The 72,089-nt window shown below is 40.4% G+C and overlaps 3 protein-coding genes across 4 annotated transcripts; 1 reads left to right on the top strand and 2 right to left on the bottom strand.

Moving 5' to 3' along the window:
* Positions 1–15,653: 15,653 nt before the first annotated feature.
* On the top strand, positions 15,654–31,481 carry vstm2l (V-set and transmembrane domain containing 2 like). The gene is made up of 4 exons (XM_026347131.1): positions 15,654–15,873; positions 27,846–28,015; positions 29,364–29,408; positions 29,583–31,481. The coding sequence occupies exons 1-4, from the start codon at positions 15,771–15,773 to the stop codon at positions 29,880–29,882; spliced, it is 618 nt and encodes a 205-aa protein (XP_026202916.1). The 5' UTR covers positions 15,654–15,770; the 3' UTR covers positions 29,883–31,481.
* Positions 31,482–31,798: 317 nt separating this feature from the next.
* tgm2b (transglutaminase 2b) lies at positions 31,799–40,183 on the bottom strand. The gene is made up of 13 exons (XM_026349447.1): positions 39,966–40,183; positions 37,479–37,658; positions 36,200–36,418; positions 35,496–35,614; positions 35,036–35,164; positions 34,730–34,907; positions 34,415–34,547; positions 33,805–33,908; positions 33,463–33,702; positions 32,990–33,265; positions 32,737–32,897; positions 32,454–32,590; positions 31,799–32,129 (listed from the first exon to the last, which is right to left on the bottom strand). The coding sequence occupies exons 1-13, from the start codon at positions 39,973–39,975 to the stop codon at positions 31,979–31,981; spliced, it is 2,037 nt and encodes a 678-aa protein (XP_026205232.1). The 5' UTR covers positions 39,976–40,183; the 3' UTR covers positions 31,799–31,978.
* A 1,833-nt stretch (positions 40,184–42,016) lies between these two features.
* quo (quattro) lies at positions 42,017–65,488 on the bottom strand. 2 transcript variants are annotated; one of them, XM_026348804.1, is made up of 24 exons: positions 65,152–65,488; positions 55,064–55,261; positions 52,637–54,197; positions 51,446–51,634; positions 51,231–51,354; positions 50,394–50,487; positions 50,020–50,106; positions 49,790–49,906; positions 49,175–49,273; positions 48,933–49,081; positions 48,078–48,216; positions 47,869–47,991; positions 47,559–47,756; positions 46,452–47,428; positions 46,048–46,306; positions 45,544–45,633; positions 45,174–45,398; positions 44,270–44,440; positions 44,003–44,180; positions 43,762–43,878; positions 43,360–43,614; positions 42,961–43,238; positions 42,771–42,827; positions 42,017–42,640 (listed from the first exon to the last, which is right to left on the bottom strand). In XM_026348804.1, the coding sequence occupies exons 1-23, from the start codon at positions 65,152–65,154 to the stop codon at positions 42,789–42,791; spliced, it is 5,670 nt and encodes a 1,889-aa protein (XP_026204589.1). In that variant the 5' UTR covers positions 65,155–65,488; the 3' UTR covers positions 42,017–42,640; positions 42,771–42,788. The 2 variants fall into 2 exon arrangements, with proteins under 2 accessions (XP_026204589.1, XP_026204588.1); XM_026348803.1 differs by having other exon boundaries at positions 42,017–42,637.
* Between the last annotated feature and the right edge of the window lie 6,601 nt (positions 65,489–72,089).

Raw genomic sequence — 72,089 nt, 5'->3', positions numbered from 1 at the left:
TAGTGACACTGATTAACCCCGTGGTGTCTGGCTGTTCACTGCTTGATGGGGCGGGACAGGCGATGGGTCTGAGAAAAGGCCAGTTGAGGAGAGAGGTGGCCTGAGTGGACTTAAAATGTATGAGTTTTATCACATCTTATCCAGGCTAGTTCATTTGCTGATTGAACTGGAGATGTACAAGAATGAAGCTGAATGGGTTTTGGTATTGGATTTTCACAGGAGGAGTTGATAAGTCTATCAATTAGGGATAATTTCAATGGCGCACCTTAAATTGTCTCACCCCAAAAAAGTATAGATGCTCCAAGGAAAGAGGTTGCTTTGACTACATGTTACGACTGAACAATCCTTGCTTGTACATTCTATCTGAAGAATCGTCCCGTCGTGACCTGAGTGCAAAACCAATGGATCAGATAAGATAAATAAGAGTTTACAGGTAGTAGCTTTGTGAAGCTGAAGTGCTATGAGCACTCTAGTTTAGTGTGTTAGAAAGTGGATCTGGTTATCACTGGATGTCAGTCTTGTTTTGGGGATTCTTGGCTTCCCTATTTTTCACAGAGATTGATCAAGAACTACATTTCATTCCCCTGCCGCCCCTCTGCATCAGCTGACCTCCACCAAGAAGAGTTCTGTTCAAGCGGAGTGGAAAATTGTACCTCTGCCTTTGTCCTGGTCCTCTCTGAGCCCTCCAGACAGTTCCTGATAGATGCTTCTGATACCAGCTTCGGGATGCCGTTGTCTCAACAGTCCATCCCTGACAACTGGTGTGCTCCTTCTCTCATCAACTGGCACGTGCCAAGCACAACTATGACACTGGGGATGGAGAACTGCTGCCAGTTAAAATGGCCCTGGAGAAATACTGCTACTAGTTGGAGGAGGCGGAACAGATGCTTTTAGTTTTTACTGACCACACAAGCATGGAATATTTACATTTGGCTACGTATTTCTTCAATGCCAGACAGGTTCGAGAGGCGCAAGACTCTGTCCCAGACTTCATCCTTTCCCCATCAACTTATCAGGAATATGCCAGGTGGGCGTCAAGCGTGAGGTTGTCAACACCTTTAACAGAAGACCTGACATTTTCCACCTGGCCGGCTAACCGCCAGTATGTTCCAGCATGCAATAAGTTCCTTTGAACTGTGCAGGATTATGAGCAACGGACTAACAGACGCTGCACGTCGGCTCCCAGAGAGTGTGGCTCTCTACTGCTGACCTGCCCCTTCCCTAACTCTAAGGTGGTTCTTCAAGATACATCTGCAATATACCCAGCATGAATAGTCGCAAAGTACCTAAAGAAGTTATAATGACACCGAAGCTTCTTTATTTTGACTTTATCAGTTTCATTCTACACAGTCATTCAGGTTGACATTATGTTTTCACCTGTAAGCTGTTTTCTTCACTTCTCCCTTTCCTTGCAGAAGTTCACTGAAGTTTTTGCACAGCTGATGTTAAGCGACAACCACAGTTAAGGATTATGAGTATTAGACGTGCTGGAAGAAAAATGTGTCTGTCTTGTCAGCTCTTATTTCATACACCTGCAAATGAGAAAGAGTCCTGTCACCAGCCTGCCAAGTTCAAGTAAAACAGTAAAGGCAGAGGTTGAAACCAGACTGTGTAATTACCTTTTTAAGAAAAACTTTCTAAAGCTTTGACTTTGAATTTGCTCTCGTTGCAAATGTCTTACTTGTTGGATCATTCAGATATGAAGTGTCTGTAGAAAAAAGTGTTGCGAGGAGCAACAGTGATGTATTTATAGACAAATGTTGTTCGGGAGACACGCAAAGATGATCCACTCATGATGATGCACACAACCACCAAATTGTGTTTTTCTAGTCCATTAAGAATCCTTATGTAGGTGGATGCATTTGACAGAACTGAAGGGTTCATTTCAAACCACATTACGACCGAGTTACAAAAAACTAAATATAAAGCTATTTTCTGAGGACTTCAAAACTCCCTTGTACACTCAAGTGTGCAGTATTTTACTTTGCAAAAGCAATTTGCCATACACTACAACAAATTACGATGTCAACTTTACATAGTACAGATGCAGATTGCACAGACAGGACATAATACCCATTCAGCTGATAACCCAGATGTTCAAAATCACTTGAGGTATTTGTAAGGCCGTGTAGCGGTCTGCTTTGTATTCAAGGGGCTTTTTAATTATATTGTAAGATCTGCAATCAAAATTAGATAGTACCAAAGTTTTCTCTACTTACCCATCCACTGATCTATTTTCTTTCTTTATTATTTATGATTCAGTAATATTTTGTGATCCGCATATTAAGAGTACTGATAAAATCAGTCACATAGGAATTATTATTTGGTGAAAGCTTAATGAGCATTTTGCAAATGGATGAATTAATTAGTAGATTTGATGATATAAACAGAGACAAATTAAAAGCAGCTACATGATTAAAACACAAAAAGCCTTAAGGTTTATTTCCACTGTGATTTTCAAGGAAAAAGAAGAATTATTATTACTCCTACAGTATAATGTTTTGTCTTTGATATTTCAATCTGGCACCAATTCAATATATATAATTCAATATATATAATTCAATATATATAATTCAATATATATAATTCAGTATATATAATTCAAAATATATTATAATCACACTTGCTGTTTTATTTCCACTTTTGATTTATTGAACAATGTTTAAAAAGTTCTTTACAGAGATGACAATAATAAAACACACTCGATGAAACAGTCCTCTCTTAATTTATGCCATGGTATTCACATTCACATGATCATTTTACCTTCAAGGTTTCCATTATTCAAATAAGGCTGCACAAGTTATGCTCATTTGTGTTTGCTTTATTACTATTTTTTTTTTCTTTCCTGCTGCATTTTCAGAGATGCCAGATTTGCTGAGAGGTGGAAAATGTTAGCACTACTTAATGCCGCAGAGAGCTGGTCTGCCATCTTTTATCTTAAGTGAACAGATCAGAGGTAGGTCTGCTGATGGATTGCAGAGAGATTTTCTCAGCTCTGCCGTACATTAGGTAACGTTCGTTGTGGATTTGCACTTACATGCAAATTGGCCTGGCTTTTATGTACAAGTTGATAGCTGGAACACCTCAATACAGAGCCAAAAATACAGACTGAGTGAAATTTTTAAGAGCATTAAGTGGGCAGGAATATGTTCAAGTAAAATTTTGAATATAATTTGTGCCTAATGTACCTATGACCAGCATTTTTATATGTACAGACTAATCCACTTGCTTCTAGTGTCACACAACCTCAGTCTTCAAGTATCTGCTTTGTCAAAAAGGAAATAACTACTGCTAATTATCACTATGTGTAATACAGTTTGGACAGTTTGGATTCCATCATATCTGGCTGATTGCCTTGACAAATGATGACGGCCCTCACTGTTTATATAATTAACTGCCACACAATGGTCTGTCCTCATAGCTCTCTTTTTGTCACAGTTTTCCATTATTATTGGATTGATCAATATGGCAATACTCCACTGAGAGCTTTTGCGATTGGCAAGCAGCATCTACAGAACGAATCAATTGGGTAAAAACTCAGAATACAATGCAGCTAACTAAATCCAGCCAGCTGAAGCTGATATTAATCTAGACAGATTACTGAAATCATCTTTTCTGATGAGATAAAATAGTGAACAATACAACATTGTGTCTTAGCAACACAGATTTCTGCTCTGCAAGAAAGACAGCCCAGTCTTTCTGTGTCTGAAGTCTAATACCGCTCGCATTTCAGTGGCTTCAAGGTGTCATCATTTCCTGTTGGCTTTTCTTGTTAATAGTCACACTTTGACATTACCAGCTGCTACAGAGACTACAGGTCAACCTGTGATTGAAGTCTTTATGTGAGAGAATTCACAAGGGCCCAGGCCACAGAATTAGCTGTTTGGTATGCAGACAGACACGCTGTATTCCAATAGAGGCATCAAACTGTGCTCCTCAGCTCCTAATCCGTGTTGTTAGTGACCACGACTGCGCAGGAATGTGCTCCTCATAGCAACTAGGTGATTAGGGTTTTTGAAACATCTCACAATTGTATTCTGTGTCACGGACAGGCAAACTCTCCATTTTAATTACGCTCTAATTCCTTTTCTCCCACTTCAAATTGTAGTATGTGAACGCTACGTTGACACAGTAACTGTAGTTGTGGCTATGTGTCCATTTCGTTCACTGCTTACTGGTGCTTCGAAAGTCTTCTGTCGGTTCTTCCTGTGGCGGCAGCAAGTCAACGTTTGTGCTAATCCAATTTGTAAAGGGATCACAAACAGATGCTTTGTGTCCTCATAGCAAACAAAGTGTATCTCTCTGTAAACCTTGTGTCTGATGTCTGAACTGCTGGCAAAATGTGCAGTGCAAGTTCAAAGTGAGACACAGTAAGGCCTGACATTCGTACTCCTATTGTAGGAGTTGACAAATGAGATCAATCAATTAATTATTAATTCATTATGTGATGAACAAATTTCTCAACTCTGTCATATCTAGAGATAAAACAAGCTGCGCTATTTCAGATGAGAGATAACAACGGGAAGTCACAGTGTTATTTATTCTAACAATATCAAAGTTTTATTTTAAAACCGCGGACATATCAGTGTCTGGCACTCCCGTGTTATGGGTGGAAATGCAGAGCCTTCATACTTTTATAAGCAAACCTGTGATGTGTCACAGTAGCTGAAGGCTTGTGAAGCTCAACCCTGCCTGACCTCGCTGCAGTGTCGCCCCTTGGGATTTATGAAACTTTATATTCTGTTCATGAGCCCTAGGCGGATCTTTGTCTCATAGCCGGTATATTGTGCTGCGGTTCTTATTGCCCCACAACAATGGAGTGAATACAGGGGAATATAGGAAGTCATGAGAATCATATAACGGCTGTTATTAATCCTGTTAATAATACCTGGTAAAACAGGTCAGACCATCCTCTTCAAGATGTTTTTAATAAATAATATACAGTATAATGAGAATCCATGTTATGCGGTAATAGGACTGAAGATGAGATTTTTCCCTCTGCAACATTTGGGCTATAATTATGTTCTCTCAGCATCTCAACAAACTGTATGTACCTGTGGCTTGTACACCTGTCAAAATACTTTCCCTCGTTTGGATGCTTCTTTCAATGAGCCCCACAGTTTGATCAGTTTCTTTTTTATTCCTTGTGTTTTTGTCAGTGTTTGTCGCTGTTGTCTCTGCGTCTATCTTCCTCCCTCAACATCCCTCGCTCACTCCAGCGCCTCATCAATCTCTATTGTGTAGAACTATCTCCAAATCTGCTCCAGTGCTTTCCTTCTCTTCCTCTAGCCTCTCTCCTCATTTTCACCACAAATATCTAGCGCGCCCATGAGAAAACCACTTAAAGTGATGTTTTATTACAACTTTCGACTGGCAGACGATTCCCACAGATGGTTTACGCCCTGCTTCCTGTTGACATTCACCCTTACAGTGGCCCTGCTTTATCTTAGTATGGTGGTATTTTAGCATTTGTCATTAAGCACGTAAGACAGTGTCAATTCAAACCTAGTATTTTATTAATATGACCTAATTCACATGGTTCTTGTTGAGAGCTGCACACTGCAAAAATGTTACTAAAAAGCAAAGTACTGTCTGTTGTTACTGTCTGTTGCGTTATGTTGCAGAATCAGATCGAAAAAAGAAAAAAGCCTTGAGGGTTGACAGGATCACAGAGGACAGGGTGACAGCTTTCCTGACGTTCACCGTGAAACTTCTCATTTTAAGCACTTTAAGAAACAGTTCCCAACTCTTTTTGCTTGTTACTCCTTATTCCAAATATATTACGCCAATTCATTTAGATAGTTCTAAAAGGGTTGTAAAGGTAGAGAATAGAGCAAAATATTTCTTTCCCTGACAGTAACGATCTCCCAATGTCTTAGATTCATGTCGAATTTTTTGTGGGGGTCCTCATCCTCAGGCTGGGAACCTTTGATCAGAGTTATTTAACATTTTCCACTCAAAGATCCTTTTATAGCAAAGACCAAGTTAGCAAAACATGCCAACATAAATATAATGCTTTTCAGGTAACTATCTAATAGTTTCTGAAAAACAAGCAGGAAAGTTTCCAACGGTTTCCAATTACACACAAACAAAATTAATTAACATTTTCCATGGGTTTAAAACTACAATATCTAACTTCAGCTATTGGCATGAGACTCATCATCGATCCACTCTGTTCTGTCCAGCTCTCCCTCTCCATCCTCTTCAGGTAGGTGTTACTATCAAATTGCAGTAAATGAGAGTCTTATTTACCAGAAATTATTTGAGTTTTTAAAGTTTTAAGAAGAGGGATTCTCACTCAAACACATTTAGAGTTTAATATCTCGTCACAGCTGGTTATGACAGACTACAGCTGCACTTTTTTTTAAAGCATGTACATATGTACATTACACAAACCATTTAACAATAAACCAAATAAAATATTATTAGTTATTTTATTTACCAATAAAATAACTAAAGCATCTTTTTCATATTTATTCATTAATTAATATCACATTTCCTTGCTTTTAATGGGACTGCAGCATTCAATCATCAAATAACCTTTAACATAAAAACATACACCTTCTACAAGTCACACATCCTGTGGAAAAGATGTTAATCTGTTTCAGAAGGGTCATATTATTGGCATGAATCAAACTAAAAAAACATCTAAGGAGATTGATGAAACTACTAAAACTGGGTTAAGAACTGTCCAATGCATTATTAAAAACTGGAAGGATAGTGGAGAATCATCATCATCTTCAAGGAAGAAATGTGGTAGGAAATAAATCTTGAATGATCATGATCACATAAATGTTTGGTGAAATTAAATAATAGAAAAACAATGGAACTTACGACTATGTTTAATAGTGAAAGTTAGATCATTTCCACACACACAATGCGAAGGGAACTCAAGGGATTGGGACTAAACAGCTGTGTAGCCTAAAGAAAACCACTTGTCAGTGAGGCTAATCGGAAAAAAAAGCCTTTCATTTACTAGGAAGCATAAAGATTGGTCTCAATCCATTGGAGCAAGAAGAACAAGGTCATGTGGTCTGATGAGTCCAGATTTACCCTGTTCCTGAGTGATTGGAGCATCAGGGTAAGAAGAGAAGCGGGTGAAGTGATGCACCCATCATGTCTAGTGTCTACTGTTCAAGCCTGTGGGGGCAGTGCTATGATCTGGGGTTGCTGCAGTTGGTCAGGTCTAGGTTCAGCAACGTTATGTGTCCAAAGAATGAGGTCTGCGAATGTGTGCCATGATCAAAGCTAAAGGAGGTCCAGCAGAATATTAGAGTGTGGGACTTTTATTTTGGATGGGCAGTAAACATTTCAGCCCTAAAAATGCTCCACAGAGAAATGCTGACGTAAAAAATCTGTTAACGGGTGATGATTGTTCAATTATCACAGACCTCCAAACAATGAAATGGCCACGATCCTGTGTTTAATCCAAAAACAGGCAGGAAGGTGTGCTTTGCCTCTGCTGTGCAATGGATTAGAAGCAGTGACAGGTCATTACATACCTGGAAGCTGAGGCTAATCAGAGTGCTGGCAGAGCAGCAGGCCTCCTGAAATGATCACCTCTGTTTTACCTTCCAACACTCATCTGTACTAATGGTGTTGTCACAGCTCTGACATTTTTATGGCCTCCTATACCCCATTTCGAATGCAAACACTGCAACAAGATGTCTATAATTCAGAGTTGTAAGATTCTGGCATAAAACAGGAATAAATTAAACACACGATGACAGGGAAAGCGGGAGCGAATCTGTCAAGCAAAAATGACTTTACAGCAGCAGGGAAAGAGAGAGGTGTATTACTGAGCCAGGTGGGATTATAATGTACATAATTTACTGCTTCTTAGCATCATGCAGAGGTGTTCTCACAGCGCACATTCATATCTACATATCTAGACAAATACAACATCCTATTAATATTAATATCAAATTGAAGGTCTTTTTTTGTTATTACTTTACAAGCAACATTGCACTGCTTGTATATTAAACAGTTCCTGTCTAAAATAAAATAATGTAATGTTAAAGCATTCTACATGTTGGGGCAGATATTTTAATGTTAGCATATTATTCATATTATTAACATCACAATTACCAAATGTACAAATAAAATCACATACAATCATTGTATCAGCAAACAAAATCATATGGATCCTCGTTTTTTAATGCACACTGTATGGCAAGATGTGTGTGTGTGTGTGTGTGTGTGTGTGTGTGTGTGTGTGTGTGTGTGTGTGCGCGCGTGCACCATTTACCCTTCAGTGCTTTACACAGCTGCTGGTTTACAGTAGAAAATTAACAAGCTTTTGGTCAGACTGTGCTGGTATGTTGGAAGATGATGAGAAAATAGAGTGCGGGTCAAACATGGTGAGAGTTGTGCTTCACTATATCCCTAATAAGTTCCCCTGGGCACAGTTTCCTTTCCTACTGTCTTTTGAAAGTCTTCTTAATGAACATAATTCTTTCAAGTGTCTTCATTAATTATCTTTTGGGGTCAGTCTATGGGCACTCTATACCTGCAGATGAAAACAAACAGCTACTATACACAACACACTGCTATGTGTATTGTATGTAGTACTGTATATCATATTGCACCATTTGTTTTCATTATATTCTTACTACTGACTAGTGCCTAAAACTTGTATGTTATGGTATCTGTGGTGCACAAATCTTATTTCATCAAATTTTATTTTACTCTCCACTTATTCATTGTGCCATTTTTATTAATTCATATTATGGTTTATACAAAAAGATCATTAAAATATCAGAGTAATAAAAACAAAAACATTTTAGTAGTTTTAAGCTTGTTGCATGTTTCTTGCAGCAGAGGTAAATATTGTCCTAGCTTGTGCACCAAGTTTATAAATTTGGTCTTTTATGGTCAGTGTATACATGAAATGAGGCAAACACCCAACAAATCTTGCACCTCACAATGAATAATTTATATCTCCTTAAGGCATGTGTTTAATCCTGTATGTCTATGAGTTCTTGCTCAGTGTGAATGAAGCTTAAGCTTTCCCACAAATGCACTCAGCCGTGTCCTCCTTTCATTCAAGAGAGCAGAACCAAAACCCACAGAACCGCCGAAGGAGCAATTACAGGACCACAGAAATGCCAACTGTCATGCTCCTGTCAGGAACAGTGACCAGATGTGGACGAACTGCCCAGTTACGTTCTGACAATGACTGTGGGCTGGGATTCATATACACACTTCTGTAATGTGTATAATCAGTGTGGTGATGCTGCAACTGAAATCACCTATTCTCATTAAATGTCTGCTGCTACTCAGGTGTTACCATGGACAATACTGGCTGAAGTAGGAATTGACCATTTGCTAAACCCGCCCTGTACAATGATTGTCCAATCACAGCTTAGCAACTGTAACTAGGCAGGGCAGGCCTGTCAATTTTATGATTCCCCACATGTAGGAGTGGTGTGCACAGAGCTGCAGCATGAGCAATATTTGGCATTTACAGTTTGGAGGATTTTAACAGGACACACACACTCAGACACACACACAAACAAAGCTGCTGGGTTCATCCTCTGTTGAACCTGCTTAAAAGTAAATCACAAAAAAGTGTGATTAATGGATTAAAACATGTATCTATTTGCTCTAAAATGAGTAAGTATGAATAAACATTTCTTCCCTGGCCAAGCAACACATATAGCAACATTGTGTTTGTTCCCAGGTTACTCTAACATAAACCCTGCTCCAGACGACCACATCCCCCGTATATTTCTTCATCATGTAGGAAGCAGTATCTTTTCTCATTATACTTAATCATACATATGGTACTGCAACCACGCTCTACAATTCACTTTGCTTCTTTCGTCTTTTTTTTATAGGTCTTAAACCAGTTCAGGTGTGAACTGACTTAAAACACAGATGTGTTTTAAATGTTGTCATCTTCTTTATCGAGTATCTGCAGTTGCAGCACACGTCGCAGAGGAGCAAGTTCTATGAATTCATCTTTCATTTCACTGTTGATGTATTTCCCCTTTCAATGGTTGTAGCCGTTGATCTTACTCAGCTTATGGTCTCTGTTTACATATAGATGTAGTGCATCACTAAGAAAGCAATTAATGTATAATACCACTGTCTCCAACTGTACTATTATAAAACATGGACCAATCTTTTTGGTTTGCTGTGAGTATTTATTGAAGCTCGGGTCTATAGGATAGCCAAACATTTATGACAGACCTCGTTATGATTATGAAATGTCCCACATGGGTAACATTATCTACTAGGCAGCTCAGACACTGAGGTCTCTGAGAGAAAATACAAACCATCAAGTCTCAGACTTGGAACAAAACTGCTTGGCTGTCAACAATCCCCTTGCCTGTTCTGCATTTTATCATCACTATAAAGTTGGAACCATACCGATTGCTTCTCTGCCCTGCTGTTGAGCTGATTTTTTACAGCTTGGCAACTACGCCAGAGCCCTTGTTGTTCATAAGACACATGAATTCGCCAGAGGGGTACTTTGGAGCACATGCCAGTTTATGTGGTACGCTTGGCACCGCTGCACATGAAACTGTAATAAAAACCCATCTGTTAGAAGAGTGACACTGAGCCAGTCCACTGGAACTGCAGCATGTCCCCTGCATGTGTGTGCTTTATGTAAGAATGTGTGTGTACACTTGATGATTTGGGCGTCAATATCCCTTTCTTCAGCTCTGGTGGTGATTTTCATGTTCTTCTAAAATCAGATACATGCTATTTCAACTTTTTTTAAAACATTAAACCAATTTATACACCAACATGATCCACATTCACATGCTGCCAATCTATACCCACTGCATTTTTCAGCCGCTACAAATACTCATTCTTTTTCCTTTCCAATGGCAATGTATAATAGTGTTGTCATGACAACAGGCTTTAGCGATGGAAATAAGTAGCAGCACACACAAGCAAATGCAAAATTGATTGACTCTGCATAATATGTCCTGAATCGTGAGGTTTCTCTTTGGGAATGCTGATGAGCACAAGTCAAGCGTCATCCGAGAACAATCGTACTGCAGGATCCTACGCAATCTGAAAATACCATCATCCTACAAGTGAAGTTATGCATTTAGCAGGCGAAGTTCATGAGCACCTTATTATACAAGACACACATTTTAGTTCCTTTTCTGATGACTGATTTCACAGAGTGAGAATAAATGTGGACTCCTTGCAAAAGCAAGTGTTCACCTCTCGACCGCGTAATGTGTGGTGGATTGTTCTGATCTCGCTTCAACATGTGTGCTGATCTCTGAGATTTTTGGTAACATGCATGGTTTCATTAATCTCACATATCAGAATGCTGCTGCAGAAGGATTTGCTTCAGAGTTGCTGGCTGAGTAGAAAAACTTTCAAGTGCAATGGAGAGACACAAGCGAGTGACAACTGAGCTCCCTCGATTGTTTCAAAGTGAGGCACACTACATCAAAGATGTGCAAAGACAGATCAGCTTATTGTAGCAGCCCACTGAAGCCAAATCAAATAAGCTCTATTACTAAATATCTGTCGCCCTGGCCACTGGCTTTATTAGGTTGCACACCTAAAGGGAATTTCTTTCAGCTAATGGTTTTTTGCACTAGATTGTGAAATATTTTCTTTAATGGGAAAAACCCACGAAGAGAAAAATAAACTCTTCTTCCTTTTAGGTGACAAAGTTAACAATTACGCCTTCACAGCATCACAATGTTGTTTTGTTGTTTTGTCCTTCACATTTTGCTGCAAGCCTAATTGCTTTCTTGCTGAGCGCTAGGTGCGATATCTAACACTGTCACATTTGGATGGTAAATACTTGTTTGAGGCTACACCCAGCAGGTTGATTACCTTAGCTCGGCACAGGACTGGAAACGGGGAAAATCGACCAACCAGGATTGGTAATAAACCTCACTGACGTGGTGATGGGTTTAATGGACATCTGAGATAACGCCAACATCCTAAAATGCTTCACGAATGGGTCTTCATGTCAAGCCAGTGTTACTTTTGCACGGATGATCCGAACGATGCTGAAGTGGTCCTGACCCTGCAGTGATGATGAAAATTGGTAGAAGATTAAAAAGCAGTTGAGTACGATCTGCGCCCACTGTGTTGAAATGCCATCGGCTGCTGTGAGTGAGAGCACAGAAGACTGAATCACCTCATAGTCAGAAAGCTTGCGCTAATGAGGGTGTATTAACACTGCACTGTTTAATAGCACAAATAGATCTGAGACCTTATTTCATTGTGCCAATGTAGTCACAGAGCTGTTGGCTGCTGAGTCATTTAGTTACACACAGCAATTATTAAATAGGAGTAAACTTCTTTTTATTAGATTATTTTGATGTACGTAATCACACAGTGGTGTTTTCATAAGGTATGGCTGCAACATGGCATTGTTCCACACAGAAGAAAAACATAAATAACACTAAATAAATAATAAATAATAAATAAATAAATGGTTAATGAGCCACACCTGCAGCTGCTGGGATGCTAGTAGACACTTTGGCTTCTCACCCTGTTACAATTGTACCAGAAATGAACAGTAGCGATCTACTGGAGCTCAAAGCCAAATCCAGTGAACCAGGAAATGGCAGCGAGATTCCTGCCATCATATAATTTTTCTAGATTGGTCAGCGAGCTGACAGGCTGAGACATAAGAGATGGGCTGGCCTACGACGTGCCCGACTGGGAAGCGTGTGTTTTCACACTCTGTGAAGTGTGAAAACACTTTTCTCCTCATGGAAACTCGTGTCATGGTGCCATGTTCATGAAGGCTCTAGTGTAGGTAAATGACATTGCATCAGCTGATGCTACAAAACATGGGCTTGACATTTTCCAGTCTGGTGGTTTGACAGCTCTACACGAGGGATAACTTTTCACCACCATTTTTCAACCACCTTCCAAGTTCTGTGCTGCGTTTCATTTTTTAAAATCATTGTATAACTGCATTTCCCTCCTGAACGTTCTGCACTTTTAAAGCCGAGACAGTTGTGGTTGTTTATAATGTACTGTACCAGATGTTGGATTAGAATAAAAATGCTTTTGTTCAATGTCATCAGAAGGAAAATGCTTATTTGTCACTGCATCGTACCGAGATGCTTGACTTAAACGAGTATAGCGACGCTCTGTTAAAGTCATTTTTCTCCTCCACTCGACCCCCGGAGAGAAACTTTCCTGTGTTTAAGCCCTGCACGTCTTCACCAGGGTAGAGCAACATTTTCCAACTTTTGACTCACAAAGTAGCCCTGCTTTTGGAAGTGATACCTGCACCATCTACATGCTAAAAAGCTTGGATTTCAAAAGAGCAACGAAGACATGCCTCAAGGCTTACAAGCCATGGAGTTAAAACCCTGGGGATCTAACACAGCCTGAAAAAGCAGATATGACTGACTGTGAGCGGCTGTGCACACATTTTAAACCCTCACTTTGGGCATAAAGCTGTGGTTATATGGCTATTCCAAAGCTTGGAGCTTGGTTTAATATTCATGAAGTGCTGAACAGAGTGAGATCTCTGTGCACTCAAGAGCCAAAAGATATATTGTTATTTGATGTGGTAAACAGAGCAGTGGAAAAGGAGCAGAGAGGCCGTTTACCACCCACATTGCCATTTTTTTTTTTTACAGTAGCAACAGATGACAGAAAGGGTTAAGGGGAAGAAGTGAATTTAATACTCAGGCAAGGTGGGAAGTAGCAAAAAAAAAAAAAAAACAGTGTAAAAAAGGAAATTACCACGATTTTAACATACAACATGGAGCAAATTAAGAAATTAATTAACCGTGGTCATGCAAAATAATGTAGTAATAGTCAACAAAATGTACATCTAATAATCTAAACATATCGTTAATGCAAGTTAATTTGTATAATAACACATGGATACTCATGGAGAATGGTAAAAACGTATGAATTTAGATGAAGAGCGTTTTAATTACTGTTTGTATGCTGTAAAATTTGTATCACTAGCTCTTTGCATGTATGTTATGTTTTACAGTTGTTACAAGTCAGATTTATTTGAATCTACTAAATAATACAACGATGTTTCTTTATTTCTTTATTTATTCATTGTCATGTTACCATTATTCATTACATTCTGTGCTCATTGTATCAATTTGCTGAGCAGGAGGAGCGTACCCGTGTGTTGTGCTTTCTAAAAGCAGCAGGTAAAAGAAGCAGCTGAATGTGTCAAAGAGAGCTCAATAAATAATGGATGGCAGCTTCAGTGGAAGCTGTTGGCTTTGAAATCAGGTCCCCTGGTTGAGTCACACTCCCAGTTCGCTCCCTTCATTTTACATTTACTGGGCCCCGTGTATAACCATCTTTTCTACACACGTATTTCATCTGGGGCACAGACTGTCTGAGGCAGTTAGTGCCAGGGAGGTGCTGAGCTCAGACCTACCAGGCAGGTGCTGTGTCCATCTTAGAGCCTCACGTCTGCACACATCAGCTTCAATTTCATCCTCGCTTCTCTCTGAGATCCTGGTCGACACCCACAAGGAGAGAGCAGACAGCAGCATCAGCCAGGAGGTAAAATAAACAGCTCTATGAGCCCCCTATGGACCAGGCGCACAGTGAAAACTGTAGTGTTTCTGAAAGCCCTCTAAGGTTAACTGATTTTCTTTTGTAGCTGAGGATATCTGTTGAGTTGAGTGAGTCTCAAATGTCTAAGCTACAGAACTAAAAACAAACAAACCAAACAAAAACTTCCAATGTAGAAGGCACCTTGGAATTGAAGATCCACAATTAAATGCATGCTGTGATACCCACAGGTCAGGCTCTTGCATAGATGGATCAAAGTTAGCAGGATAAATGGCTCCGTTGCCTTTGATAATAAATAATTACAACACACTCAAGCAAAAACACATGAATATCCAGGGTTCATACTAACTGGGAGGGGATTATACCTCTCTAAATGAAACCCAGATACACATACTGTACACAGTAGCCTGTTATAACACCATTTCTGCCACTTGTTTTATTCCTCAAACCCAGAGTCACTCCAAAGAGCTGCTTACTTCAACACTGCAGATTCTGTAAATGTTCACTCCAAGTTTATATTTGGTGTGATGCACCAAATACAAAGTGATGATTTCCATACCTATGACCAAACATGTGGACACTCACAGCAGGGTTAATAATCCTCTTACGCCCATGCAACCACTCATGATGAGAGACAGCAGCATATTGGCACTGACGCTGTGGATTTTGTCTCAGTCTCTGTAGACAATCTCCAGCTCAGCCCCCAAACTCCTGTATTGATAACAGAGGTCTTACTCTGCTACATTTACATTATTGGGCATTTTTACAGCTAGAGGCATCAATAGACTCCCATCCAACTCTCTGCAAATGAATAGATTGAACCTTGTCCAAATGCAATAAGCTCCTGACTTTTAACTTTTAATGCATTACCAACATAAAAAAATATTATAGATGATAGGAAACAACATTTTAAATATGCAATCCCTTTGAAGTATTAGCACACGGACCTGTAGTCATGCTTTGAAGCAGCCATTAGCTGCCTGCTTCAAATCATTTTTCCTTATAATAAATCATTTCAAACTAAACTCAAATCGCCACCGACGTCTCTGTGAGATCCCTCCGCCTAATTGGCTCTCGGTGTGAGCCGCTGCACCTGTCTGCGCGCTGCTTCTCCCTCCGCCGCATCGTCTCCTCCCGCAGAGCCGAGAGGAGCAGCAGCGCGTCTCCAGCTCCAGCTCCAGCTCCAGATTTATGTCTGTGGGGATACTTCATCCATGCTCTCCACCTAATGTGATCATTTCGTACGAGTGCTCGAAACACCGGCTGAAGCAATGGGAGCCTTTGGAGTGTTAATAGGGATTTTACAATACGCGGGACTTTACGTTCAACTTAACGCGGCTCTCAGCGAGGTGGATAATCACATCAGTGGAAACGGTAAGATGTCCAAGTCTGGCTGCTCCTTCCTAGTCTGCCAATAATAATAATAATAATAATAATAATAATAATAATAATAATAATAATAATAATAATAATAATAATAATAATAATAATAATTTAGTTTTCACTTTTGAAGAGGAGTGGATGGGTGCATATTATGCTTCATTAATGTGCTTTTATCTTTAATCCATATTAAAACAAACAAAGTTGGTGAACCATACGACAGATCACTTTGAATAACTTTTTATTGCTGCACATTCAGCATTCATAGCTCACATTCAGACTGATTGATAATTAATTTTCACATTAACCACATCTATGCCGTCCACGGTGGACGGAACCAGGCACATCTTTACGTTTATAGGAAAAAAAAAAACTTTATGAAAAACGGTGCATATCAACTGAATCAACAATTTCATTTTAGCTTCACATACAGTACACATAGGATCAGTAAACACTAAATTGTTGTCTGACCTGATTCTCCCATAACATCATCATAATTATGTTATTATCCTTGATTTACAAAAAAAACAAAACAAAAAACCAGTATTTATTTTGCATGTCATCTTTTTAAATGAACAAAGGGCTATGAGGCCAGATTTAAGGTAAGACATGTTGAATCAGTGGATGATAGTTTGTAAAATCAGGCACATCAGGGTGAACTATAACAAAGCATGAGGGTGCGTGTATGTTCTCATTTGTTTTCGAGACAAACGATAGGAGGGTCTCTGTGCTGTACTTTGCACTTTTTGTGGAGGTCGGGACGCCTTGTGGGAATCCTGTGAGTGAGTGAGGCTCTTTTATCATATTGTACATTCACAGCTGGGTGCCTCTCGGTGAAACAAAACTCTGGCTTACTACTGGCCCGTATACCTTCCTGCTGTCCTCTCACAGTAGCTGAATTATGTGCTGTACTGGTGGCTGATCTAGGATATTGAATTTGCAGAATTTGTTGTGTCCTACTAATGAGTCCAGCCTGTCAAACGGACAGACTTTGTGTTTTCTGTTTGGTTTTAGTGGCATCCAACATGTTGAATGATAACAAAAATAAAAATGTGGTAGTAGCAGCTGGAGTTTTTCCAACAGCAAAGCCTAGTGCACCTTTACACTGTGCTGCTTTGCTGCAAATGTACAAACGTTGTAGAGACGACAGTTTGATGCTGGAGGTGACTGCAATATCAAATGTGCTTTCTTTGAACCAAAACAACATATTCTAAGCTATTTTTTAATTGAATAAATCCAAATCAGCCATGACATCTGTTGTTGGTATCAGTGCCAGCTTTTTAAAAACATAATATTAATTATTATTTCTACCATTACTCTTATCTTCCTCCATATTCCAAACATAGATTTACTGTTATCTAATTAAACTGTGTGATAACTGCTTCATCACAGAGTTTCTCTAGCTGTCCCCTGAGCTCTCTCTGTTTAGTGAGTTAGCTTTAGCTCGATCACTATAAATGAGTGTGTGGCTTCCAAATGGATTGACTGTCTTGGACAGGTTAAGAAAAATCAATTAGTAGCAGTTTTCCCAAAGGAAGTTAATTAGAATTGGGTACAATCGTTGTGTTCACTCTCCTCCTGCGTCTCCGTCTAGCCGTAAAGCAGAAATGCCTCAGGATGTGGAGTCTTACCAAGAATCAAAATCCATCTGGAAAAAGAAATGTTCAGGTTTTTCAAACTTAAACAAAAGACAAACTAAAAGCCTGTTTTTTTTTTTTTTTTCCATGATTCAAACATCCACTGCACCAGAAAATGGAGCTGTGGTTTCCTTTATTGTGAAGTAATCCACAGGATTCAGCCTCTTTGATAAATTGACCGAGAAGAGGGGCGCTGAGCCGTTATGTTGAGCAGAGAGGCTGCATGCACTGTTCTGGAGAGTGCTTGTTAGATTCAGCCCTGACTCATTTGTTTTAGACAAGTGTCTCTGGCTGAGGAAGGTGGAGTCACCTGTGATGCAAAATTATATGTGTTACGTGAAGACAAACGACCAGGTTACATGGATTAGTGCCTTCACCGTGTTGTGTGCCACATATGTCAAGGTTTGACTCCCATCTGCCAAACAGACACGGAGATTGAGTGTTACCTGTGAAGAGTAGGAAATTGTGAGTGAGTGTTGTTTGTGCGTCTGTAGACAATGTACAACACAAAGTGACGAGTCAGTTCTGAACCCTTCATTCCCCCCTGCAAGCCCTTACAGTGCTAGCTCTCTTTGGCAGTCTTCATACTGTTATCCATCCTGAGTGTACCACTTTCACAGTGTGGGGGCGTGTACCAATTCATTAGGCTTCCAGAGCGTCAGGGATCCGCTGCCAGTCCTTAGTCCTGTTAATGAGGACGGCCAGCCCAGGCAGTTTGCATTGGCTTTCAATTTAATGGCGCTCTGGCTGTGTGACTGGGGGCAACAGATTGTAGAGTTAGGCTGTCACAGCGGAGGATGCTGGTGGAGGGTCGGGAAAGTGAAAGGCAGGTTTAAACAATGCTCAGTTGCAGGATGCAGGTGACAAGTGTAAATTTTCACATGTCGCGATCTGAAGTGACAGCTGCCTCTCTGTGTGATGTGGCGGTGTCTGGTGTGCACTCATGAAAACGTATCTGCTTGCTCCACTGATCCTTTTGTTAAATGAATAATAACATTGTATTTTATAAAGACACAAAAGTAAGAAAGTTGTTTTTCTAAAACTCCCAATTATATGGTATCTTTCGTTAAAATGGCAACTTTTGTTTATGATTTTATCCAAATAAAATACAGATAAAACACTCACATACAGTAGAAGGGACTTCAAAAAAGAATGATCAGGACAGCTTGTGATGCAACAACTGATTGTTTTTAATTTATGAATTACTTCTCCAATAATTGTGTGTTCAGGGAAATGTTAGAAAAGAGGAGGAAAAAACATATATTTTACTGTGTTTGCTTGTTTTATCTAAGCAACAGTATAAAACTGTGAAAAATATAAAGAACAATGAATAATGAAGATAGTTTTTTTGTCCATTTTGTTTCATTTTTATTAATGAAAATTTGTTCTGAACTCCCAGTGAATAAAAGATGATCATCAGGGAACTGTTTCAGAAATTCAGATTTCAGCTTCGTGTAGACTCTTATCTTTGCGTGTAGCACACTAAAGGGGGAAGCTACAACATTTTAACGACTTACACAGATAATTTTTTTCTCTTGGTGAGTTAGAGAATATGCTGTACAGGACACTTTTAATGAACTGCTGTGTATAAGCCCATCTACACATACAGTATTATGTATGACTGTACTTCAACTTACAGTGCTCCATCAGTCAATGTGCAGCTGCCTGAGCTTTAATTTCCAGTTTAGTTGTTTGCATCACTGCAGATTAGACTAAGAAGGTTGGTCACTGCTGAACTGAACTGTCCCATTTCATAAAAAGGAGCACAGTCGAACGTAAGAGTTCTCAAGGCAACAAAAGATAATGTTGTCTTTCATCCCTGGGGGGGTTGAGATGGAGTACAGTTTGCATTCTCAACAACACATGCTACTTCGTGTTGCCACACGGAGAAATCGCCTCTGAGTCTTGTGTCCCTAGAGGTATGAAAAATTCACTCTGCAGACCGGGAGTATCGACGGCAACAGGCAGACAGCTGCTTGCTTGATTACCAGCTCCATTCTTATTTCATTATTTTACCCTCCACCTTCAATGGAGGCTGAAGGTCTCTCAGCAAGTGATTATTTCCCCAAGGAGACTCCTGTCTGTTTGCCCCGCCACAGATTCTGAACCATATATAGTTTTATTGACTTTCTGGCAAATTCCCAGTCTGCTTATTTTGACTTATCAATATTATTGTGTTTTCCCCACTTGTGGCTATAGACTGTCACTTGTAGAATAACTGTGCTGTACAGAATATTTGCTGCAGGCATGCTATTAGATTAGTTTCACCTGTGACTGTAAGAGGTATATGAACACTATAAACACCCTATTATTAATGAGAATAAATCTACTTTTATTTATAAGGTGGCATTAATATTTATAAATATTCACTAACGAAACACAACGTCTTCCTGTACTGTAGCTCAAGATCAAAATCCAGTTAAATCATCTGCAGCAGGTTACTTTATTACTCGAGCTTCTCCTTGTTTCATCTGTCATTTATCAAATTAGTGAAATTCCTTTTTCCACAGGTCCATGGGCTATTTACATTCACCTTGGTGAAATGTACAATATTAGCTGGATTTGTGAGTTAGTATTTACTGTGTTTGTTTTTTTCTTATTCTCCATTAATAATATAATATCTACTAATGTGAGGTGTTGAGTTAAAAAAACAGATTTTACTCGGCACCCTTATATGTTGACATGTTTTGAGGTAAAAAATATTTGCACTTCTCTTAGAAAGTGATTTCCATACTCATGCAGGACCTATTCATGGCTAAAAACCATCACTGACAAACTCCCTTACTTTATGCATGGTACTGATGTATTGAATATATATATAATATATTCTTCGATCTATATATTTATTTATTTATTAGCTGTCACAACAAACTCTGTAATGTAGCATGATGCATCAGCCAGGCTGTTGGGTTCAAACATCCAACACGTTGTTGACTCTTTTCTTTTAATGTGAAGACTATGACTTAATTATAAGAAAACATAGAATAGCCTAAGCCTCGCGCTTTAATAGGGTGACAGAGAAAAACAGAAGCTTGCAGGGCTTGTGACAGACTTACCCTGCAAGCCTCTTTGACTTTCTGTCTTGTGCTCACACACAAGTACACACACATGGACAAGCAAAGATATGGGTGTCACACTTGCTCCTCATCCATGCTAATAAGGCCTTTGTAATTTAGTCGTCCTCAAACAGCTCAAGCTCCCTCTAAAGCAGGGAGGCAGCGGGAGAGAGAGGATCAATGGATTGACCTCACACTGGCACTCAGGCTGGATTTATCCCTCTCATTTTGTCGGAGACCTGAAGTGAGAAAATATTTAAGAGTGGTCTCTTTTGTGCTTGGGTGTAGCGTGCACATGCATTTGTTTATATATTTATTCCTTCACCACATTGCTTTCTTTTATTATTTTCTCCCCTTTTCATTTTTAATGAGTCTTTGGTGGATAGCGAGCAGCAGCCGGTGTGTTCTGGTGGCCTCACTTCTATCATTGCCTTCTGAGTAATACGGTGAAAAATGTCCAGGAGGAGCATTTTAAAAATGCATATACTGTACTTGCATCTTCAAACAAGGGTCCTCTTTCTCTACTGGCAGACAGTTCTGACAGTGCTGCCTTTACTTAGAAAAGACTAAGCTAAGCAAACTCATTCTGAGCCATATCTGCCCATATATAACATTACAGAGGAGACATGTCAGTGTAGTTGAGAATACTGTGGAAGTCAATATTCACTTCACAAATACATGTTCTCTCACTTCTCTCTGTTTTCCAGTTTGGCGTCATGAAAATTTACCAGTAGATTCAGCTTTCGTGTTGACTTAGTGTTCTACCAAGGTTATGGGATTGATTTCTGGTGATGCTACTGTGATTAAAGTCAGAAAACAGGATGTGTAGGCTTTACAGGACCAAATATTGGCTCAACACAAGTTGTGTTTCACAGGCTGGTGAAGAACCTGTGCTGATTTGGTAATCACAAAGGTAGAGAGAGAGGACAGTAGAATTTATGGATTATGGAATAAAAGTTAAAGGAATAATAGTGAAAAAAGGTTAATAATGGATGCAGCTTTAGTTTCTTGGTTTAAGCAAGAAGAAGCATTTAATATACAGCTTATGTGTTAAAAAGGCAGATCTACGGTACATTGACATCATATTATATTTGATAAATAAAACAATAAAAGCAGATCTACTTCTATACACTAGCTGCTCTATAAAACAATTACATTTTAAAGCCCCAGCCTCAAAATCTGATATCTCGATTCTCCATTTGTGAGTAAAAACCCTCAGCATGAGTGACGCAGTGAAGACAAAAACTCTCGTCTATGTTTAGCACAGAAGCATTTGAGCTCTTTCACAGACCATGTCCGTTAGTTAAAAGAAAAAATGATGTAAGCATATTGTAATTACATTTACAAGTAGAGGGACTGGCTGGCCATAATGTTATTACAGACTTGTCAGAAATTAAAATTAGCAAGAAGAGTGATTTGTGGTTTGATTGCGTATTTGTTTTTGTACATTGTTAACAATGCAGATGACTTGGGAGACTTTGTGTATGTGCACACTGGTATTATACATGATGATATTACCTGGAGATGCAGCTCAAGACAAGAGACATGCAGACAAGACCAAGTTGGGCAAATGTGAAAATACAAGTAACCAGGAGTGTCTTAGCGTTTTGTCACTTTTTTAACTTGTTGTGTTTTGATTACTTTACCGTGTCAGTTTAGATAAATGCTATTTCCTCTTGCACAGTCACACATTTGCTTTGGGACACCGGACATATTTCTATTTATTTGTGTATGCAAAAATGTAAAATGTGTGAACATGTTCATGGAAACACACACGACTCCAAAAGGTTTTCAGAGCCACACTAATAACTTTTTAGAGATGATTACTTGTATTACATCTGCAGATTTATGCATAACTGGAACATTTAATCTTGTTATCCCCGTGTGGTGTGCCTTTCTCTTTTACATACTTTATCCAATACTCTTTTTTACGAGGTCTAATTAGAGTATCACAGAAATTAAATTGAATCTCTCTGTTCTTTTTGATCTGTTGGGGAGAAGAGCTTTGACTTTGTCTTTAGATCTTTGGTTGTGTGGTTGGAAAACACTAATTTGTTAGTGAGGGAAAAAAACGTGTTGCAGGATGATAACCAGAGAGGCTCTTTTCACAAAGCCTACGATTATCATTTATTTGTGACATAAAATGGTGCATATTACACTTGTTAACATCCATTTAATCACCCAGCTGAGTTAGACGTAGTTAGATACTGTATATAGGCGTGTATGCTGAATACAAGGCATAGGACACCACACACAGTGAGACACACACACACACACACACACACACACACATAACGTACGTCTCTGAGGATCCTGAACACCTGCCAGCGCCAGTGGGCAAGGCTCCAGGAGATGTACTGAGGTACTTTGAGAGTGTTGGAAGCATCTTTTTATACCAGACACCAGAGAGCCAACAGACACAGACTGCACACTCAGCAAGAGAGGCAGAAAGAAGGTGGAGATAGTAAGGAGGGGAACTGAATTAAAGGAGCAAGGTGAGGTTATAGAAGAAGCTTGAGTGAAAAAAAAAAAGTGATAGAAGGGCCGTCTAAAAAGTGGAAAGCAAGAATCAAAGCGCGGTGGCAGATGGCGAGACAGCAGAGTGAAAGTGCAGTGTGTTCTCAACAAGGAGATGGGCCGATTTGTGGGAGATGATACAGAGCTGGGGAGAAGCAGAGGAGGGGAAAATGAAAGGTTTTAAACAAGAGAAAAACTGAAGAAAAGTGTGTTGCACAATTGGCTGGCTGGGAAATGGGAAAGTGCAGGAATTACCTTGCAGTTATAAGGCTGTCCTGCTGTAGCTCAAGACTCCTTAGTGTATTTGAGGACTCCCAGTGCAGCTCTCTCCTTGATTTGACTTTGACTTCACACACGGGTTTCAAATAGCTGTGGAGACTCAGCTGGAGTCACTCTTTCTTCTTCACTTCACTTCATACTCATACTTTGGTTGTAAGTTGTTGAAAATGACACTTTGATATATATTTTAAAAGACATGAAAGTTAATATTTGCAACATCTAAACAATGACACACTAAAATAGCGTGGTGGAGTCTCTCAGACGAAATCAATCAGATTTCATGGCAGGTCAAGAACGTATAGTCTTCTGCAATGTTCTCATACAGTTTAACAGAACTTGTTTATTTATGTTCCTTCTGACAAAGCGTGAAGCCCAGACAACTTCATTTATTAACAAAGCCACTAGCTAATAACTCATCTCTTCCACTGTATCGACCCGAGTGCGTCCCACATTTTTCGTCTGCGGGAACGCTTCCTGTTCAGAGTGACACATCGTGCAGTCTGTGCGATGCCGCTTGCTGTTAATACTGCATGTTGAGGACAGGAAAAGTGCGAGAAAACTCAATGACTGAAACTCTGTTGTTCTGCTCATATATTTGATGCTCTGTGAAGTTCTTTACTATTCCAGGCTTCAGCTCTGGCAGCATATGCTCAAAATACATTGCTACAAGACATGAAAGGGTTTTTGTGACATCCTCTGTGCACTTTATCAGGCATCTGACAGAATGAGGAAACAATCAGAGGTAAAAAAGACAATAAAAATGATATAAATATGTATTTTTTTAAAGTTTTCTTTTGATATTCTGATGTTTTAAACTTTATTTTAGGTTACTACTGTTATGGAAAGAGGAATCTGACACTGTATGTCTTTCAGTTGATTGGCAATCAGTTGATTCGGTCTTACTGTGTGTTAATCAAGAGATAATTGACTTTAAAAATAAAGCAAAGATTACAGCACACACTGTGAACATGGTTCCAAGAGAGCTGCAACTGTGAGCTTCCCTTGCTATGTTATTTCCAATGTTACAGGCCCAGTTAGATTGCAGTTTTATTTTAGGAACTTTATAATAATCATCACACCTTCCCCTGGGATGCTATTTCTGTATTTCTTCCACGGTTCACGTTAGATTGCTTTGTTAAACTGAAAGATTTTCCTGTCATCAGGAAAGACATGCATCATCAGATGCCAGCTGTGATTTCAGTCTACAATTGCGTTGAAGGAGTAGTTAGTGCTACAGGAAATTGTCCCAGTAATTGTGTCCCACTGTGCAGCAGAATCACAGGGAATCTGTGTGTCTCTGATTGTGTCTTCTGCTTTTTTTTTTCTTTTTTTTTTTACCCACAAAAACATTTCTTTGTTGTTGTGTTTTTCTGTGGTGACATCTGTCACACTATCCAATAATATTTTTATAGTTAGAAACTGTCAGGCATATCTGTAAAATGACAGTTTTCCATGGTGTTGTCATCCCGCAGGATTTTACGGCAGCACACTTTATAGCTGGAGAATCAAACAGGAAATCCCTCCGAAATACCTCCACTGATTTGTGCCAGCAGATGATTAAATTCAGTTCAATTAAAAATTCGATCTTAATCTTTGTCATATGCAGAAATAAATTGGACATTTGCTTATAGGGAAGATAATAAATGGAAAGGTGGAAAAATGTACGGGATGTTCCCGTACACTGCTTAAAAAATATATTACATTGCTTTCAAAATATATAAAAGTGGACGAACTGAGATGTGCGTTTGCTAGTTTTGCTCATTTAAGACGTGATTTAAACTCGAAGCTGATGCACGTTGACTACGAGATGCTCATAAACGATTGTGGTCACAGATTCATTTCCTGCAGCAACAGGCAGACAGAAGTAACTGGATATCTTTAGAGTTGTCTAATATCTGTGCAATCTGCAAAATATGCTTGCTTTTCACTCATAGGCAGCTCTCTAGTTTTCATGATGATTAACCCTTTTACACAACAAGTAAAGTTATCAGAGCATTTGCTGCAAAACATCCGTCCGATCATTTAATCATCTGAAACAAATGATGGTATATAATCTATCTAGAGACACTAGCACAGAGACACATAGCCGTTACTGTGGAGGGATCTGGAGGCTCTGTTGTGCTGTGGGCGAAGAGTCACTGCAAGTCAGTACAGTTGTTCTGAGTCATCACCTTTATCCTGAAACATTTCTATCCTGATCGACGCAGCTTCTTCCAAGATGACAAGCCGAATGGTACGGAAATGATGGGAATTGCAGCAAATGTTATGACCTTCACCGTTACCCAATATTTTGGGTAACGGTGAAGGTCAGAACAGATTCAATGTGCCTCAGCAATGATTCTACAAGTCTTTGAAATGCTACTGGAGAGATGAATCACCAAGGAACAATGATCCACTGTATTATGTTTGTATTTTTTAGCATGTTCTCATCTCACGTGTTTTATTTCTGTAACATGAGAATTTGCATATTGGAGGCCAGCTAGACAGAAAAGTAGAGGGAGCAGTGATTCTCGAGTGGATAGAGACCTGCTGTCTGATTGATTACAGAACTTCATGTTGCCATGACAAAAGTTTGCTCGCTCTCATTACATAATCAGGAAAATAGATTTCTAAATAAACCTCTGGAGACATTTCATTTTGAGTCTAGGTTTCGCCCTCCTGCTTATCTCTCAGCTGAAGAATTAAACATACACGTTTCACTGTGACTTTCAATAGATTAGTTCCTTTTTTGTAAATACATTCATTTGTTGCCTGTGTTGGTCTTTACTTTAGTCTTTGAGTATCACTTTTCAACAGAGCCAGCACTAAACTGCAGTGGTTAAAAGGGAAAATTACCCATAATATTATAAGGCAATGTGAGCCACAATACCACACTGTCATTAGATTTTATAGGGTGTCCCCAAGGGGATCAATGAAATATGTCATTACTATTAATATGTTGGTTATTGAGATGATACTCATGTTGACTGTAAAGTGTAGGACAACCCAGTTCTGCAATATGCTTATGCTATTACCAGACTAATATCTTAACTAGTTTGACATGAAATCTGCTTTAACTAGTGAAATTCCCAGCTTTCTTTTTTGTGTTTAGTGCTATTTAGTGCTAACGTGTTTTGTTTTTAAGTTAGGTAGACAACAGTGAGTCAGTATCCTCTGACTAAGATACCGGCTTCAGTGGACTGATGTCTCTGGGTGTCGTGGAAATGTTGTGCCTTTTTTAAATGTTGGTCTGCATACCTTTTCCATATGTCCTTCCCTTATTAGCAAACCTTTCTAAAGGTCTTATTCCTTTCTTATCACAGTGTGTGGACAGGAATAACAGATTGTGTCCCTCTACTTTTCACCTCCTTTCTCCGCCTTTCCTATCAATTTCCTCACTTTTCCATCTTCCCTTCGCTCTTTCTTCACACTTCATTCGCCTCAGTCCACCTCTGCCCTTGTCCTTCTTTTGTCTTTTTTCCTCTCGTCCTCTTCTTCTACTGTTCTTGGCCCCTGTGCGCCTTCATCCCCACACCATGTCTCCTCCTGACAAATGAGGCCACTGCCTAGCCACAAGCACCAGTGCATCAAGGGCAGTGCTCCTGAGGGCCCAGTCAGTTAAATGACACTAAAGCCCTCTCCTCGTCTTTTTCCTTTCATCTATGTGGTCATTCCTGAGTCAGCAGATTGGTGTAGAGCTACTGTGTCTTGTTAAAACAGAATTCATACCGTTGGTTCATTTGTATTTATATCAAAAACCAGCGTTGCTATTTGGTATAGCAACGCTTGGGATATTGACACCAAGATACCTCAGCCCACATATGTCCCACATACAGCAACACTCCCTGATGCTGCTTTCACACCGCAGAAAGTCTGGCTGTCAACCAGCACTGGAGGATAATACCCAGAATTGGCCCAGATGTCAAAGTGCTGTACAGTATGTGGGGAAAATTGAGGCTGAGGCACTGACCACACATTGACCCCAAAGCTTTAACACAGGGTTATTTTATATCTTTATATTAATAGTGGATCAGATGCAAAAAAGCTATCATCATATCAAGTTTCTAATTTGATCCAGTTTAATGTAGTTATTCTCTTAAGCACTTCATAAAGACATGTATTTATCAGTACACATATTAAAAGGGTCGTCAGTTAATCTTTTCCCTCTTTCCTGAGCTACATTTCGGACAATGTGCTGTGAGGCTGAATTATTGATCATTGATGATCTCTGTGTAGGTGGCTGGTCTTACTGTATGTCCGTGGGATGGAAGTGTAATGACACTTCATTTATATTAAACTCAATCTACTGCAATATCTCCATCAGTAGGATAATATTATATTGATTGGCTGTTTTATATATTATATTATCTTTAAATTTATCTCAAAACAAAGTTGAAATATAATTCAGAAAAAAAATATAACACTTTTCAGTGTTAATGTTTCTGTCATTTTGGAAATGATCTAACCCCACTATTTTCCTTTTGTTTCTCTATTGCAGCTCTTTTTACAGAGGTGCCGCATGACATCACCACACGGAGCGGTGAGGATGTGGAGATGGCTTGTTCCTTCCGTGGGGCAGGCTCTCCCTCATACTCGCTGGAGATCCAGTGGTGGTACATCAAGGACCACAGAAACTGGCAAGAGAAGCCTGCTCAGCTCGCTAATAATGTAACTGTTTTTAATTGAGTGTTTTAGTGCATGTTTTCCCAGCCATGGGTATTCATATCCCAATGGATTCTGTACAGAGGAAACTCTTAAAAAACTTAAAGTCAATCTTGTGTTTAGGGGGGAAACAAGCAGCAAAGAGGGTTACAAGTGGATGTGATGCTACTCTTCAGTAAATTTAATGGGAAAAACGTTTAATATATAATGTAGCTTAGTGTAATAAATCAATTGTTCATACAGCTATAGTGCTACAAAATCTAAACAGTGATAATTCAATAGTGTAACCCTATTTATTAAAAAAATATTGATTGCTGAGTCGTCTCCATTATCACTATGCCCTGTAATAATATTTTCTTTTTAACTAATAGTATTAAATAATGTCAAGTTTATAACCCATTCACAAGAATCTGAAATTGGAGCATAGGTGGTGCTTCATGTGAGCGCTGCAGATGTAAGAAAGAAACCACTTTATTATTGTACTATATGAAAAGTATGTGTGGTTCTAAGTTTTACTCTTTTGATATGCGTGTAAAATGTCTCACAAATCATTTAGTTCAGTGTTTCTTCCCATTTGTAAGTAACTGGCTCTGGTTATATGTGATCAGGCAACAACCCAGACAGACCAATTTTTTTCTGTTTGTCTCCCATGAACGGTAAATTTTGTGGTTCCCGGTAAAGAAACAGGACAAAGTGATAACGGTGACAACTCAGCAATCAATATTCTTTGATAAATAGGATAGAATAAACTAAACTGAAGTATGCTAAACTAAGTACAGTTATTTTCCCTTCAGTTTCATGTTTTTTGCTTCTCAGGTACTTTAACAGAACTGCATGGACAGAACCCAAAGCTTACTGTATATCAGGCAGAGGGAGCTGCAATATTAACCAAGGCAGAAACCCTCTGGCATGGAAACAAAGGGATAATTGCTGATTAGCATTTGCCAGCACTGGGGGAACAGGTTGACTCTCCCCCATCTTGGGAGAACTCAAGCTCCCCTGTTGAGCCTCTAGACACTATAATTGGCTCCGCGAAAGAAATAGATTTTCAAAATCTCTGTCTGCTGCATGCATAATTCATACTGTACCTATGCCCAAAAGAATACCTCTGTGGCTCTGCATTCGCATTCACGTACACACGGGCTTATGTGTCTGGTCCTGTAGAACTGTCCAAACACGGATATTTAAACATAGATATGTAGAATAAGCGTGCATGTATTACATACAGCTCAGCAACCCAAGGTAGCTGCTGAAAATATCATCGTCATTAACTGTACTAATTTGTTGCTATCAGAAATCATTTAGACTTTTGTGCTGCTTTTCCTGCTAATACATTGTTCATATTTCTCTGCAGGTCTTACCCCTGAGGGAGACATCCAAAGATGCCACCAAAATTAGCGTGAGTCTGATCTTGCATCAGCAAATAAAGTCAAAATTAAAGACAACAAACCGACTTCAGTAATATTGTGAAATTGATTCATGAGAAATGGAAGCTGGTTGATATTAATTAGAGCTTTATTTATATCCACCGTGTGACTTTCTGTAAGAATACATGACTGTTTAACTCCACTAGGTGGTAAAAGTGGCGGGAAGCAACATCTCCCACAAGCTCCGCCTCTCCAGCGTCAAGCCATCAGACGAGGGCACGTACGAGTGTCGCGTCATCGACTTCAGCGGTACCGTGGCGCAGCACCACCGCGTTTGGGCCTACCTCCAGGTGGAGCCAGAGAGGAGTCAGCAGCTGGATGACGTCCAGCCGCAGGAGCCAGGACACCGATTGCAGAGGAACCCTCACCACGAGACAGAGGGCAGGGAACTGAAGAAGAGATCGGCTGACAGCACCACTGACTGCAATGAGAGCTGTGTGCCTTAGAGCGGCTCGTCTGCTTGTCTGTCTGCATGTTCATGACTTATGTCTGATGACGGACGGTCATCAACGAAAACATCGAATCAGAGCTGAAGCTCTAATTGTAACTGGACCCTTTTGTTTTTAACTGTTTACTTGAATATTGTTGTTTGGATGCCAATGCTGTTGATTGGCAAAACAGGGCATGATCTTATTGAAAGTAGATATGATTATGTTCCTCCTGTTGCTTTGTTGTTTGTCTGTGCTTTTTCCTACTGCGTTAAGTTTATGTTAACATGTAAGACGGTAAGGAGGAACTTTTTTCCTTGTTCTTTTGTCTGATGACACCCAGAATGTTTCTTCACAAAGGTACAATAAATGAGAGTCAAGTAACAAATAATAAAGTACTATTATAAATAAGTACAGGTTAATGCATAGACACAGAACAGACCCTTTCCTTTTTCAGGGTATCAGTTCTGTCTGTTTACTAAAATGTTTGTCAAAAGCTGGAGTATTTCAGTCTGAATGCGCTCCAGGGAATAAAGGATAAATTGAGCTTTTTTTTATTAATCTGAAAATATAAACTTCATTTATGTAACCTTTATTAAAATACTTTAACAGCAAGTCAGTAATAAGCTTATTATGCCTCGACTAGAGTGTTTAGCAAAGTAGACATGTATGCCTTCATCACATGAAAATAATCTATAATCTATGTTCGCACTAGACTTTTACCGTTACCCCGTGCTATCTAAGAAAACAAGTCAGTCGCGCCAAACTTTTATCTTATCTGACTTTTTGTGTACACTTTTTCCACGTCTGTCATCTCTCCATCTCATTTTGCTGTTGAATGTACTGTTTGGTATCTGTTGTGTTAAATACAATCATTTGAAGTGACTTTGCCCCCTTTTTTTTTTCTTTTTTTTTTGTGATGTGTGTGTGCGTTTTGTTTCTGTACTTCAAAAAGTAATATTTCAATGAATTTGCAGGCATTTAAAGGTGTCCATGGTGATAGGTGATGAAACGGACATCAGTGTGAATGTTTCAAGTAAAACGTGCTGTGCAAGGGACGACGGGACACATTTTCTGCGTCCCTACCAAAAGCAAGTTAAAAGCAGAAATAGTGTTTCATCTGCGGGTCAGTACGAGTAATTGTCTTTTTCCATACAACTCCAACTTTAAACAGTTGGACATACTTTTTGTGTTGTTCATAGTTATGTTGAGTTGAACTGCTGTGTGTTGCTGCCAGCTGCTGTTCAACACAAACCTTACATCCTGCAGCCGTCTTCTCAACACCTGAAATAACACTTTCTCAACAGCAGAGAGCAGCACCTCCCTTAATCTTTGAAATACATTGAATACAGGGACACTTGTATGTATCCAATCACAGTGATGGGGGGAAAATATACATACATACATATGTGTTACAGGAAGATGTCCAGGTGTTTTAGAAGAGTAGAAGTGCAGTTAAGCTCAGTTAAATTCTAATTAGAATAACCTTTAACGTACAGATAACTAAAAATGTGTTTGTCTTCAGTACATCAGTGGCAGTCAGGAGAGTGCACATCTGTGCTCACTTGGAGGCATGACAGTCCCAGGAACTGCTTGTAAAACAGTAGAGGTGCCTGAGGCATTGCAGAGAGCCACAATAGACAAGAGAGTTAAGAAAAGAGGGAGCATGAGCAATGTGGTCCAGAGCTCTTAAAGAAGTGAGTAACTGTTATTAATGTATGCACACAGTAATTATAATAAATATATTTTTGTTACTATTACACTACTACAGAACTTATGGATTTACTTTAGTCTTTGACCATATGTGTTTACTATTCTTTATAATATACTCATGATTGCTTCAATACCTTCGATGTAGTTTGACTAAAAGGTCCAAACTGTAGGATTGACTCCAAAGTGACGACAGTCCGGTTTAAATGTTATCAAACAAAAAATGACAGGTGTAACAAATATTTTAATCACAGCACTTTGGAAGTATTAAAAAGGTCCTGTAGCAGTCAGTGCTATACAAATGACATATCTTTGACCAAAATTTTTTTATGTATTGAAAATGAATCGCTCTAGAAACATAGTATGAATACTGGTGTCTACTAGGCTGTAAAGGCAACAATGCTCTATTTGCCAATTATTACATTTCTGTAGCCTTTGACATGAGACAACTTGCTGCTGTTGAAGTCGACCACCAGCTTTCTGAGTCCAGAATGAGAGGGAGTGAAGTAAATTTTCACCTTGGCATCTTCCCCTGGTCCCACTGAGGAGTTCAGCCTGTAAAGTAAATATTTAAACATGACTTCAATGACAATCTGTAAAAGCATAAATATTAGAAGATCAATTTCCACTGGCAGAGACAGTTACGACTATTTATGGTGATAATGCAGAGGGAGGCAGAGGTTAGAAAAAAGATAACAGTTTGTTTTATACACATCAGAGCTTTAGCCAAACAATAAAAATGTTGAAATAACAGAAACTCAAAGCTGCATTTCCAGATGATACGTAAATCATTGGCTACTTCTTATTTCAGCCCATGAGTGGCTCTCAGTGTGAGAGGAGAAGAATAACAAACTAAGCTGGTTAACAAGCCAGTCGTACGTCTCAGAGATGACACATCCCCCAGTGAGGTTGGCCCCCTCGATGGTGAAGCAGCAGTTGTCCAGCTGCACTGGCAGTGTGTTTTGGAGAGTGATCTCTGCAGCCAGTTTCCGATTCACCTTCGGTTCACCCAGGATCTGCAGAGCACAGTTAGTATGATTACGATGGGTAGTAGAACCTCAACATTTCAGCTCATTGCCACATTTTGCCCTTATTGTGGTTTTAGTAATTAACTAGTCTTGTTTTGACATCATTTAAAAAATTGAAAGTGCATCATACTCACTCTGACTTTGATTTCAGGATTCTCCAGCACAATGTTTCTCACTGCCAGTGTTGACTCTTTGGTAGTGTAGTCCAACAGCAGAGCTCCCAGACGGATTAAGTTGTCCTCAGTGAGTAAGGCACCATACTTAGAGTAGTTCAACCTCAGTGCGACTCGTCTCTCTAGAAGAACACACACAGTACATTTAATTCACATCGAAAAGCCAAGTGTACAAAGTGTTCAGACATAAACACAACACGGTGACTTGGCTGACCTCCTCCTGGTGGCAGCTCAACATTGAGAAGATCTTTAAAGCCGCAGTTCCCTCCTGTAACTCCGCTGTAGGACACGGCGCAGGATCCAAACAGCAGGCGGCACTTCTTCTCGCTTTGCGTGTTGTTAGTAACCACAGCAAACACGTCAAAGTCGCAGCCCTTACTCATGTCTGATGTCACCTTAATGGTGACGTGCAGGCCTGGATTCTGCTGCTGGTGGAGCAGCTTGTTTTGATGGTTTGCCTTCTTGAAAGCCTCACGTTCCTCATCTGAGCCTGTTGATATGGATGCAACCAAATCGCACACTGAATAACAGACCTCTCAAATGAATGTTTTGTCATTTAGTATTGTTAAGATAACAAATCGTGAGTGTGGGTATGAGTCAAAGAGCAAAAAACATGACCTCCCAGTACCAGAGACAGTTAAGATTTGACTTTATGTAGTTTGTCTACGTGTACAGTTTGCTCTCTACCTTCAGGGTACTTGTAGAGATGAGTGATGTCCTCTCTAGCGTCACTGCCCACGCTCTTGGTGCTGATCTTCTGACCTACCACTGCAGTGCTATAGACTTGCGAAGTGCTGCCGTCTTTATTCTTCCTGAAGGTGACGACATCAGCATTGACCTCAGAGAAGACAAACAGGGCGTCATACTTGAACATGAGATCGCCCTCCTTGATGGCCCTGACTGGGATGGGGCCGCAGCAGTAAACGCCTGAGGGAAAACGCCAAAACAAAGAAGATAGATTCACATTGGTGAGGATTTCCATAGAACAAAAACTGTGTGGTGTGTTGAGTGGTGCAGAGTGATTGTTACCTTCACTTTTCTCCTGTGGTGTAGGGTCACTGGCCTGCCAGCCATTAAATTCAGATTTAAGGTCAGGCCTGGTCATCCAGCTCTCCAACCAGCAGTGATAATTCCTTTTTGATATAATACACACCATCAGCTTGGGCCCTAAACTTGATTCACCTTCTGTTTTGGCACTTTAATAATAACAATACTGATGTCATTTGGTAAAGTGAACTGAATCCCTTCAGTTAAGTCAGGAGTAAACTTATGCTGTGTACATCTTTACTCTCAGGATTAGTTGTCAATATTTAAATCAGAGACGTTCCAATGTTAAAGCGAGTGCAGTGTTCTTGTAATAAATAAAGTCATAAATTGCTTGTTTGAGACATTATCATCATCAAGGCCCCTAAAATTTCAACAAAAATGTCATACAAGAATGAAAATAATGTTCTTTTAGGTTTGCTGTCAGAAATTTAGAAAATAAAAACATAGTCATCACAGTAGAAATACGTGTTTATATCCATGTGTATATACATTTTGTCTTCAGTTTATGTAATTTTTACTACATTTGAATTACATACTACCTAATTCTGCCTCCTACTATAGCATCACATTTATAAAACATATGGGTTTTTACCAGATCATGTCTCTGGATTGAATGGGCTCTCCGTTTTCATTAATGTAACGCTCAATCACCAGGTTGCCGTTGGTGTCGTGGGCTGAGAAATAGTTGGTGACGACTCTGCAGGGGATGCCGAGGGCTCTGGAAACTAACAGAGGTGATATAAAACAACTTGCATGTATATTGTGGTACTCGAATGAAGAGCAACATCGATATCATAGCTGTGCTTGTGTGAGTTCACACATGTGGTGCTGTGTTGTGTCTGTTAGAGGCAAAGCAAGCGTGTTTTCCAGCGATAGGCTACCGAGCCCCGCTCCAGTCCTATCTTACTTGAGCAGGCCACTGCAGCGAACACCCAGCACTGTCCGTAACGAACAGGCTGACAGGCTTGTGAGTCCCAGTTGCGCAGAATCTCCACACTGCCTCTCCAGAACATGGGGCTCACTCCTCCTTCATAGTCATCCGTCCATCTTCCCAGTAACACTCCCTTGTCATCATTGCAGTTGACCTAAGATATTTTAAATGCCATGTTTAAAGTTATGCCATCATCACTCATTTGCATGTGATGATATAAACAGAAGAACGTCTTTCTCAAGAGACAAATACACCGAATGATCAGAAACGAACATGACTTACCATGGCACTAAGCACTCTGGACACATAGATAGGATTTCTTCTCCCGGAGTAGTCTTTGCCAGGATTTCTCAGACATTTAGGATTCATATCCAGAATCCTCAGACAGATATCAAGGATTCCACTCTCAAACTGTACAAAAGACAACACGTGTAATACTTTATGCATTAGGCATTTGTTGTTATTAGGTGGAAAAAGTGAGATCCAAGCTTTTTGTTCTTTAAAAAAAACAAACAACAACAACACACAGCAAATGTGTTCTTCTCCTGATGTCAAACCAGTCTCTGTCTGTAAATGTGCGCAGGTTTGAATTTATGGAACATCATAAATCACCTGATAAGTGGATATTTTGCCTTTATCAGAACAAGCGCAATCCAGACTCCTTTACCACAATGTTGACTTGCCTTGGTGTGTCTAATGAAGTGAGACTGATGGATCATAACACGAATGTTGGTGTTGGTACCTGGCCAAAGTTCCAGGGAGTAGCTATGGGATGTTTGGAGCTGCCCCGAAAGATGATTCCATCCTGAGACAAGACATACTCTTCCAAACTCTTCTCGTTATCCATGTACACTGCGTCATCTGTTGCCAAGAGACATCACAAATAATAACATGACATGTACAAATACTAGTGGAACGTGACTGATGTAGCACACTTTATTATTTAGAAACTAAAAAAAAAAACAGACAGCACTATACCTGGTTAATAATGGAATATATCATTTGCATTAGATAAAAGCACTCTCATATTTATCTATATGAAGCGACAGCCAGATGGAACAGCCTGGTAGTTACACTTCAGGAAATGATTGCTCATCGTGAAGAAGAGGGCTGTGTCTGAAATATTACTTCCTCACCACTTCCCAACACCATTTTGGACGCGCCCTACACAGTGGATGTACTCAAACACTCGCTTAAAAATCAGACATTCAAATTCAGTGGTAATATACAGATAAACGACTGATGATGGGATTAGTTTTATATTTCCCTACTAACTAATAATAACACCTTTTCACCGCTCCTCCTGTAAAGATCACGTCATAAGCTCATTCGAGCCTGAAATATTTATGTGTATATATGTTATTGCCTAACACTGTACTAACATTACACAACATAACATTACAAAATCCACTGCAAACCAGTTTGACATATGGTCTGTTTACACACCTGGGCACCAGGGATTATAGAGCAGGATAAACTCGATCTGCCCTGAAGCCCCCAGGGTCAGAGTGTAGCGGCCTATAGGTGCATCAGGAGCAGCACAGATGGACAGGGTCAGCGTGTCCCCAGGGGGACCGGTGACGGCGGCGCTCCAGCGGGATGTATCGATGTCGGCAGACAGACCAAAGGAGGCCCTCGTGCCATACTGCTCTGATGGTTGAGGACCTGCGTGCAACAGTAGATTTGGTTAAAGCCCTGACAGGGACTAAATGTGGCTGGAAGCCAAGAGAATTTAGAGAAATATTTGTGTCTTGGGAATAAAAAAAGTCACAGGGTAAATGTCCACTATGTTCCCAAAGCTCGCCTAAATTTAGTCCAAATATGTGAGGAATTGCTTCTCATGCACGAACAGCATGATGGTGCACCTACAGCTATTATGTAAAAAGCTGGTGAATTTTGGTCGGTTACATAAATCTGTAAATCATTTGCACTCACTGGAGTTCAAAGACTAAACTCCTTGACATCTTCCATTCAATACAGTCAAACACATTGTCCTTGATAAGAAGGGTCCTACTCCAATCCATTAAAATAAACTTGACTTGCATAGCTTGATCATGTTATCTACGATTGCACGCATGAAACATTGCTTTCCTCTTGGCAGGCCGTATTTCCTGTTTGAACATTTAGACCTGTTGGCAAGCAGCAGCTCCCTTATCTGTCTGTACTCAGAGGTTTATTCAAATATTAAGTGAGAAGAATAGACACATGGTTTTCATTGTTTTTTTCTAAATGAATACATTTAAGCACGAGATCAGCTTTCAACAAAAAGAGCTAATTCCATGAACACCCGCTGAACAGTGAGGCAGAGGTTGGGGTGGACAATGGAAACAACCCACCGTCTTATTGTACTGTAAGCATCCTCAATGTGAAGGCCACTGGAAGTATCACATTCTACTGATCGAGGGAAAAAGACTTCCCTTTCCTTTGCTTATAGATCACTGCTCCTTTTGCTTTTAAGCTTTGAAATCCCAGTAGGTAGCAGAGGAAATAATGTCAGCAGAAACACACAGTTCCAGTACAACGGGTTCAATGTGCCACAGACTTTCTGAATGAGAGGACAAACTGTAAGTACAGTCCTGTTTATAACAGCAACACTGTGTCCTGTTGAGTCTAAATAGTTTGGGTGCAAATGACCATTGCACAGAAATACATTATGTGAAAGTATCTGTCTTTTGTTTGAACACTTTTCTATTGTTAAAGTAAGTAGGTATAAAGAGAATAGCACCTGTTTCTGCAACTAGGTCAAGAGAACCGACTCCTGGTTGGTAGTTTCCAGAGCGAAGGTACAGGCTGATTGTGAACACTTGGCCTCTCCGCACGATAAGACGATCGACACCGTTGAGATCAGTGCGATGATCGGTGTTGTTGAACTCACACTCCAGGTCCCAGCGATCAATGTCTAGAGCTTTAAATAAAGGACATTTCAAAAATATTTAAAAAGAAAAACACAAAAGGACATAAAACAAAAGGGTGATGTAAGGTGGGTTCAAACTGAGCAGTACAGATATACATCAAGTTTTACTATGAGTTTGAATGAAAGAGGTCAACACCAACAAATCTTCGTCCCTGTGAAGAGAGTGAGAGCTTGTCTGTGTTGACCTCAGGCACATTCTTACTAACTAATTATCCTGTTAGAAGGAAAAGTTAGGATCTTCTTTAGGCCCCCATGGTCCTCCTCCTGCTGCCTAACCATTGGCTGAGCTGTCCCACCACATGTCAGGAGGTTAACCCCCCACCCCCATATATTTTGACTCGGTGTTAAGAAAAGCTCTGGAAACAAGTATGAGGTGGTTGTGTCCAGACTTGAGCAAACAAAGACTAAGCTGCATACATATCCTGCTGTTTTACACTGAGTTCTGCTGCCCCACCTTCCATCAGCTGCCACTGGACAGCATTTTCAAACATAAGCTGGACGATTAAAAATCTTCATGGAGTTTATCATCCTCGGTGCTTCGCAGAGCTGTGATGTTTCACGTGTCAGTGTATCTGAATGGGCTGAATACCTTACAGATAGCAACGCCACCTATTTTGGGACAGCTGGGGATTGTAGTGTGAGGATTACAAAGGATTTGCTGTTGAGCTACTCTTCAGCTATTTAACTCACATTTGATCTGTGCACATATAAAATAAATAAGAGCACTAAATTGGAGCACAGGTGCTATGTAACTACAGAGGAACCATCTGAAGAAAGAAATATCTCCGCTAGCTCCAAGAAAGTCACATTTCTTTTGAAGAAAAATAAAAAGGGTTTCACTTTAATTGCACCTCGAGGCAACAGAGTCCAATATAACAGACCCTCAGATATTTATCTCATGTGAAAACAATTACGCAGATTAACAACATATGAAAGCCTCCGACCTAAAAGATTCAGAAACAACAGACTAATGGTGTAACAGGCAAGCAGCCTCGTTATACCTCCTTTCTGTAGTGATCTGGGGGCCTTACTATGGGGTTACGCAACTAAAAAATCACTTTTTATTTCCTGCCAGAACCGCATTGCAGCATTACGTGTTGTTTAAGTTGAATTAGTAGTACACCAGATGGTATGTATGTGTAGTATGAGGCCAAACTGACTTCCTTTAGCAGGCTTACAGTTTATTCTATGGGGTCACATACAGTAACTTGTAGCAGTGCAGTGCTTTAAAAGTAAATGAACAGAGATTGCTCTGTCCTGACACACCTTCTCTAACCTTTACATAGTGTGCACGCCCGTGCTTTGCTCACTGTCCTCCCACTCCTGCAACACTCAGACTAGCTCATTTACAAATTTCAGCTGGTGTCCACTGGGCAGTGTTTTAGTACTGCAAACACACATTTGAATTCTGGAAAAATACAAACACAAATGTCCATCAAAAGAACTTTTCAGCCTGGCAGGTAACACCCACGGTGACTTCAGAGCTCTGTCAGAGGTGCTTTAAATTTCAACTGAAGGCTCTTCATGCTTTCACAGATGAAGAATGAGACGTTGATCTCTCAATGTGCTTTTTAATCTCTGTGAATTGTGAAGGGGTAAAGAGTGGAAAACAATGCCACACATTTGGCCTCCACATAGCTCGATAACAACTTAAACCTGTAGGATTGACTGTGGGCTTGTTTGTAAAAGGTTTGAATGACTTCACAGGGGCTTAAGGTTAACTACTTGTAGGGTAGTCTGTGTGCCCATAAAGATAGCAGCAGTTAAGTGGTGGAGGTTACAGCTGCTCTCGGCTGCTATTATAAGTGTGTAAACCCCCAGGGCAACAATCATCTGCTCCAATGTGAGGGGGGGGGGATTTTTGAGATGCGTCCTTCTGATCTCTGATGGATGTCTCTCCGAGTCGAGCAGCACAGGGTGATGAAATGTCTGTGACAACTTCACATGTCTCTCATTTGATGCCCTCGGACGTGCTGCGTGGGCTGCTTTCTTACTGGCAGCAGCACGGTGAAGTTAAAGATGGTCTACGCTGAACTTTTTCTCACAAATGCTTTCATGTTAAATGTGAACACGCTGAGGGGTGAGTGAGACTAAAAATGGCAATTCCACAAATATCCATGTTTAGAAATAGTGGGAAGAAAAAGCCAAACTTCATACTGAACATCTGCATTTGTGTATGTCAAACTATTAAGTTAGTATGAACTACTATCCCTGCCTACTAAATAGCAGACAGCTTGTTATATGAAAGCACAGGTAGCAGATCTGTTGAAATAGAGCAGGATGCCGTGTGTCACTCACCTTGAGCCATAGTCACAGCTGTAGTCTGACTGAGGAGTGAATGTGCAGCTCTCACAGGAACCGTGCGTCTCGGTCCTCTCTCTCACCTCGGTCTTATTTATTCTAGTGTGGTGGGCGTGACGAGACCCTCCCCTCCACAGAAACACACACACACACACACACACAAAAACAAACAAGCACATGTAACCCGTGGGTCGTGTACCCGCACGCACCGCAGCGCCTCCGGTAATTCACTGCACGTCAGATCCAATGAATACAGCTGTTCTCTGCGAGTCTCTGCGTCCTGACCCGACGTGAGGAAACACGATTGCAAAAGTTCTGCGTGATGACACAAGGTCAACACCGCATGATGTCAACACGGGGGAGCTTGGAAAGCGTGTGTGACGTGCTACAGGAAGCAGAAGGAACGACTTGTCAAACAGAGGTCACTATTTAAAATGTAGAAAGGTTTGACCGCAGGGATCTTCTGCATCTTCTCAAACCTCCCTGAAACTACAACAGACCAGTTTTACCTTCACTGCAGGTCAGCTGACATTTGACCACCATTATTAAGCTGCCCTGTGGTTTCCACTGTCTCCTGCTAATACTTTATCATGTGTAAATGGCCTCTGAGTCTCACAGGTATGTGTGGCAGGTTAAAAACTCAGCTCCCTGTTGTGAAAGTGTGGATCCATCACAGCAACAGAGACCAGAGACTTACACCACTCTTACACTACTCTCAGTAATGTTCTCATATTTCCATTCATCACGAAAACAACACGACAAACATTAATAAAAGCACCGCATCAGTTTGCAGAGACTAGGGTCGTACAGGGTGTCTAATGTTAAAAGTTAATATGTCCTAAATGTAAAAAGTTATCTTAATAGTTTTAAGTTGTATTCATTATAAATAACGCCTCTAAAGCAAGTTTGGGAAAAACAGAAAGATTCCAACAACCTCTAGTGGTCTTCAGTCGTGTTTCCGGACACGTTCTCTGTGCCACAGAGCATCATTACTGACCAGAACTAATTTAAACCCGTGAGTCAGGTGCACCTTTTCCCTGGGTGACAGTAGTTTATTCATTTAGGAATCCAACACTAAAAATAAGGACGGATTCATAAATGCTACTATTCACTCCAGTTTGAGAAACATCTGCTATAAAGTACAGTTGTCACGGTCGTGGAAATTTACTGAATCTTTTCAATAATGAAACTTCAGTAGGCCGTTTAACTCACTTTTAGGTCTTTAGGGTGGCATCTATAGGTGCTACAGATAGTCTAAAACACATAGGGAGCCTGAGGTGAATAATGGGGCTACACTCAAAGACGTTTTAAGGCCACTACTTTAGTTTTGTTATTTCTTCTTTAATGAGATGAGTCCACAACCTCTGCTCAATAAACTTTCCTGTCCTCACTGTAAAATTGAAAGAAAAAAACACTACAATAAAATCAGTAATGAAGTTGTAGTTGCAACTGTCATATGAAGCCAGTGGTTTAGTCTGAAGCGGTTTGGGGAAACTTGTGTTAAATCACAAACAGAAGTCTTGGCTCTGAAAGTTGGACATTACGCCGAAGAAGGGAATTTACTGATTATCCAAAATAGAGCCAGAGCTGTGTCCAAGTCCACAGAATGGGAATGACTGAGTTCTTTTGCCAAGACAGGTTTGCCTGCTTCTGAGAAACCGTACAATCTATCAGCTGCACTCACGTCCAAGTTAAATAATGAATGATTATCCTTTTAAAGAAAGACGGGAAAAGAAAGTTTAGGTCACAGTGCTAGTGATAGCGAAAGATCAAATGTGAAAAGATAACTGTACTTTAATGGTTTGATCGTCTCACACAGGCACAGTTAGGTTAAGAAGTTCCAAAGAAAGCTGCTTAAAAGGTTCAAATGAAGCGTGGTCTGTTACAGCATCAGGTTTGGATGCACAATTCACACAAAGTCAACTTAAGACCTCCTTGAAGTATTATTGTTTATCATCATAGCAGATGCTGTGATGAATAATAATGCATCTCGGTGTTTCTTCCAACATTTGTGCTAATATTTATTGGGCAAATACACAATAGACAGATATTAGTCACCTGATAACTTTATTGAAAAGAAAAATGCTTCAGATAAGGTGCAAATAAAACCACAGATAAAAGGCATACGTCTTCCAACTGCCAACTTTCTGTACGTCAAACAGAAATCAGTCACATGGCCCCATAGAAGTGATATATGAGTTTATACAAAACCGTTAATTAAAAGAAAAGACAGAGTGAATGAGTTTTATTACCAGAGGAAATAAGTCAAAGGCATAAATATGTACAAAAGGCAGTATGGTTACGATATAAAGTAACTCACTGTGTAATGCATTTTTATTGTACCACCTGACTTAGGCATTAAGTCAGACACACAGTATTTGTGTCTGGTGGTCCAGACACAAATACTGTAGCAACACTATGATTATTTGCAAGAGCTATCAAACTAGACTGATTTAGAGTATGCTATGCGAAGCTGTCGGGTCAGGTGTGCATTTTAAAAAATACCTTACATTTAAAGACAATTTTCCGGCCTATTGTTTTAGTGGGGGGGATTAAAAGTCTATTTACAGAGTAGCTAGGGATTACAAAAACAGCTGGTAAAAAATAGATTCTTCTTCAGTGCAGTCAAAAACAGACTCCTGTCTGATTTTCTTGAAATGCTTCTGAATCTGCTGAAAGAAATGAATAATTAACTTTTTCTTTTTACAGCTGCACAAATTATTATTGGTAGACTGTACTGTAAAAACCAAGTATACACAATGTGTTGTTTGATATACTGACTAAGAATGACTATTTACTCACCTGGTACCAGGCAACAGGTCACACCTCAGTGGATTTTCCAATCTTAGTGTTCAGAACCTAAGAGATCCAAAAAAACTATTATTCAGTGACATGACAAAATGCACCACCATTAAAAATCCGACACCATTTAGGCAGAGATTGTTTACTGTGAGTAATTTTTCTTATTGTTTTCTTAAGATTTATATTGTACCTTGCCAGAAGGCAGATCCTCGGTCTGGTTTTGTGGTTTGGGGTTGGGTTTGGTTGCCACTGGTGGTTGGGTTTTCTCTAGGGATCCTGCCCGAGCATTTGGTTTGTGGAAAACAGCAGGAGCATCAGCTCGCTGAGCAACCGCTGCCTCTTTAACTGTGATTATGGAGGCACAGACTGAGGATGTGTCCTCGGCTTCTCCTCCAATGGCAGAGTGGTAGCTGTGACTGGAACTGCTGAAGCCACTTACGCTCTCCTCTGAGGATTCAGAGCTGTCCACTGGAGACATTATTCAATCAGCCAAGCATAAAATGTTTAATCAACAAATAAATACACAGCCATCCACACCATGAATGTGACTACGTGTACTGTATTGTAAACTGATGAAATGACCGCTTACACAGTAAGTTCTGACTCCCACTCTCATGATCCAGGTCGTCCTCTTCCAGAGCCCCAGGAGGTGAAACGTGTCCTCCAAAGTCCCTTGCAACCACCCTTCGCTCAGGCCCACACAGGTAACCCACAGGGGACATGGAACCCCTTCCAGAGGAAGAGGAGGATGAGGAGCTGCTTCTTGAACCAACAGACTTTGGGCGCCCACCGGGGAGCCCGTCCTGTGTCCCACGTGACACCACAGAGGACAGCACCTTGTTTTCTGCAGCGACCAGGTGAGAATTAGATTTATGAGAGACAGGGTTATAAGCAGGGAACAGCCATAGAGTCACACCATCAAATAATTGAGCTTCTGAATTGAACGAAGTAACAAGTAACTGAAGTTGTATTGCTGGCAATGTTTGCTCACCTCTTCCCATCAGTGCATAGTTTACGGCTCTGTCACTGATAGCTGCGTCACTGGGCTGGATGTCCATGAATGGCTTATTTCCAATCCCCATGAACACTCTCTCCTGCATACGAACCTCTAAAAACACATTTTCATATATACCCACAGTCAGATGTGACTGTATTATGAACTGATTTATATTAACACATAATGTAACGTGTATAATGTGTGTCTTTTTGTGCTTCTGTGTATTTGTTTGTACCTCTGCTGTGTACTGCCTGCACCCAAAGGATCTGCTCTAGGTCCTTGGTCCAGGCCTCCTTTACCTCTCGGCTTACTGCCTGGAGTGTGTATGTGTCTTCAGTTTTCCTCTTCCTGAACCAGATCTCAAAACACAGGCCACTATCCCCGCTGTTTTGTGTCATGCCTATGTCTGATGTCTAAGTACAAACAAACATTATCTTAGTAATATTATTGAGTTTATTAATACATCTGAAGCGTGTGTGTGCATACAGTATGCTTGGTATACCTTGAATGATTGCTTGTAGATATATGTGTCATTTCCCACATCCGTCTTCCTTGTCTTGCTAAAGAGTATGAGATCTTGAAAGAGGAAGATGTGACGAAAGCATTTTTTTTTTCTGAACGTCACGAGAAACTCGTCTTGGCGTATCAGCTGCCCCTGCTCCTTCAGGTTAACCTGCAGTGCACAAAAGGAAGGCATGCTGTCATTTACTGTAGTCAACAATAATGTGCTACATTATCTCAAAAACTAAATGAATCGATAAAAAGTCATGCCACACGAGTAAAATAAAAAGGTTTACTGTGCAGATGTAGCTTACGCCAACTCAGTGAATCAATATATAAAAATAAAAATAAAAGCTTAAACTTTCTTTAGCTGCCATACAGACCAGGAAGTTCTAAAAGCCACTAACAAATTTCCTATTAATTCAACCTCTTTCTGTTTTTCTTCTGCTCTTCAGATGGGACTATAGGCCATCCCCCGCCCACACACACACCACACACACACACACACACAGCACCTCCCACTACATTCCATGGAAAAGATGATAAAACAGTTCCTTAAAGTCGTCCATCAATTTGATCCCATTCCAGATTAATGCCAGTGCCTTGTTTGATTAACTGCATTAAACAAAGCCATAAACTACCTCACTATGCATCATTCATCTGGGAGCCATAGTCCTGACTGTACCTGCTTTCCCCATCGCAAGTAAAAGAGTCCAATGATGTTGCCCAGTGATTGATCCAACAATGATCAGTCATTCATATCACAGAACATACATATATGTGTGTATATACAGGAGTACAACATACCTGTATATACTGTATATCTCTACTATATGTATGACATAAGTCCTCCTCTCTAATATTCTTGCCTGATGGTTTGTTACATAAAATTACATTAAACCTACGTCACAGTGGTGGATGGCATCCATTGCAAGCAGGTTGTTGCCATGGCGGAGCTGGAAGTGGATGACCTCCAGGGCTGCCTTGATCTCAGCCATCTCTCTGGTTTGTGCTGGACTACACTCCCTCATCATGTCCTGCAGTAGCAGGCTGTACTTACTGATTCGCTGTACAGGCTTCAGCAAGTAGGACCACAGGTCCATTTTGTCCCCAAGCTTCAACTGCTTTTGCTGTCATATGAAAAGGGGGAGACAGAGCAGTCAGTGAAGCGGAGGCAGTGCCAGTGGTGTAAAGCAGCAGCATCAGAATAAAGCTAAGGAGGATTCATGATGGGGTTGTAGTGGAGAAGTTAGACATTGAACAGCAAATTCTCACCTTGAAGAAAGCCTGTCCATGATTGATTAGAAGACTGTCCGACTGTGGCTTATTCTTGCTGTAAAGGGCATACAAAGCAAAGCTCTCTCTCTAAAATAAAAGGAATAAAAGCTATCATCATTCATCAATATCACCAACAGAAAATGCAGAAGTTACTGTATGTCTTACACAATAAAATGCAGTTGCAGCAGGGAACTGTGATTCAATGACTGTTATTGTGAACAAGGATTCCTCAGAAGCTTAAAGTCAGGACATGCCTGGAAGGGCTTTTGAGAACAGTCAATGATGCTGAATAATTGCAGTTCTGATGTAGCACAAAACCATGGAAAAAGACTTATCAGGTAAAATCTGGTTGAGTGATAAAATTACCAGTAACGCAAGATTGAAAAACATCATTTATACTTAACTAAAGAAAACAGTATCAAAACTTACAAAAACTAAACATAATCAGAACAAATTGGAATTCATCTTCAGTCATTTTGCAATAACTCATGTGGTACCCACATGTCTTAGGAAGCAGCGTCCCACTCTGAACGGTTCGTTCATGCAGCTCTCTAACTCGTTCAGGAAATGATGTCGGTGGAAGTCGTGGAGTTTCTCTAAGTTACCGAAGACACTGCCCCTCTGGCCCCTGAGGTCCTGAGGGACATCAGGCCTCTCCAGCTCAGGGAAGTAATGCTCTCGGACATAACCGAGAGCCTTCACGTAGTCCCGCTCTGTGAACAGGAGCTCATCCATGATCCTCCTCAATTTCCTGTCCCATCTAGGAAATGAAAAATGTAGAATCTGTGAATTGAATAAAGCTCATAAAGAAATCCAACTGAGCTCACGATCATACTCAGGTTTACATCTGCGGAAAGGAAATCTCACTGAGTTTATGATTAAAGGATCAGGGAGGAATTACTCACAACACATTGCTCCCATTGTTTTCTGTTGGTGTGAGTAATGTCTCAGGGAGCCCTAAATCTTCAGGGATCTGGGTGGAGACCGTGGATCCTTCACCCTTCTCTTCGTTACTCTCTGTTTTTGAGTCGAGACTCAGGTTTCCTGAATGTAAACTGCTGTTATTGTGAATGGGCAGATTTGGGAGGGGCTGCAGATTCTGTTCCAGTGGTTGCGTCCTGCTCAGAAAGTGTTTGTGCCTCAAATTCAAAGGCGAAAAGCTAGAGATGCTCCTCAAATGAGAACTCACACTTGAGCCCTCACTTAGTGACCGGCCCAAGGCTTTGTGCAATGGAAATTCATCGCCTGCTCCAACAGAGTCTGTGGTCCTCAGATCTGCTTCACTGTGATGCTCTCTTGGCCTCCACTTAGTGTCTGGATTACACTCACTGTTTTGTGCAAAAACAGGAGTAATTTGATCATTTTTAACCAGTTTTGTCGGCTTCGCCTGCACTTGGGATTCTTCTTTCAAGTCAGGTTCCAAATGGTGATTGAAGCATGCAGCAGTGCCGTTTTCTCTCACACTTTGTGAGGCATCAGCTATCTCTTTAGGAAAAGTTGCCTGCTCGTGGGAACATTCATCCTCCCCCACTTCATTTCTTTTCTCCTTCGTCTGCATTACTCCATCTTCCTCTTGAGGACTTGCAGTTGTGGAGTGCTGGATCTGGTTCTTATCTACACCTTTCTTCTTGTTGTGCATCTGTTCAAGACATTGCCTGACTTCTTGGCTCTGGACCCATGCTGCATTCCACACCCTCATCACCCCCGAGGCCCCTGATCCCACAGCACATGCCTTAGCCTTCTGAGCCTGGAAGTGCAGGGTGGAGAATTCACCACCTAATTTCTCGTCATACATCTGCAGTGTGCTTAGGGTCTGAGCCGAGTAACACTTCTGCTCTACCTGGCCCAAAAAATGACTGCATTCTTTGCAAAAGGCAGAGGCCTGGACAGAGAGGGGGGAAAATTTAGGTTCAACACAAAATCAGTATTTTTCTCTATAATATGTAGACTAAGAGCAAGTAACAAATGTCAAGTGGATGTAAAACACAAGTAGAAAAAAATTTAACACAAACCTTATCACAGAAGCGGTACACATGCACCACTGTGTCCAGTTCTTTGTATCTCTGTTCTGCCCGAAACATGAAATCATCCACATTGGATTTAAAAGTGCTAACCAGAGTCCGAAAAACATCTGCTGCAGGACTGGACTCACTAGTGCCAACAATCCGCTCGGCCTCCATTATCAGAGCCGCTGCGTGCTGTCGGTTCTCCTATAAAGGATGATGACGTGTCGTGTGAAACTATTGCTTTATCACTGCAGCCATTAAAATATTTTAGAATTGGGACAGTGGCATATGAAGTGAAGCTTTATTGGAGTAATACCTTAGACTGAGTGAGAAACAGTTCAAAGTGCTGTAAGGCCTTTTCAGCACACACCATGTTATCGTCTTTTGTGTAAGAGTCCTTTAGTCTCTGCTCACCGTCTGTACTAAACCATGTCCCAACCTGCAAGATGCAATGAACTGTTATTCAATTGGGGGTTTATAGATTGGCAAATCAAAATGAGACCAGTGTGAAAGTGCTGGTAGTACCGTGCTTATTTTGGCCTCCATCTCTCGGAGCCTGAAGAGGAACTCCAGCTGCTGCAGTGATTCGTTTGATCTCATCACCAGCATGTGAAGCTTCTCCTCCACCTGATTATACAGACTTGTTACTGACTCCAGAGCATCTCTGCAGGGAGGAAGAGACAAATAATAGACTTAAGTTTCACTGTGATGACTCATTTATATCATAGGGGATCAACTTCTTCATTAGAATGCACATATAGTGATTTATTACAGCTGACAGCTATCACACTCATCACTGTGACCTACATGAAAAGTCGGGTAGGTCTTCCTGATTACTTCACTGGTAAAAACCAGTGTGGATGTGTAGAGCTTTTAATTACAAGCAAAAGTACCTAATGACTAAAGCTTTCAATAAAACAGAACAGAAAGTACAAACACTGAGCAAATATACTTAAATGAAAAAAACTGATCAACGACAGTGAACATGTCTCACAGAATAAACTACACTAACGTATATTGATTAGAGCTGCATTACATACAGTAACACTAGCACTACACAACAACTTTACATACTTAAAGTCAAAGGTTTGGACAACCGTAGAAATTACCATTCAGCTGTGTTATCATCACTGCGAATGGACATAGTAATGATCACTTATCCTTTTAAATGAGTAGAAAATACTATAAATATATAAATAAATATAAAATAAATATAAGTTGCATTAGCAAACATAACATGCAATATGAAGACAGTGCCAATGTCAACAATGTCTACACTAATAAATTTTTTCTGATCAATTAAATGTTATTAAATGTGTTTCTCTGTGTAGTGTTACTAGATCTGGTAGTGTTACTATATCTAAATATACTATGCGATACCTGTAGTCCTCCGACTGTGGGAATCTGAACTCCTCCTTCCTCATCTTGGCCAGCAGAGCTCCTCCCTCTCTTTGCAGAGTGACCAATCGAGTATCTTCTAGCACCTCTTTCATCAAAGTCCTTTGCTCCTGAATGCACAGATGCACATCCTGCGGCACATGCAACATAAACATGCATTAATTATTGTTAGTCAAACATTTTCACTATGCATAAAATATTATATCACAGTAGGAGCATTTTACCTCTGCGGTGTCTGTCTTTTTGCTGCTATCAACTTTTTTAATGGCCTTCTGCAACAAGCTGTCTGCTCCTCGCAGGTCAGTCATAAAAGAGATCCGCCTCTGGAATGAATCATCAAATAAACTTTAGTTGTATCCTCTGACCTGAAAGGCTTATGGTTTAATGTAATGTAATACATGCTAAACATACTCATAAATAGTTTATTGTAAAGACACAATAGACACAATGATCAGTCTGTTATTAAAGAGGAAAACTGGATTTAGACACTTTATTTCTTACCTTATCTTTATCTATTTCTATTCTACTACCCTCATGCTTCATTTGTCCATTGCCATTTAATCATGTTGAAATACAGTATATTTTTATGGCCTTCATTTGTTACCCACAGAAGACTTTTCACTTGCCTTTGTGATCCACCCAAAGGCTAGCTCTAAATGAGGCGCTGAAAGCAGCAGATATGATAGGCATTTGGATAGTCATCCCCAGTGGGTGGACTGTGGTTAAACAGGAGTATCTTGTGAATCTACGGGAAACTCCACTGTTTGTCACAGTGATTGTGGGATAAGATACTGTAGCACAGCTGCATCAGTTACACACAAATAGTAAAGACTCAGTACCTGGTGGAACTGCAGCCAGTCTGTATGGCTGTAAATAAAGGTGCCACCCAGTTCAGATGTCAGCTGGGAAGCTTCCACTGTCTTGTTTAGTGCTTTCAGAGAAGTTACCATGTCCATCTAATAGACAAAGACAAAGACTTGTTTAGGAAGGAAAAGTTCCACTCATCTAAAGTTTGGCTGAAATTAAGAAGACAGGAGTAAGACCAGTAACTTTGACTTTATTTTCCTACCTGCAGTCCCGGCTGTTTTTCAGGTCTTGGAGAAGTGTCTTTGTCCATCAGCATCACAATACTGTGTACAGCGTGAAGAGCTTGCTCCTGTAATAGTGGGTGATAAATTATAGGGAAAAATAGTTTACATCTTACATTTTTCAGTTGAACACAGGTAAAATGTGTTGTACAATTATCACAGATGTCACCATCACGAACCAGCCTTTCACCTATCAAGAAGAATTATCTACAGTAGATCTACGTAGTTCATACATACAGCGGCAACCAAAAATAACAGTGACTAAACCTGGCGTCTCCTTTCTGTTTTTGCACTTTCACATCTCTTCACATCTGATGACATGTTTTGTGTATGTATGCAGGCTTATTGTTTTAACCTGGGCCATCAGCAGAGCCTTGTAGAGTTGAAGCGGTGGAGGCTTCCTCCTGCCATTGATGATCAAAGTCATTCCTAGCTCTTGAACATCTTTCCTGTGAAATCATTGAGTAATGTCAGGGCATATCAGGACATGTTTATTTCATCACAGTAGCATTTACTTGATACATTCCTTACGCAGAGGCTTTTAGCTTTTGTCTTCTTATTGGTCTCTGACACCTTCAAAAAGAAATGAACTTCTTCAGATATCCTATTCCACATCTCTGACGAGTTCACACGCTAATGGCTCCTTCTTGGGTTGCTCTTGTGTAAGCCTACATTAGACATGGCCGCTGATTCTAGCGAGGCGCTGCATACCAGACAGATTGGCAGCCTGCCTGGCTAAAGACTGCTGTAGTGTGGCTCTTTACTGGGGACAGAGGAAGGCCAAGATATCTGCTGGAATAGCTTTTTGAACTTCAACAAGGCCATTAAACCCTAATAGCACTATTGAATTGTTTTCTAATAGACCTCTGAGGGTAAGTACTACTACTATTACTACAATTTGGCACAGGCACAGTTCAGCAACACCGTCAGTTGACCTTAAAGCGCTAAAAGGGAAATAAGAATTATAATTATGTGCAAAAAATTTAATGTTTTAGTCATTGTAAAACAGTAACTATATTAGTAATAAGACATTGGAAACCACATTGTTGCTTGCGTCATACAGAAAATCTGCTTGATCAGAGAAAATACATTTTAAATGATGCTCTGCTGACCTCTTGTGGTCAAATCTCTTATTATTGTACATACTACCAAACCTTTTTTAAACAGAGCTACACAATATAATTTCCAGTACCTCGGTATTGAGTGTAGGTAGAGCAGTAATTCACAGACATTCTGGGCTGATACTAGAGGGGACATCCATCCCTTCCTGTCACCATAGACCTCTACCACTGCTCTGCCTGTCCTGTCCCTGCTGCCTGAGTATAAGCAGGGGTATACAAAAAGTTAATAAACAAAAACATGCTTAGATATGAAATTGCATCTGCCACACTTATTAATGCAACGCACCTGGCAAACAAATAATTCCCAGTTCAAGCAGGCTACTGATGCTCCTAAAATTGGATTCCTCTCTTTGCGGAGACTGAGGAGTGTCGGAACTTGCAGAAGGAAGATGAACTTGCGGAGAAGGGGACTTGTTGGTGTCAGAATCTGATCCTTCTGTGATAGAGGGAGTTTGACTTCTGCTTGAATGGGAATCTGTCAGTAAACAAAAACACAAAGAAGACAAAGAAGAACTTAAGGAATCTAAAAGTAATGGAAGCAAGAGGAAAAAACAAGTTAAATGAAATGATGGTGTGCATATTTAGTTCTCATACTACAGTTTAATAGTTTAACCCATCAGACTTGACATTACACACCATATACTTTACTTTCTGTCTAGTGACGTTTGTCATACCAACAGTTATTATTCATTTCTTCAGCCATAACTCTTAATAGTGGATCCACCCTGCACAACTGCATACAGACAGCCTTTAAACACTGGGCATGGTAACGCTGTAACAAAACACTGCGGTGGCCTGGCTACTAAGCCTGGCTTTGATTTCAGACATCCTAATTGGTCTCTCCTCCGAGCCAACAAGGCTTCGTCTGTGCTCTCACTCTCTGCTACTTTAACAGTCCTTGACAAGCATGTCTCCAATCAAGATTTCAACATGCCTCTCTGAGGGTATCAGGGTGCATGCACACGGATGTAGGGGACACAGACATTGCCTTCTGGTGTGTTATATTGTTTCTCTACATTAAGCGAATGCTCTGCTCTTTCTTTCTATTCATCTGTTTCCTTGGGGTCCAGCTATTTCCGTTCACTCCCTCCGCAATGGGAATGAAGTGAATGCAGCCATGCTGCCAAAGACCCCAGACAGCAGTGGGAGAATCCCAAGAGGAAGATCACACTCAAGCCTAACCTATGAACTTTGAACCCTCTTTCTAAAGAGCCTTTCTGAAGTGTGACCCTCTGTAAGGAATGTTCCCTCAAGCACGCGAGGGCATGGTCAAGTTTCAATCAGTTAGCTTGGTGTAAATGTTCAGTGGCCTCTTTGAGAATTGGGCAACAAATTATAATAGATGTCTTTGTCTGCAATCAAAACAATCTCCACTCTCCATGTGTGGGTGGGGGTTAAAAGGAAATCTACAGAGAATAAAAGCTTCTATCGGAAAAAACAAAAAAACAATCAGTCTTAAGTTGTTAACTCTGCGTACCTTTCTTCGGGGACTTTCCAGCCAATCTTTCCAGCTTCGGGATCACCTGATCCAACAGTTCATCTTTTTTACTCTGGAGCATGCTAGTGATTGTTTCAGGGCAAATATCACTGTGGCTCCTGTTGCTGACATTATAGAGAAGCGGACTTCCTTTGGGTGTTTCGGACACAGTGGACAGAGACCTCGCCTTCACTTTGTGCTTCCCTGATGGTTTCACAGCGTCCACCTTCTGATGTGGTTTAATGTCATCATGGCTTTCCAAGAACACATCTGCTGCTGGCTGCACTCTAGCATTATGTCCTAATTGTTGGGAGATAAGTTTTGTCTGAACTCTCTGACTGTGGCTCAAACCTGGGGTGGATTTCAGAATCATGGGTGATTGCTTCATTAGATTTTCGGATTCTGAATTTGCAGGAGGGTCTTTCAGGTGAGATGTAACGTTTTCTAGTGTTGGTTCGTTGCAGTGTTTGTATTGACAGCGCTCATTGCATAATATAGCTTCTTTAGAGCCGTCAGAAATGTTTCCAGGTTCTTGTCTTTGTCCTTCAGATGTGCCTTTGGGTCTTAATTCTCCCTCTTCGCAAAGGCCAACCTCTTCCAGGGCAGTCAGGAGGTCTGCACTGCCCCTCTCAAAAGGGACTGGATTTCTCAGTGCTGCCAGGTAAGAGTCTCTGTACCTGCACTTGAAGTCTTGATCCGTGAGGTCCTGCCCCCGTTTTCTTTGGCTGCATGGCGTACAAGGCTCCTCTGCATACTGAAGCGTGCGTCCACAGGCAACACTATTCCCCAGCGGTACAGGTGGAGGTGGTCTGACTGGTTTAAACAAACCTGCATTGGGTAGATTTGGATGGCTGTCTTTCTGTTTATCCACAAACTCCTTCCCTTTAGAGATGTCCACCAGGTCGACATAATCGCCTTCAATCTCTCGATAGTTACGACTGTCCCAAGTATTAGGAGAAACCCAACCCACGGGTTTGATTAAAGGCTTGGAGCATAATTTAGGGTTTCTTTTTTCCTGTTCCATTTTGACCAGTTTGGAAGAACAGTCTGCAGGTCTCAAAGATGCTGATATTCTGTCTTTTGCAGGAAAAATCATGGCTTCCAGTGGGAGAGTGGAAGAGTTTAAATGGGAGGGAACGGAGATCCGCTTTAGCTCAGGAGGAGCTTCCCGATAAGTGGGCATGATCTTGGGCTTGTCCAGAAACTCAGGGATGGCTATTTTGCCCCAGGGTAACTTGATTACTCCTTGATCGGTGCAAAGCAAACAGCGAGACAGAGGAGTTCCATGGCGTCCCTCATTGATGTCCCGCAGCCAGTCTTCAGTGAAGATGCAGGGGTAAGAGGTCTCAGGCACGGGAGTCTCCTCCACTTCTCGACAGCCCTCTTCTAGAAGACTTTTGAGGACAATGCGTGCCGCTTGGTCACCAAAGGGTTGCACCTGTAAGTAGAAGTCTCCAGGACGCAGCAGCAATGGATTCACAGGCGCTAACTGGATGACAGTTTTGTCATGGAGACACAGAGGCCAGCCTTCACAGCGGAAAACCACATCAGAGTATCCAGCCTGGGAAAAAATTTAAATAAATTCAAAAAAAGTAACAATGTGAGCATCATTTCCCCATAACACAGATTTTATACTACCTTAGCTTTGCTTAATGCACATTACTAATTGTGTTATTGTATCATTGAATTATTTTTCCTTTACAAATTTTTCTTAGCTTTGATTTTAGTTATTTAGTAAGCAAATTTTTCATTGTTTAATGATAGTTTGAATGTAGCATCAGTTGAAACAGCAACATTTATGATTTAAAGGATATTTTCATATGGAATTGAAATTTGAAAGTCTCTCATTCACATTTTAGTGTTTGTATATACTGCTGTTAATAAGCCAAAGTCACTTACACATTATTATTGTATATAAAACATTATTTATATGAAAAGATAGAAGAAAGAATTCTTGTTCTGGGACAGTGTCAGTGGAAAATCTTAATGTCTGTTGTCACGCTTATTCTTTGTCTTATTTGTTTACTTGCATGATGTTGCCATGGAATCAGTAATGCCGTATATGCTGTGGGCTATTTGGGCCTATTTTTTTCAGAATAACCATGGATGTACAGTTATTACTTGATTTATTTCATACAGAAGAAATCTTAAAAATGTGATCATTCTCAGTGAAGAAATCATCAGAGATGACACTATCTGTGATACATCTAAAGATTATCCTGTCTGTGTGTTGAGATGTGTCTTTGTTTCAACTCAGAGGACTGAGAATCCTGACTCACATTCTGTTAAGTCACACCGTGTGCAGATTTCTTGACATACACTCATCGTCTGATGTTTGTGCTGGTGTATAAAAAAGACTTGTTCGTCCAGTGTGAACGAACAAGTGTGTGAAAGCAGTTGTGTGTGCTCCAGTGTTTTGATACTCACACATGCTGCCTGTTGTACACTCTCCAGCAGGTGTTTGGAGGGAATAAGGAAATCCAGCAGGCACTGCAATGCATCCCCGTTATAAAGCTCCTCAATGGTGCGAAACAGCTGGCTAAGGACTATTGGTGCTGTGGTCTCAAAAGGTGGAAAGAGAGCCGAGAGGGCACTCTGGATGGATGAGTCCAGAGATTCTGGGTTCTGGAGGACAAGCAGAGATGGAGGTCAGTATTTAATGCAAATGATAGCAAAAATCCAGCAACTGTGTATTTAACCTCTTAGGACCTGGCGTACACATGCGTGTACACATCACATTTTGGGTTCTTGTGCGTGCAAGCTGATAGCAATTGTTACACAGCCTTTGACAAATAGGTGTGTAAAGAAAAAGGCATTGCTGGTTTTAATACACAATATTTTGAATGTGTTATAATTTGTTGCTGTGGACATATGATGTCTTCCTGAAACTGTTTGTGAAAAGATGATGCTTAATTTTTATACTATATATCAGGTTCCAATAAGCCCAAATAGCAAAGCGAAATAAGAAATGTGTATCAAATTAGAGCTCGGGGTCTTTAGAGGTTAACAAGACATAAAGAAAACATCAGTTGCTATATAAACTAAGAAGAAGGAGTGCAATCTGCACATTCTTTTCTGAATTGGAACAAGGGACATGAACAGCAAAAATTTTAATTTAGGCTATATAAATCTTCTGTCTGAGTCTACTGTGTCTTATGGGGATTAGAACTGCTGCCCTCATTCTGAAATCCTGGTATTTCAGTTATAATAGTGATGAATGATAAATCTTGCCTTGTTAATCTTATGAACTTTTTGGCAGCTACATTAAGTTTTTTCTTAGTTTTAGTTTTTTGTTATTTTGTTTGTTTGTTACAGTGTAAAGAAAAATATGTGAACCTTTTGGAAATGGGTTTCTGTATTGATTTATCATAAAACGTTATCTGATCTTCATCTAAGTATTAAAAAATGTAAGGTGCCTAAAAAATAACACTAAAAATTCAGATCTTTATTAACCATACAAAACCTCATAGTGATAGTGAAAAAGGTATGTGAACCCTTGGAATTAACTGCTGGTTAATTATGCTTCTCTACTCCAAAAGGCAGATTTTGTTTTTCTGAAGCCATTCTGACGTACAGACATGTACAGATATACAAATGTTTTGATACACTTGGGAATTCATCTTCACCCCAATGGCTGCAAGCTGGCCAGGCCCTGATGCAGCAAAGCAGGCCCAAATCATTGTGTGTCCTCCACCATACTTTACAATTGGTATGATGTTTTCATGATCATATGCAATGACCTTTTGAAACCAGATGTAGTGATGTGTGTTCTTTCCAAATAGTTTTTACCATTTTTAACATTTTGCCAATACTGCTGTGAGGTGTCAATGTGCTCTTTGGCAAACTTCAGGTGTACAGCAATATTCTTTTTAATAAGCAGCAGCTTCCTTCGTGGTGTCCTTCCATAGACACCCTGCTTGTTTTTTTCATGAACAAAGATGTTATTCAGTTCCAATGATGCCTTCAAATCTTTGTCTGTCACTCTGGGTTGTTTCTTTACTTCATTGATGACTGTTATTTGTGCTTTTACTGTCATTTTCACTGTCCGCCCACTTCTTGGTTCTCTCCAGTGTCTCCATTTGTAGATTGTTTAACTAGCTGTAGACTGGTGAATTCTGTGAAGTCTTTGATATCAGTTTGTAACCCTTTTCAGCTTTATATAAATCAACAATTCTTGATTGTAGATCCTCCTTTGGGGAGGAATGACTCACACAGGCATGTTCTTCATGTGTGGAACAAACTCAAAAAGTTAGAGTTGTTTTTGTCAGTCGAAGTAGCTTCACATACGTTTCCCACTATGAGGTTTTAATAGTTGTTCTTAATAAGGACATGAAAGATCAGAATTGTATTTTTTAATACTGACTTAGATGAAGATCAGATCATTTTATGACAAATTAATGAAGAAAAGCATAAAATTAAAAAAAGGTTCACATACTCTTTCTTGCCACTTGTATTTTCTCTTGTGACCTAAATTGTGCAAGTAGCAATTCTGTGTTATAACACAAATGACCAAGCCAACAGTTGCTCTACAAATGCAAAATGACAAGATGACAAGATTGATTATTTTAACACCAATATATCAAACACCAAAATACAATAAAATACGAAATGGTTTATCTTCTATCCACTCAACATAGGACTCTGTAGTGAATTAATCACATATTTATGGGATCAAGAGGGATTTGTCTGAGCTTAATCAAAAGCTTTTCAAGTTTATCTGGACACGATTAAGTCTGTCCTGCACACATATGTGCAGCTTGTTTCATGTCTGGCCAGGATACACTTCATTAAAGATGGTATATGTAGCAGAACTGGGTCAGTGTCTGATCTTATTTAAGTTGATACAAAAAAGAAAGTCGACTAAGAAACATATGGTTTCACAAAGGCCTGTCAAGATCCATCAATATAAAATGACACCTCTTTCTGACACATTTGGCGCTGATGTTCACTGCATGTGCAAATCTGCTTTTGGTAACCATCTGAATACTGGCAAATGCTGTGCCACGGGTGAAATCCAGCTAAACATCGAAACAATCCAGATGAAAAGAGAACATCTTTGAAGTGTTATTGGGTGAACTAGCTCAACTGGAAGCAACAATTGCTTTGAGATGTGAGCAGGGGCACCAGCAGAATTATTTTTTTTTATGTGGTTGCACATGGTAACACATCAAATCAGAGGCAAAACCGGTCTGTTTCTATACAACTAAACAGCATCACAAATGGGAGGAACCTAACTGCAACCCAATTTTAGTTGACGTATTTTCAAACATCATGAGATATTTGTATTTCACAATTAACATAAATGACACAAATACACTGATACTTAACAGATCAATTAAAGCTACACAGGCAACGTATGTTTGTCCACCTAAATAGCCGATGTACAACATCCTGTTTTCTTTACCATAAAAAATATGTAATCTTCCAATACTAGATTCAGTTTATTGGCTCCAGCATTGTTGAAGTCTTTATTGGCTGTGTTTGGGCATTCACAGCGCTGGGTTAAGGTCAAGGACCTTTATGTGGTTTTGTGGACACACTGTGGGCTGGGTTAATAGGATTAACATGTTGTGAGACAAAATGTCACACAGTGTATTACAAAAACACAATCTTTCACTAATCTTTTTTATCTGACAAGTAATTTATATTTACAGTTGACTGTACATTGTAAAATAAATAAATAAATAAATAAATTATTGTTACTTAACACTAATATGCTGGCACACAACAATTAAATGTACACCAGTTAGCCACAACATTATCACCTGCTGGTTATAATATTGTGGTGGACGGGAGTCTGCACCTGCACAGGCTATAATCATGCATCACATTCTTTTCATGCTGACCTCTGTCCACAACAGCGAAACCTTCAGCTGGATTTAATTTAGTCAATGCCACTGTATTGAACGCAGGCTGAATTAAGCTGAGGATGACCATCTTGTTTGACACACCTAATGATGCTAGAAGATATGTTGAAGAATGACCAAATTTATTTCAGTCTGATTTCTACCTCATGGTTGGCAGCAAGTGTTTTAAACGTACTCTTGCTGCCATTCCCAAGCTACTAAAACTCATCAATAGTCTGAACTTTCTTTTTCACCTTTCCTCTATTTTCTTCTCTGTTATTTAATATGTGTGGGACCTCTAATATATTAAATAAACACAATAACCCGCAGTGTATTTAGAGTGTATTGAATGAATAAAATATTCATGTTGAACATGAGAACAGTTGAAACTAAAAGGACTTATTCTTGATCTGGAAAAGCTTATACAACTAACCAGAGCAGGGATGCTAATCATTGAATCAGTGCACGGTACCTTCTGTGTAAAACTCCCAGGCCCTCAAAGCACTCTGCTTTTAGCCCCTTCCCCATTTAGTTGGACGGCTCTGACCCAAACCAGAGACTAGCCCAGGATAAACACAAGTGTCGCAGTTTCAAAGCCCACACATGGCTAACAAATACTTTTGTGAGCAGCTTGGATATGAAATAGTGGAAACAAAAGACATAAAATATGAACCATTGTTAATTATTCCCTGAGCAGTTCAGTAAATCATTCAGCCTTTGCATTCACTGTTAGCTACAAGTTTGGTATTTGGTATATGTTTGGATGTAGGGGGGGTTTTGCCTGTGAAACAAACAAACATTAACAGCTGCTAGAGGGAATTTTGCATATACGTCAATATCTCCATTTAACCACTTACAGTATTCAGAGTCTATACAGAGTCTCTGTATCTTTTGTAGACATTGCATGTCCTCAGTAGAAAAGAATGCTTCCTTTCTCTGATTGTGCACATCTGTCACAATAGATTAGGAAATGGAGAAATGAATACCTTCAAGGCTGGCTGTTGCTGGCTGAATGGTAATGCTTTACAGCTGTTTTGGACTCATTGCAGCCATTCAGCTATGGATCCTACTGTATTTCTCAAAGCTGATGGTAAACCTCACAGAAAGCGACTAAAGAGACCAATAAAATCAGATCTGTGATCTGTGTACAGAGATGACAGTAATGTTAATCTTCCTGTGTCTTTTCAACCCTTAAACTAAAAATGGACAGGCTTATTATCATAGCCCCAAACTGTTTGGGATTGAAGATGTTTTTGTTAACTGTCTGGCTAGAATGACAAGGCTTGTGTTTTCTCACAACAAAGAAGGTTAAAAGCATTAGACATTTTGCACTGTCTGGACCTCCTCTGTGTGGGTGGTTCGGCTAATGATATTCATATGAGTGAGACCATCCTGAGATTTTACTAAGCATAGCTCAGCTGGACCCAGCTGCAACAAACTAATCAGCCGAATTAACTGGGGAAAAAGTCCTCCTGCATCTCATCAACATTTGGCAGTGTGTTTGAAGTGCCAGTCTACAGACCCAAACCATTTTTCACAAGAGTGCAAATGTATTTTCAGCTGGCTTCATATTTTAAAATTATTAAACAACAACAACATGGATAATGAAGTGGTACTAATCAGTAATAATCTGGTAAATAATCTGTATTTGCAGTTAACTTAAAACACACATGGGAAACTCAGCTCATCTTCCCAAGTTCTCATGATATAGATTTCTGCATGTTGTATTATTGCATTTTTGAAGCATTTCTCTTCCCACCTTCCCCTTCAAGTCAACTCTCCCACCCCAAAAACATCATGATAAACAGCAATTGGTTGAGTCCCTTGTGAGCATCACCTCCCTGTTTATCAGCGTACAGTATCTAGATTTCATTTCCTCAAGCTGACAGAAACACAGCTTTGCTGCTTCGTTTTCCAAGGTATTTTACTCCCACAATCAGCCAGTTAGTAGTATTCAGTCAAGCTGAAATCCTGAATTCTTGGCCTACAGAGACTGTGGAGTTTGATCGGCATCCAGCTGACGACTACATTCCAGCACCGCCTCTTACACAGAGTCAAGACAAGGGGGTTCCCTCTCTACCCACTATTGTCCAGTGCAGCTTGTGATTTAACTCTAGAAAGAGCTTCAGTCTCCAACAAAGATCATTGTTTAACGTGAATTTGCACGCGGGTGTGGACAACAGGCATTTGCTATTAAAGTTCACTCTCTCTCTTTGTCTTGTCCACCGAGGCCCCCTAGGAGGTTTTGTAGTGTTGGGTATTAAGCAGGTAATTACAGGTCTCTTTATGTTGCCTTGGGATTAGGCCTAAAAACCCACTTTTGAGCCACAGTATAAACAAACTGTCAATGTGTGTAATGCACAACGTGTACCTGTCAATAACCACAAAGGGTCACAACATTTCTGATGGTAAGCTGGCCAGAATGTGATTGCAAAGAAGATTAACGTCAAACAAATGGACAGAGTTCTTGATGTGACATGTTGAAAGGATTTGTTGACGTCTCTTTCTTGACTGGTCATCACATTTTCCTGAAATCCTCATAAGAAATGGACTGTCACAGCACCTCCGGGGCTGAAACCAAACAGTAATCAGAAGTGACAGTTGAGTTAAGGCTTGCCATTACACGCTGAATACTGCCTGAATTTTGCTTATATTGGTATGTAGATGTCCAAGAGCCACAGATGACACAACACCAACTCAGCCATAACAAAATATGATCACAGCGTGGACACAGAGGGCTGTTGGTATGCGATGCCCAACCACACACTATTTTATTATAGAAAAAAGAAAGGGCGTGGATCTCCGGGGAGTCATATCAGATATGCATATTTCATCTTGTGGTTTGAAGAAACCACAACAAATGTATTTGAAGTGTATGCTTTGCGATTACTGGTTTCACATAACATCCAAAAATGGGAAGATGTCGAGTCTTGATGCAGTCATATTCCTAGTCACAGGCGTAGTCATATCATAATCCAAAACATGTACCCATATCTCTCAGATAGTCACCACTGCACTTTTCCTTTTGTTTGGCAGTAAGACAATGCTTTCTTTGTGCGTGATTCACTCTTCATAAACTCAGCAAAGTTGAACTCCATTCGGTTTAACCAGCTTTAATCCTTTTAACCAATAAAAAAGACCCCTATCAGACAAAATCCCTACATTATTTCTTAGAGGCACTTCTGCCAAGAGTAAACACAGTGTGTGCCAGCTAACAGGCCTCTAATCTGGCAGGATTCCTATTATTCATTTATTCATTCATTCATTTTGTAATTCAGAAGTACGTTTGTTATTTGTAGAGAGATCATATTCTGTGTGTCAGGTTTCTGGTTTGGTCTATTTTTCATATTGCACAAGATGGGAAAAAAAAATCACAGTCCCACAGTAGAGGACATGGGTGAGCTGAGATTTGATTGCACAAGTGACTCATTAATCGACTCAGAGCTGCGAATAATGAACAAAGGATGCCTACTTTGTAATAATCAACCATCCAACCTGAAGGTCTCGCAACAAGCTGGCTCTGTGGCCACTCATTCTGGAGATATTTGCCTTTTACAATGAAGCTGACATAAATTTCTGCTGTCATATCTTGAAATCAAAACACTGACTCACCGGTTCCTTTCATGGCCACCGTGTGTTATGAAATGTGACATTTAAAAAACAGTTCTCAGAAACAATGCCTGCATCCATCTCTGAACTGAGGATACGATTGTTTTGCATGCAGTCAACAAAAAGAGACTGATGATGTCTTTTCCTGCTGTGCTGGGGCACAGCATGTTTTTAAAATAGCACAGCCGGATCAGACAGGTGCAAAAAGAGTTTCCCAATCCCTGATAAAATGATTTGCACAGAAAGTGCAGTTATGCTGGGATTAGGCACAACATTTGCGAAAAATTGCTAATTCAGCGAGAAGGTTCCAGTGAACATAAAAAAAAATAATAATAACAACTGGAACGTTTCTGCTTCATAACAAAGTGTTCCCATTTTAAATGACAAAACAAGGTTTCCTGGATCTCAGCTTCTGTCCCAAGGATTGGATTCTGGCAAACCCTCAGAAATCCAATTCCAAATGGTTTGTTTTCAGAGAATATAACACACCATATTAAAAAGGGCCAGGATGTTGAAAAAGATTAGTAATACAAGTATAGAAAGGCTTTGTGAACTCCGTTTCTTCACTCTTTAGCATGTGAGGATGTTTATAAAACGCGTACTGACATATGATTCCGACACGCTGATCTGCTGCACTTCCTTCTTCAGTCCAAACAAGTGCATAACTCGGAGAGCTAGATTCTACCTTTGAAGAAATGCAAGAGACTTTTTAAATCCAAATGCCTAACATTAATAAACTGAGCGTTCAATAATGAAAAGTAATCTCTGTGCATCCTGTGTGTCAAAGTTGCCATGTCAGACAAGGTGCCAGCTCACGCTGTGTTGTTGAGCTGGTTGTAAATTTAAGCAAGAAGAAACGTACTTTTATGACTGCAGAGTGATGCATCATAAACACTGAACTAGCTATAATACTGTTCGCCCTCTAAGAAGTCATTAGAGGAGGCCACAGACACAGTAACAGTAACCCCACAATGCACTGCTCACCCTCTGTTGATTTTGACCAGCATTCGTGATACAGCTATAATAAACATGCAGAAAGCGCCAGTGCACAGCTGCATTGCTGACTGAAGCAAAAAATAGAAACAATTTGTCTCTTACAGCTTCACAAGGCAGATGTGGGCAATTATTCTCGTTTCACATGCTATTATTATAAATCACATCAGTTTTACTGTTTAGTCTTTTATCATCTGTCTCTGTGAGGATTTGGCAAAATCGCAGCGAAGTGTAGCAATAAGCAGGAAGCATTATTTGTCTGCCAAAGGGAGTGAGGAGGGTGGTATTGTTAAGATGTGCTGACTAGCTGCAGGCAGGAGAGGGAGCTGCTGATGACTTCTACACAATATGTCCACAATGTTTGATTACCGTAATAGATTAAAGTGTACAGTGTGTGTGTGCACGCTTTTGCTCAGTGTTTAAAAAATGCTCTGTGACTGGTTAACATATGAGTGACCTTAAAAAGCTTACTGATAATATAAACCAGCTATACATGCATTATACAAGAGCCTTGAACAATTACATTAAAATTAAATCAACAGTTCTAATTAACAACTTGAAGACACAGTATGACACTAAGACAGAGGACTGGGGGAGCAGAGCGGATTGATTTCAAGTCTTGCTGGTGCTAGCCTAATTTACATACTGTAACTTTAACTGTTCTTGCCGCTTGCAGATACCTGCAGGCTTTGGTGATTTGCAAGATTAAATACTATAAACTTTTAATAATGCAGCAGACTCTCCACTGCACCAGATCTCTATGCTTTCAGTGTACACTGAATGAAAATGCACTTGCTGCTCTAAGGCCTTAAGAACAACACGTTTGACCTTGCTGGTAAATGAATGACTCCTGCTTGTCCTTGTCACACAGTAACTAAATGCAAATACGATGCACACCAGCCAGTCTGGGCTCTAGTGTATGTATTATTGTTGAGTGTTTACCCAAAATAAAAAAATCTGGTTGTGCACAGTGCAGTAATCTAATAATTTATATACTCTGCAGGTTGATGACTGTTGGGTGGTCACGCAGGACAACATGAGTCATGCAGTAAGTAAAACAAACAGCTGGAACTATAAATGTTAGTCAAATAATTGCTGCTGTTGACGTGACAAAATACAGTGGTGGCCATGTTGAGCAGCCAAGTCTGGACTTCTTTAAATGTCCTTCCTCCTGCTTTCTGTAAAGCTATAATTTATCTGGCATGCATGGACAGATGTTATGAGTCTGTCTCGCTTCCCATATAAAGAAGAAAGGTACAATGAATAAATAGAAAATGGTAACACTGTGGATATTGCAGTTTTTTAAAGAGTGATTCTAGTCAGTGTTGAGATAAAGCTAAAAATTAATTTTTCTAGCAGCAACAACAAGTAAATAAAAGTTCAAAGAAACCACATCATCCCATAAACCCATTGTGACAGCCTCACGTGTTCCCATTTTACTGTTTATTCACTGTCATTAATTAGCTTCTGATGTGACCAGGATTAGTCCTGTCCTGTCATTAAAGCCCTCTGGTTTGAACGTTTTGAAGAGAGAAGTGAAGAACTGAGAAGTCCGACATATGCACACGCAAAGTAGCCGAATACTTCATACACAAGAACACTGAGTGAACTATGCGCGCCACCCGCATCAATTAACTTTTAATCAAAGGACTTGAAGAAGCGAAGCAAAAGACAATGAGCCTCTCTCTGTGATTCTCCCTTTGTCAGCAGGCACACACTTGAAATGCTTTGAGATGCTGCAGGCTGCTGAAAGTGTCTCACCAACTGTGAGACAATAACTTTGTGCTGTTTTTGTGAGTCACAAAGATAAAGTTTTTATTTTAAGAAAGTTACTTGAAAGAATGGGAATCAATACGCTTTAATGTTAGTAGAAAAGTCTGCTAGTGTGTAGGTTTGCTGTGCATGTAAGTTCAGCTCCGACCTACCAGGCTTCACACAAGAAACAAAGTCACTTGTCCAAACCAGGAACTTAGTTTCACTTTTACTGGGTCACTGGAACACTTTAAATCTTCAACCCAACAAGAGAAAATAAGTACACACAAGTGAAAAGTGATGTTACTACTTTACCATCTTTGCAAGAGTTTCTCCTCTACTGAACAAAAGGTTTTCTTCATCTTTTGTCCTGGTAATCCTCTCCAGTCAGCCTCCCTTGCTTGTGTTGTGGGAGACTTGCCATGTTTAGTGCATCAACAACAGAAGTCCGCTGAAGTACAGTGCATCCACATGACAGCGAGTTGTCTCGATCGAAAAGTAACTCAAGTCATTCCGGTCTTCAAAAACTCTCCACCAGTCTGAGTGTGTTGCACAGAAGGCAGCAAATTGTCAAGTTGTCGCTGATCCTCCTTTTTCAAACCTCATTTGTTTCTCCGGCTACTGAGAGTGTTTGGGGGTGAGAGAGAGAGAGAGAGAGAGAGAGAGAGAGAGAGGGAAGGAGAGAGTTTCTGAGAGGGGGAGGAGAAAAACCTTTCCCTTTCAGAGGAAATCCCCCTCGAGGCTTTTCAGAGTTTCTTCACTCGCCCTCTCTCCCTCGAACACTGGCGTTATCACACAGCCTTGCACACCCACACACACAATATGCTGCAAATAAACACACAAAAGCGGTCCCTGAAAGTGTGTTACTGTATGTAATGTAAGGATTTAAACACTCCCTCTTCTTCCTTTGTTTGTGCATGTAAACACACACACACACACACACATGCACCTAGATGTATATTCACTCCTTCTGGCCCGGCATCAGAGAGGTGCAGAAATCCAGCCCCTCTGTGGCCCCTTTCTTTCTATTTTAATCTCTGGGAGTTTTTAGGAGGCTAAGACAGTCTTTCTCCTCTCTTCTATCCCTCATAGGCTTCCACTGTCTGCTCTGGGCTTTCTCATTTCCTTTCTTCGGCAATTGTCTTCCGGCAGACTGCCCAGTCTTTGACTCATATCAAAGGGAGAGACAGCAGAGGGGCTTCCCTTCAGAGGCCCGAGCCAAGCAGCAGGCATGTGAAGAGTGGTTCTGCGCCTTCACATTAGGCCTCAGGAATGTATGGCTACACCCTCTGATCTACATTTTACATCTGGAGTTGGAAGATGTATATATTCCAGATATACTGCTGCAAGTAGCCAGGTTCATCACTGTAACATTCCTGGAGGAAAAAGACTGACAGGCCGTTTATTTCTGTCGGCCACAGAGTTGAATGTGAGTGAACTGGCTCAGACGAGCAGCCCACAGCCGGGGGCCTCAGCATCTGTATGTTTGTTCATTTAAATTCCAGAAATTACGCGAAAGTTCAGGGATGTTTCCATCATGCATGAGTATATTTATTTTAATCAAAAGTTATTTAGTGAAGTTGCACCTGGAAATATGAACAGTAAGCCTCCCTCCGCTCAGAAAGAAACTGCACGCTCGTGAACATTCCTCACGTGTTTTCTTTCACAGAACGAAAACCACATACATTTGTCTTTCAGCTCAAACCGCGGAAATATGTAGGTGCATCATTCCTGGCTTTTCTCTTTTTCTGTTTAACTTTCTTCTTCTCGATCGTTTCCTTTTGTTTGTTCCCTCATATTTTATGGCAAATGTTCACAGCTTGTGTGCTGTACATGTTTTCAGTGTCTGACCTTTTTTTTTCTAAAGCGCATGTGATTGAAAGTAGAGAGAGTAAGCAACGATATTAAAAGCTGTATGTCACACAGTATATATGATGAGTTTACAGACACTGAAAAGCTCAAAGGAACTGTGGGGACCTGCAGAAGATACTCGAGACATCTGGTGATAACAATATATTGCAATATTGTCATTGTTTCTAAATGGTGTCAGACATCCCTACATACCTCTCCAGCTGACTTATGAGAATCTACTTTTGTTTATTGTTTTTCTATTATTTGATTCGTTGTCAAGGTCCAGATCAGCTCAATGCTCTCATCGAAAAAGACGGTGACGGTGAAGCTGCGAGTGGGCAGGATGAAAGCAGGCCACAGGAGGGTGACACTCAGTTTGGATCCCGCCTTCATGAATACCAGATGGAGTAAGTATCTAAACCAACAGAGAGATGATGGAGGGGGATGGATGGGGGGGGGGGGGGGGGGGGGGGGGGGGGGCTGCTCTGTGGTTGTGTGAGTCAATAAATGTGGAGAATTGATAGGGCGGTTCTTAAAAATGCAGACATACTGTAAACACACACAGGTACACACACAGTGAAGCAGACAAAACTAGACAGAGAAATGTACACAGACCGAGAGAGAGTGAGAGAGAGAGAGAGAGAGAGTGATGGTTCCAGAGATACGGCCAAAGCCAGGAAGTTTGAAGCACACACTCGCATGGGTTCATTAAGCCACCGTCTAAACATGCGCATGTGCTGCGAGTTCTTCGGGAGAGACATGCGTTCACACACACTTGCACGCAAACGCAGCAGGATGAGACGCCAGGCGCTTCATTTTCCCAACCTCCCTCCATGTCCTGGCGAGGGGGGAGACCCCTGAGGCAAGTGAGCAGGACCCCTTCAGTGATTGGCCCGTATAACTTCTCGTGTTTTCTCAGACACAACAGCCTCGACAGTCTATAAAGCATGACTCACCGTGAGTGTGCACACTAGTTATTTCATTAAGGAATGAGAAAACGCCAACTCTCCTCTTGGCAAAGTACCCCCCCCACCCGCATCACTTCTTGGATCAATTACCTGACTCCATTTGCTCTCTAAGCCCGTGTTCATTAACTTTATGTGTCGCGGGTTGTTTTCATTTAACAAAAGGGGAGAAGAGCAACCTCAGCACTGATAATTCATCGAGCCTGTTCTTGGTTCAGACCCAAACGCTTTCAGCGGGCCTCTGTGACATTATTATGAAGTGTATCACTTCACTGCCGAACGTCTGAATAGCTTTTGGCTGTAATCACTCTTGTCTTGATGGGACAAGATGGAAAGGCGATAGAGAAGACAAAGGGGTTATCTGTCTCTCGCTTGTTTCACTTTTCCAGAGAGAGCAACCTTATCAGTGTCTGGAGATCTCTTGCTGTGACTGTGACATCATTTCCTGCTCGACCCCGGCCTGTCCAGATTAGGGGGCCCCAAGGCTTATGATTTAGACATCCAGTGGCTCTTTCAACAAATAGACGTCCAGGCGTCTTCCCCCCGTGGATATTTGTCTACACCACAGATGTGTTTTTTTTTTGTGTGTGTGTGAGGCATTTCTGGATCTCTTTTAAGAGAGGACTTAAAGTATGTTTTGAGTAGCATGTCACTCTGTGTGGTGCTAAAGGGAAAATCAGGGTCTTGTGAAGAAAAGATGTACATTCAAGGACATTCCAGGAGACTCGGTGGGACTGTGTGCATGTGTGTGCATGTGCATGTACCTGTCTTTCATTGTTCGCTCAGGTGCTGTGGAGTGATGCATCTTGACACTAAATCATCCCAAATGTTTGTTTGCTTTGTAGCTGAAAATCCATCAGTCTATCAAGTTCTCCGCGGCATGCTCCACTTTTATGGCTAATAAAAGACAGGACAGAGATGCCTCCAACACTTTAAATTGCTTTCCAGCTGTCCCACTTTAACAGCTTTGTTCCCACTGACATTTTCTAATGAGCCATCACATTTTAATACTGTGAGAAGGTCTCACTGGGATACAAACACACCCCTTTTGCCACCATGGCCAGATCAAATTTTTTTTTGAAGACACAGTATCTTGCTTCTTACACAAGAGTAGAAAAAGACAAAGGACTCAATACGCACACAAAGACACAGTAAGTGCTGTCCTGCCAACTTGCAGTGATGTTGTGTGTTTGGTATAATGAGGTTTATTCTAATCCTCTGTTGCATTGGCTCACATATCCTCCTGGTCATGCTCTCCACAATATAGATGATATTGCCCTGATGTTATTGTATCATAAAATCCTGTCTATTGCAAATCCACAATATGAACTCCGTCCCTTTTGGAAAACAGTGTGCTTTGCCAACGAATCTGACTCAGCTTTAATTAAGGATATAGCCTGAACCATGTATGCTCTGTGGGAGAGGATTAATACATTAAAGGCTTTCAAACTGGAAACATCTTTGTCATAGCTAGAAAGAACAAAGCATATTTGTTCCACAGTAATGAAGTGCTGCACAATGACTAATTGTTTTTCCTGAAATAGTTGTAAAATCAAATGAAAGACTTACGATTCACTCACAAGCATTTGATGGACAGAAAGAAGTGAGGACGGGTTTCAATGCAACATTGATTATTATCGTATGTGAAATTCTCGTGGCTGAGGAGTTCCACGTTTTGGTCGGTCCCTTTTTGTCCTGATGTGTTTCACTGAGAGCCACAGTGCTGAGAGGCTTTAACCTCCTCGGCCGGCCGCTGCTGGGTTGTGGTCTGGTGTAAGAAGCAGGTGTTAAATTCACAACAGCAGACAAGCCAGGAAAAAAAGAAAGACTGTGGGAAGGTTGAGACACATGCGCTGAAAGAGTTTTTTTTTTTTTTTTCTTTTTCCCATTTTCTGAACAAAACATTTAGAATAAAACAGGAGTAGGAGTCTGGAGACACTAGCGGCCTCGTGAGGATGCTATGCTCATAACACACCGCAAAATTGCTGGATACAGCAGATGAAACATGGAGCGATGCCGTTATGCTTTAAATGTGGATTTCATCCACATTGCGACCTTAATCATACAGACAAGAGGATAAGGCTGAAATAAAATAGCAGGACTTTATCTCTACACTGTCATCCTCCAATTCATCATCCAAATGCTGCATTCATGAAATATTAGAAAAATGAGAAGGTCAAATTTATTTTAGTTCACTATTCAAGTGATTGTTTTGATGACTACTTCAACTGCACGCATTATTGGAAACTCTAGTGCTTTTCAGGTTTTTTCCTCTACTTTTATTTTATTTCATGTTTTTAAAGTTATTTAGATTTATGATGGGCCTCTGTATGAAATCCTAATTGTGTTCGAGCAACAGACACATCAACACTGCCAAACAGCACAAAGACGTTGATGTGACCAAAATTAACATGAACGTACTGGAAATCAGTGCTATTCATCAGGTCCGAGACCAACTTCAACCCATTCTGCACGTACGAATGCAAAGCAGCAACCTTTTCTAGTGTTTTTCTTTCCTCTGGCACTTCAATACATATTAAAGCTCTTCGGGAAATCACTGGATTCAAGTAGTCACCAGCGCAGTCACAGGGACCACACCAAGACAGTATTTAATGCTTAACTCTCAACTCGACTTGCTTGTGTAAGCAAAGCTGTCGACACAATGGTGTTTTGGGAGAGTGGTATATGAAAACAACGCCTGCTGCTGGACCATGGGAAAGAGGGAGACCCAAACATGCAGCTGAGTCAGAGATACCCTGGTGCGAACACAGACATTGTTGTTTCAGGTGAAGCAGAGGACAACAAGTGTGTGTGTGTGTGTGTGTGTGTGTGTGTGTGTGTGTGTGTGTGTGTGTGTGTGTGTGTGTGACTATGAAGAGAGCGAATTGGAGGACATATCTTTATGCTTCTCCTACCTTACTCCAAACACATGAGCAGTCAAGAGTAACATAGTAGGCCCCGAGATGAGCTCTATTTCAGAAGGCCTCTTTGCAGATTAGGTGGAACTCACAGTGACCAGTGTCAGCAGCAGATTTATGGTGGGATTCATAGACCGTGACATGTGGGTAAACAAGAGTGTTAATTTTGTTGGGAAAGCCCCAGACAATCAAATGCGAGCTTTATTAAAATACCACACAGTCACCGCAAGTCTCTGGAAATTTGATCTGTCAGCTCTCTCCACCCTTCTTTTCCCCTGCCAGTATCTGTATCATCAAATGTCTCCTAAGTGTCTCCTGGGATCAGCTCGCCTCTCGCTGCTTTACCTCAGACTGTGATCTCTCAGCGCTCTTCCCAGTCAGCTATTTCCTGTCCGCCTCTATTTTCCAGCTAAACATCTCTTACCCTCTTTTATTAATTCCCCGCTGCCACTTTCCTGCTATTTACGCAACACCTGTTTATTTCTTATCACAGCTGAACTCACTGTTTTAGTTCTTTTCCCACCATCTCCCTCTCCCTCCTGCATTTTTTTTTTTTACTGTAAGAGGTTCAGAAACAACAGGCTGACTCTGACTGGAGCTAATCAGTCTGATTTATCACTTGGTAAATGGAACTTGAACTGGACAAAGGTGATAATCCTTTACTGAGACGCTCTTATATGCATCATTACTTCACCGTTTCCACCACCTCTTCGGTCTCTCTCCCTTCATCTCCTCTCTCTTTCTGTTCCAAACTTCCAAATCCCAGATCATTTATCCACCTTAGATAATCATACTGTTTCACTTCTCCTTTTTCTTGTCGCCTGTGATCTCAACATTGTTGAAGTTTTCCTGATTACATAAAACAATGTTTATGGTAATTATGTTCAGTTTCTTCTCAGCTGTGCCTGCTTCCTTTGCTTTCTTAGCGTTGTGATTGTAGATACAGCAGATGTTTTGGCTAACCATGAAACCACACCACAGAGCAGTGGGTTGACAGTCTACAGGACCAGCCCAGTGCACAACAGGAGTAAGATTTACTCTTCCTGTTTTAGAGATCAGAGAACAAAAGCTGATGGTAAGGGACTGTATGGAAATTTGGAGATATAAAGGTTTAAACACAGTTAACAAATTAACACTGAAATATTATTTTGCATTTTGCTGAGGATACAGTTGTAGTTTTTATTTTCCCTATGTTAAGAGGGGGGTTAAAATATCTCATAAATAGCCCTTTGGAAGGCCTTAGCTTTTTACAAAGTGAAAAAACAGTAATACTTTTTACACAGTCCCTATAGTGAAACAGACCAGAATGCACAATTGTACGTCATGCACATTAAAGTAATATATACTTGACATGCTCACATTGAACCGTTATTGTTTATTATTTTATTTATTATTATTATTTATTCCTTTTGTTGTTGTTGTTTTGTTTTTCTTTGTTTGTCTTGTTTTGTTTTTTTTGCTCCCTCCACCACTGCAGTGTAGATGTTCAACCACTAGGTGTCAGCTTTCATCAGCTCTC

The sequence above is a fragment of the Anabas testudineus genome, chromosome 5 (genome assembly GCF_900324465.2).
Source record: "Anabas testudineus chromosome 5, fAnaTes1.2, whole genome shotgun sequence".
In the NCBI taxonomy this organism is placed as follows: domain Eukaryota; kingdom Metazoa; phylum Chordata; class Actinopteri; order Anabantiformes; family Anabantidae; genus Anabas; species Anabas testudineus.
The sequence above is the reverse complement of the archived record's forward strand: the minus strand, read 5'-3'. Positions and strand labels throughout refer to the sequence as shown.

Excerpts from the sequence above, each read along its gene's own strand:
- quo (XM_026348804.1), bottom strand. Across the intron at positions 51,355-51,445 it reads GGGAATTATTTGTTTGCCAG|GCAGCAGGGACAGGACAGGC; the intron begins GTGCGTTGCATT and ends GCTTATACTCAG. Across the intron at positions 47,429-47,558 it reads TGTACCGCTTCTGTGATAAG|GCCTCTGCCTTTTGCAAAGA; the intron begins GTTTGTGTTAAA and ends CTCTCTGTCCAG.
- vstm2l (XM_026347131.1), top strand. The coding sequence starts at position 15,771 with ATGGGAGCCTTTGGAGTGTTAATAGGGATTTTACAATACGCGGGACTT. Across the intron at positions 15,874-27,845 it reads TAATCACATCAGTGGAAACG|CTCTTTTTACAGAGGTGCCG; the intron begins GTAAGATGTCCA and ends TCTCTATTGCAG. Across the intron at positions 29,409-29,582 it reads AAGATGCCACCAAAATTAGC|GTGGTAAAAGTGGCGGGAAG; the intron begins GTGAGTCTGATC and ends TAACTCCACTAG.
- tgm2b (XM_026349447.1), bottom strand. Across the intron at positions 34,908-35,035 it reads CCAGAGTGCTTAGTGCCATG|GTCAACTGCAATGATGACAA; the intron begins GTAAGTCATGTT and ends AAAATATCTTAG. Across the intron at positions 32,591-32,736 it reads ATCCTGAAATCAAAGTCAGA|ATCCTGGGTGAACCGAAGGT; the intron begins GTGAGTATGATG and ends TGTGCTCTGCAG.